Raw genomic sequence first — 72089 nt, forward strand, 5'->3', positions numbered from 1 at the left:
CAGAAGATGTCCTACCATCCTGTCCCTTCTCTTTGCCAGTATCAATGTCAGTCTTCCTTTCCTCTCCGATTCTCTGGAGAATCTCCTCACTCCTTACCTTATCGTTCCACCTAATTTTCAATCCTCTTCTGTATCACCGTACCTAAAACGCTTCGATTCTATTCTCTCTCGTTTTTCCCACAGTCCATGTTTCATACCATTCAGTGTTGTGATCCAAACGTACAGTCACAGTCTTCCTCAAATTAAGGCCTTTGTTTGACGAAGTAGACATCTCTTGATCAGGAAAGCTTTTTCTGATAGTACTAGTCTCCGTTTTATGTCCTCATTGCTCCATCTGTCATGGGTTATTTTGCAGCCTAGATAGCAGAATTATCTAACTTCCTGTACTGAGAGGAAAATAGCTAAAATTTTAACGAATCGCCAAAAATTAAAAATATCTTGATATGACGATAGTTATTAATCATTTAAAGCCACGTATTTTACGTCTGCTTCCCCAAAAATCGATAAAACAGCAGCGAAATCCATATTTATGTGCGTCGCCTTAAAAAAAATAGTCACGAACCACGAACCCAGTATTTACGTTTACCTTCATAAAAAGTGGAGGAAAAAAGCAAAGAAGGGTGGGGGAAATAAGTAAAATAGTAATGAAATGTATGTCTTCTTAAAAAAATCAGTAGAAATAAATCACGAAATCATAAATAGTGTCATATTTGCAGAAAAATTGTGATTGCGAAACATTTGCGAAAACTGCGCCAAAACTGCCGGGTGCTATGTTATGTTGGAAATTTGCAATATCACCTGAATTTACTGCTGCTGCTGTTGCTCCAGTGAAGTCCAGATTAAATATTACAATCTCGGAATGCTGGGAGAATACTAAATAGGTGTGGGAGCGGTGACGGGGTGCAGCCAATAGCAATACATTGTTTGTGGTGAGGGTCCCCTATTTTCGGTAATCTAAATGAAATGGAAATGAGCGAATGGCATCGTTGGCCGGGAGGTCTCTATTCGGGGAAGTTTGGCCGCCAAGTTCAAGTCTTATTTCATTCAATGCCATATTGGGCGACTTGCGCGCCGTTGATGAGGATCAAATGATGACGAGGACAAGATAAAACCCAGTCCCCGAGAGGAGAAAATCTCCAACCCAGCCAGGAATCGAAACCAGGATCGCTTGCGAGGGAGGCGAGCTCGTTACCACCGAACTAAGCAGGCGGACTCCTTTTTTGGTCATAAACTAGGTAAAAATTATGCTAAAAGCATTGAACCCCTGATCAATATGCCACAACCTTGCCCATGAACTATATTAATTGTGATGACAGTTGTTAACCATAATTGTCATTAGCATGACAGTTATTGTCCATTGATTACATCCTGAATAAACAAACCATGCGCCCAAGTGAACAATTTTGTTTACACAAGGCTATTAAATTAGACCAGCGAAAGCTGCTGGTTTGTTTACTTAAGAGAACAATGCCTCCCTTTGGACCAAAAGATACATACCCCGACTTCTACTTGTTCGTTGCAAAATGCTTCAATCTGAGTTCGAATATAATAAATTTCCTTGATAGTTAGAAACTCTTGTCCATAAATCAGCACGGTTTTAGAAAGCATCGTTCGTTCAAATGCCAGCTTGACCTTTTCTCACATGATATACAGCAAACTACGGATGAAGGGCAATAGGCAGATTTCATATTTCTAAATTTTAGAAAATCGTTTAATACGGCGCCCCACTGCAACTGTTAACGAAGGTATGAGCGTGTGGGTTTCCAAATATGTGAGTGGCTCGAATATTTTTTAAGTAACAAAACCCAATATGTTGTCCTCCATGGCGAGTTCATCAGAGACAAGAGTATCATCAGAAGTGCCCCTGGAAGGACCGTTATTATTTTCTATGTACGAGGGTTGCCCAGAAAGTAACACACCGCATTTTTTTTTTTCTCAGACGAAAACAATGCTACGAATGCGAAACGTTAGGTGTGCATTATTTTAAGTCTCCTGAGTGAGTATCCGTCACTTCCGACTGACAGCGTAGCTGCAGGGCAGTTTCATAATGGCGTCTCTAGGTGTTGTATGTTACAAGCAACGTGCCGTCATTGACAGAAATTCTGGGGAATATTCACAAACACTTGATTAAGTCTATGGAGCATCTGCTGTCGACAGAACAGTTTGTTGCTGGGCACGGAGGGAGAGGTGATCAGAATGCTGTTCGGCGGAGCTCCACGTTTTGCAGCAGTCGGGGAGACCATCCACGGCTGTCACACCTGACAGCTCTGACCTAGCCCCCTAAGACTTCCACTTGTTTGGGCCATTAAAAGATGCCATTTGTCGAAGACATTTTGAGGACGATGAGGAGGTGATTCACACAGTGAAGCACTGGCTCCATCACCAGGACAAGGATTGGTGCTGATAGGGCATGCACGCCCTTGTTTCACGATGCAGGAAGGCCATAGAACTGGATGGAGATAACGTGGAAAAATAGGGTGTGCAGATAAAAGACCATTCTTTCGTGTGTGTCATTCTCATTATATTCAGTAAAGAACTGTTGAAGAAAAAAAGCGGTGCATTACTTCCTGGGCAACCCTCGTACATAAATGATTAGGCGGACAGGGCTATTAGCAATCTGCAATTGAAAACTTCCTGGCAGATTAAAACTGTGTGCCCGACCGAGACTCGAACTCGGGACCTTTGCCTTTCGCGGGCAAGTGCTCTACCATCTGAGCTACCGAAGCACGACTCACGCCCGGAACTCACAGCTTTACTTCTGCCAGTACCTCGTCTCCTACGTTCCAAACTTTACAGAAGCTCTCCTGCGAACCTTGCAAAACTAGCACTCCTGAAAGAAAGGATATTGCGGAGACATGGCTTAGCCACAGCCTGGGGGATGTTTCCAGAATGAGATTTTCACTCTGCAGCGGAGTGTGCGCTGATATGAAACTTCCTGGCAGATTGAAACTGTGTGCCCGACCGAGACTCGAACTCGGGACCTTTGCCTTTGGCGGGCAAGTGCTCTACCATCTCAGCAACCGAAGCACGACTCACATCCTTTCTTTCAGGAGTGCTAGTTCTGCAAGGTCGCAGGAGAGCTTTCTGTAAAGTTTGGAAGGTAGGAGACGAGGTACTGGCAGAAGTAAAGCTGTGAGTACCGGGCGTGAGTCGTGCTTCGGTAGCTCAGATGGTAGAGCACTTGCCCGCGAAAGGCAAAGGTCCCGAGTTTGAGTCTCGGTCGGGCACACAGTTTCAATCTGCCAGGAAGTTTCATATCAGCGCACACTCCGCTGCAGAGTGAAAATCTCATTCTGGAAACATTCCCCAGGCTGTGACTAAGCCATGTCTCCGCTATATCCTTTCTTTCAGGAATGCTAGTTGTGCAAGGTTGGCAGGAGAGCTTCTGTAAAGTTTGGAAGGTAGGAGATAAGGTACTGGCAGAAGTAAAGCTGTGAGTACCCGGGCGTGAGTCGTGCTTCGGTAGCTCAGATGGTAGAGCACTTGCCCGCGAAAGGCAAAGGTCCCGAGTTCGAGTCTTGGTCGGGCACACAGTTTTAATCTGCCAGGAAGTTTCATATCAGCGCACACTCCGCTGCAGAGTGAAAATCTCATTCTGGAATCTGCAGTTGTTTGCTGATGATGCTGTGGCGCATTGGAAGGTGTCGTCGTTAAATGACTGTAGCAGAATACAAGCTGATTTGAACAAAATTTCTAGTTGGTGTGATGACTCGCAGCTAGCTCCAAATGTAGAAAAATGTAAGTTAATGTGGATGAGTAGAAAAAACAAACACGTAATATTCTGATACAGCATAAGTAGTGGCCTGTTTGAAACAGACACGTCGCTTAAATATCTGGGTGTAGCATATGAAATGGAACGAGCATGTCGGGATAGTAGTAGGGATGTTTTAGGGAGAATTTTAGAAAAGTGTGGTTCATCTGTGAACGACGCTAGAGCAACCTGTTCTTCAGTATTGCTTGGGATCCGCACTAGGTCGGATTAAGGGAAGACATTGAAGCAGTTCAGGGGCAAGCTGCTAGAATTATTACCATTAATTTCAAACAACACGCAGGTATTATGGAGATGCTTCCGGAACTCAAATGGAAATCCCTGGAGGGAAGGCGACGTTCTTTTCGAGGAGCACTATCGAGAAAATTTAGAGACGCAGCATTTGAAGCTGACTGCCGAACGATTCTATTGCCACAAACATACATTTCGCGTAAGGACCACAATGATAAGCTTAGAGAAATTACGGCTCATACGGAAGAATTTTCCGTCGCTTTGTTTACAAGTGGAACAGGGTACCCCTCCGCCACCCACTGTGCGATGGCTTGCTCAGTAACCACCCACAAATCACATGATACTGAAAAGTAATAAGCGTTAACTCACTCTTTGTAGCAATCTAATGACATCGGAAGTTCACTGAGGCTTTTCGCAGATGATGCTGTGGTGTATCGAGAGGTTGTAACAATGGAAAATTGTACTGAAATGCAAGAGGATCTGCAGCGAATTGACGCATGGTGCAGGGAATGGCAATTGAATCTCAATGTAGACAAGTGTAATGTGCTGAGAATACACAGAAAGATAGATCCTTTATCATTTAGCTACAAAATAGCAGGTCAGCAACTGGAAGCAGTTAATACCATAAATTATCTGGGAGTACGCATTAGGAGTGATTTAAAATGGAATGATCATATAATGTTGATCGTCGGTAAAGCAGATGCCAGACTGAGATTCATTGGAAGAATCCTAAGGAAATGCAATCCGAAAACAAAGAAAGTAGGTTACAGTACGCTTGTTCGCCCACTGCTTGAATACTGCTCAGCAGTGTGGGATCCGTACCAGATAGGGTTGATAGAAGATATAGAGAAGATCCAACGGAGAGCAGCGCGCTTCGTTACAGGATCATTTAGTAATCGCGAAAGCGTTACGGAGATGATAGATAAACTCCAGTGGAAGACTCTGCAGGAGAGACGCTCAGTAGCTCGGTACGGGCTTTTGTCAAAGTTTCGAGAATATATCTTCACCGAAGAGCCAAGCAGTATATTGCTCCCTCCTACGTATATCTCGCGAAGAGACCATGAGGATAAAATCAGAGAGATTAGAGCCCACACAGAGGCATACCGACAATCCTTCTTTCCACGAACAATACGGACTGGAATAGAAGGGAGAACCGATAGAGGTACTCAAGGTACCCTCCGCCACACACCGTCAGGTGGCTTGCGGAGTATGGATGTAGATGTAGATGTAGATGTAGATGTAGACCACGTGTATCTGCCTTCCCATACAGCTTGCAACAATATACTGACTGATCGCTTAAGTTGCACACAAAGTGTGTGTAGAGAGATTCCTGAGAAACATTTCATGCATGATAATGGTTTATGAGCTCTGTGGGTGGGAATTAAATGACATGATGAGATTCACCAATGAGTCACTTTTTCATTTTACTTTATTTATGCGAAGAGGCAATCAGGTTTTCATCCACCTTCTGTCGGCTTAACATAGTGACATATTTATCATCACTGTGACTGTTCAGCGCCCCGTCCAGGAAATGTTTTCTGTCATTGATAACTCCCTGGCTTGAAATAATCTTCGGGAGTGTTCACCACATCAGAACACAGTGAGTCTCTTGAGTAAGGATGACAGAACAAATATACAAATAGCAGGTGCACATCTAGCAGTTGCTTACACAGTGTTCTACATTTTCCAAAAAATTTCAAGAAAACGAATACCGAGCACCAACTTTACTAATCGCTTATAACACTCCTCCGTAATGCCGGTATTATTATATGAATGTGAAGCTTTAACTTTTAAGGAAGATAATACGAAGAAATATTATCACCATTCGAAAAGAAAATATTAATAAATGGTTTTTATCTGCAATCGATGAAAATGCCTTAGATTGGACAATTGGTAAAAATGAAGATGTGAGGTCACTGTACGAACAACGTAAACGTTGTCACAACCTTGAGGTGGGCTGCTAATATAGTAAGTATCAAATATTAAATACATAGTATACTATTTTCTATCAAAACGAACGCGAGGAAAAGGAAGACGCAGAAGCAGATGGCGAAACAACTTATAGGACGGCGTAGCTGGGATGACTGTCAACATCGAACAATATACACATTAGTCAGAATGAAATGGATGGAGCTTGTGGAATAGGCGTATCGTCGAGGAAGCCCTTCCCTTACAAAAGAAAGAATAGTTTAACGTATTTTCAATACTACAGATGTCCTACTTCACTCCTATTCGAATATTAACATCTAATTTATAATTACGAACACTTACTTTCATCTTGCACCCAATAACTCCTTGTTCAGTTATTGTACACATTTTTCACACTTTCATACACGATCGTACATAACTTCAGCGTAAGTTATATCGGATTCCAAGCCGCTACACTTGCACGCTTTGGTTACAGCAATAATACACTGATTCTGTGAGTGGTTGTATGTTGCCACGCATTAACCTGTGACATGAAGGTCATTTCCGTTAAATGAACTATTCCTGATAGTACATTTTCCGAAATTTATTACTATTTTACCTAAATATTTTCTCCGGCATTTAAAACTGGACACATCAACAACTTTCTGGCCTATGTTTAAGCCATGGCTTTTTAGTCTGTATGTTTCTCGAGACAGATGAAGCGTATAAGACTCCATGTTAGCTTTGCAACAATTTTGGTGAGACACAACTACATCACAATGCAGCTACGGTACTGACGATAGTCGCAATATAAGTTATTTAAGCTTTAAGAAATTATTCCTCTTTCAACCTTCTGAAAGTATGAAACTATAAAAGTATATAGCATGGACGTTCATGATTCCGTTACTGAAGGAAACTGTAACGCATAGTGTATTTTAGCTTGCTAAAAATATTTTAGTGGGTTGATATACACTCAGGCTTGTATTCATTTGTATCTTTAACTTCTTCGTATTTCTGCAGTATTTTACTAAATCTGTACCTTCAAGTAGTTCTTAAATAGAATCTTCTGGAAAGCAGCTATTCTTGACCAGTTATGTCAGCTTTGCACTTGCCTCTTATCAAAACGACATTGCGACGTAAATTCGTTCCAAGTGTTACGTCCTTGACCTTGGACTGTGCTATGGCAGAGTTCCGCTCGGCGTCTCTTCATCTCTGTGGCTTAAGAAGGCTAACGCACCAGTGCTCAAAAACAGGCGTTTCCGTATATGACAACAAAGGCGGCGCATGTTCGCTGCCAAGTAGTCCAAAGGATATGACAGGCCCTTTACTGTGCGCGATGCAGTTCAGTTCTTAGATTACAGTCAATTCGAATACTTTTATTTTTATTTTTTACAGTTCTAATCATCCTGCTACCTTCGACCTATTCTTTTATCATCAAACTCATGGCAAACATGTAACTCTAAACACTTACACACCATTGTTCGGTAAAAACGCAGTACCATTAAATCAACATGGAACACGCATCAAACCATCAAATAATGTAGACTGAGGTGACAAAAGTCATGGGATACCTCCTAATCTCGCGTTGGACTTCCTTTTTCCCGCGGTGGTGCAGCAATTCGGCGTGGCACGCACTCAACAAGTCGTTGAAAGCCCCCTGCAGAAATATTGAGCCACGCTACCTTAATAGCCGTACGTAATTGAGAAAGAGTTGCCACTGCAGGATTTTGTGCACGAACTCATCTTTCGACCATGTTCCATAAATGTTCGATGGGATTTATGTCGGCCATCTGGGTGACCAAACGATTCGTTCGGGTTGTTCAGAGTGTTCTCCAAACCATTCGCGATCAATTGTGGCCCAGTGACATGGAGCGTTGTCATCCATAAAAATTCAATAGTTGTTTGGGAACATGAAGTCCATGAACAGCTAAAAGCGGTCTCAAAAAAAAAAAAAAAAAAAAAAAATTGACAACTTGGGTCCGTGGTTTCGTGGGGTCTGCGCCACACTCGAACCCATCAGTTCTTACCAACTCAAATCGGGACTGTTTTCCAGTCGTCTAGGGTCCAACCGATATGGTCACGATCCCAGGATAGGCGCTGCAGGCGATGCCATGCTGTTACCAAAGGCATTTGCGTCGGTCGTATGCTGCCATAGCCCATTAAGGCCAAATTCACTGCAGTATCCTAACGGATACCTTCGTCGTACGTTTAACATTGATTTCTACGGTGATATCATGCGGTGATGTTAGTCTGTTAGCTCTGACAGATCTATGCAAAAGCCGCTTCACTCTGTTGGTAAGTGAAGGCCGTCGGCCACTTCGTTGTCCCTGGTGAGAAGTAATACCTGCAGCCTGATATTTTCGACACATTCTTGACACTATAGATCTCGGAATATTGAATTCCCTAATGATTTCCGAACTGGAATGTCCCATGCTTCTAGCTCCAACTACCACTCCATCTCCAAAGTCTGTTAATTCCCGTCATGTAGCTATAGCCTCGTCGGAAACCTTTCCACATGAATCACCTGAGTACAAATGACAGCTCCGCCAATGCACGTTCTTTTATACCTCGTGTATGCGATACTACTGTCATTTATATAAGGAGTACAACTTTGCTTCCTCCGTTTTTTCCCCAAAATTTGAGGCTTTAATGAAATAAATTGGTTTCACATGTTTCATTCAAAGTATTTTCCATCGCTGGCCACTACTTTCTACCATCTTTCGGGCAGTGTACGAATCCCGCGTCGAAAAAAATGTTGATCTTTTGAAGCGATCCACAAATCGATCCAATTTGTGACTTCTTCATGAGATCGGAAGTGTTGGTCAGTCAGGCCATGCGCCATTGATCTAAACTGGTGATAGTCAGAGGAAGCAATGTCTAGAGAATACGGTGGGTGGGGTAGGACTTCCCATGTTAACGTTTCCAAATGCGTTTTGACCTCTATTGCAACGTGGGGTCGAGCGTTGTCGTGCTGCAAAATCACTTTATCGTGCCTCTCGCTGTATTGCGGCCGTTTGTCTTTTAATACTCTGCTCAAACGTATTAATTGCGCTCGATAACGAGCACCTGTGGTTGTTTCACTTGGTTTTAACACCTCATAGTACACGATGCCGAGCTGATCTCACCAAATGCAGAGCATGATCTTAGAGCCGTGAATATTCGATTTGGCCGTCGACGTGGAAGCATGGCCGGGATATCCCCATGATTTTCTGCTCTTAGGGTTATCGTAATGAACCCATTTTTCGTCCCCGGTCACAATGCGATGCAGAAATCCCTTCCGTTTCTGCCTCTGAAGCAACTGTTCACAAACACAAAAAAGGTTCAAACGGCTTTGAGCACCATGGGACTTAACATCGGAGATCATCAGTCCCCTAGAACTTAGAATTACTTAAACCTAACTAACCTAAGTACACTACACACATCCATGCCCGAGGCAGGATTCGAACCTGTGAGCGTAGCGGTCGCACGGTTCCCGACTGAAGCGCCTAGAACCTCTCGGCCACACTGGCCGGCTCACAAACACACAAACGCCATTCAACGTCTCTTGGTTTCAACTCATACGGGACCCAAGTTCCTTCTTTCTTAATCATGCCCATAGCCTTGAGCCGTTGATATGGCTTGCTGTGTCACTCCCACTAATCGTGTCAATTCTTCTTGAGTTTGACTACAGTCTCCACTCAGAAATGTCTCCAGATCTGCATCTTCTAAAACATTCTCTCTTCCACCGCTATGCCAGTCTACGACGTTAAAATCACCGTTCTTGAAGCTTTGAACCCACTCGCGACACGTTCTTTCACTAACAGCGTCCTTACCATACGTACTTGAAAGCATTCGGTGAGACTCAGCCGCTGATTTCTTCATATTGAAACAAAACAGTAACACCTCCCGCAAATGATGAGAATTAGGCTCGTGAACTGACATTTTCCATCAAGAACAACTTTATGATGCAGACACAAATCGCCTAATGTTTGAATGAGGTTATGCTCACCGAGGTCCAAGCTAACTGCCTGACGTCTGCGATCTGTTTCTTTCGACCGCTACTTACGGTTGTCGCCACCAATCGGCAAACAGCGGAAGCAAAGTTGTACACATTGTATATGTACATATAGCTATCCCATGACTTTTGTCTCCTGAGCGTATTACTTGTTCGGCTACGCAAATTACTAGCAAACTACAAGCACCCTATACAATTAACGATGTCTACATTATGTATATAACGAAAGAATACACAGCGGGTTTCTCATTGATAAATCGCTTTCGAATGTTAGTTTGCTCCCAAAGGCTGCAAATTACTGTGCAAAATATTAAATTGATTTTCGAGGAAGAACTGATATCAGAGGTTATCAGAATACAGAAGTCATGAAAACCTTTCCAAGACATACGATCATACAGATTGTGACGTCGGTGCCAATTGTTACGTTACATACAAAAAAATTACATATATATTTTATATATTTTAATTTTTAATTTATCAGCATGAATTTTTCTTTTGTTAGTGCATGACTCTTTCTCTCAGGGATATTGTCTTTTCTTATCACTTTTATTTACGTGCATAAGTAAATAAGAAACGGGTTCTTGAAGGGTCGCTGTTACTCATGTACCAACTTTAGATTTTGAATGTGATGACTAAAATATAGTTGCCGTTAATTGAATTGAATGTAATTTTGTTAATTTCTATTTATTGAGCAAGGCTCGAGAGAATTTCGATTGTTGCCTTGGAGCGGCCAAGATAAAACTTACTGAACTCATGGAAACTGTATAGTTTAAAAAATGAACTTTACGTAAATTAATTATCTGTTGCAATTTAAAAAGGTTCTTACAACGAAATCTCTCGCATTTACCGTTACTGTTAACACTGAAAAATAAATTAATACTTCGGCGCGTAATGGCCGACCAGAGGCTGCATCGGAAGATGAGCTTCTCGCAGCGCAAATTACTGAAAAAATGCTTATTAAAAATAATTAGCCACTGTGAGCGTTTGAGGTGACAACTATTACAAGGAAATTCATTTTTGATAACAATAATAAGTTTATTGTTGAATAATACAGAATAACTTACATAAAGTATGTGTAGCCGCTCAAAGGCTGCCTTCCGTATAGCGAAACAAAACAGTGTGTGTACCATAAAATACGTCCTTCTTCCTCGGCCGTACAATCGCGTCTCTTTCTATCCTTTTTATTTTCATAGACATTAAATTATCGCTGCATATCAGTTGTTTAAAGAACATTAACTATATCTTTTACACTAATTATATTCATAAAATACTTTAACTGGAAAATATTAAATTGACGCTACGGTCGCAGGTTCGAATCCTGCCTCGGGCATGGATGTGTGTGATGTCCTTAGGTTAGTTAGGTTTAAGTAGTTCTACGTTCTAGGGGACTGATGACCTTAGAAGTTAAGTCCCATAGTGCTCAGAGCCGTTTGAACCGTTTTTTTTTTTTTATTAAATTGATTTTCGCGGAAGAACTGACATCAGGGGTTATCAGAATACCGAAATCATGAAAACCTTTCCAAGACATACGATCATACAGATCTAAAACCTTTTTATGACGTATCATTAAAACACTTGATAGGGTGGTAAGAGAGAAACTGGGATGGTGGTGTCAATGTGGAAAGATATAGCCAAGTTCGTAAATGGTACTCAGGAAATGGTGCGGTGCTGTTGAAACAAATAAATATCTAATAGCTTCATATACAGAGTAGTTAAACAAATTTCAGTTGCTTATTAAAATTTATGAAAGATAGGAATACACTGCGCATGTCAGTAGATAGGCGATGGTTTAAAAGTTTTAAGTTCACACAGGCACTATGACATACACTCAACATGAGCGCCAAGCTTTAATATATTTTGTGTGGGATATAAAATTTAAAAACCTCTCTCACACCGGCCTGATTTAGCTTCATTGATCAGGATAGTAAAAACATGCGTATATTAAGAGAATTTTCATTGACAAAGCAGTCTTATTACATTCGCACAGTTCAATACTGTTCTATCCTGATTAAATTGAGCTTAACTTAAATTCCATAAGGCAGTGAAGCCATTTCGAAGTCTCGGTGCGACGAAAATTGTCAGTCGATCTCCTGAAAACATTTGTAATAATTATTAACTTTCGGTGATCACATGGGGAAGACCGGAGATCTGCTGGTAAGACCGTGTTAGCCTATTTATTTGAAGTAACTGGATATCTTGAGCATACAAAACGTCAGGTTCGTCCAGTGTAAATCAGACGTTCCCCACTGATCCCGTGCAACACAGCGTAGTAAGCAGACACTGTCAATAATAATCAGTTAAATAATACGCGAACACACTTACTTTAGTTTAGTTCATGTATTAAATTCCTTCTCATACAGAATCTCATCAAGATGGCGACTAGCTCAACAATACTTACATATACATCCACCTTCTTTCACGACTAATCGGCAAGAATTCCTTCCTTCTTTTCATAAGAGAAAACATAGATAGCAGAGCAGTTATTCCATGGAGTAAATGAACGCTCCAAGGAATAATTGGGCTTGAAACTACTTTGCATTGATAATCGGTAAGATAAGAAGAGATATTTCGAGATATGTACTAAGTTAAATAATTTATAAAATTTCTGAAAATATCGTGGAGAGACCGCTGTAAGAGACATTACAAAGTGTTCCTCGAGAAATATCGAAACGGTAGTCCATTTCATTCCACACACGAAAGAACAGATCCCTGTTTCTTTAATCAACAGTTTCAACAATTCAGTCTCTCAGCTCTTGAAAAGTAGCAGCCACAGATGGGACAAAGCCTCTGTCTTTTCTATACCGCCACAGAAAAATATCGCAAAGTGCGAGGTCTTGTGACCTGGCTGAGGCCAAAAGCAATTAACAAGTTCTTGTTGTTCACCTCTTCCACTCCAGTATTGTGGGATAATGTTGTTAAGATAACACCGCACCTCAAGGTAAAATGTAAGGCGGGGCGGGGTCGTGCATAAAAATGAAACGATTGGAATCTTCGTGAATATGAGGAAACAGCCAGTTTTGCAGTATGTCCAGGTATGGTATTCCCGTCACAGTTTCCTCTGCAAAAAAGGAAAGTCCACAAACGGTTTGAACAGAAACGACACAAAACACGTTCAGTTTCGGTGAGTCTCTTTCATGTTCGACGACGACGCCAGGATTAGTCACCCCCAAATTCTTACATTAAGTCGGTTTAATTTACCCGATAGATGAAACGTCGATTTGTCCGAAAATATGAGTGTTCGGAAAAAGTGTCCTCTGCCATATCCTGAAGAACTGAAATGCAAAGTTCGTACCTTCTGCTGTGGTGGCCGAGATGCAACTGGTGCAGTAATTGTAACGTGTAACACTACATGTGGATGAGTCGTTTCAGAGCACGCCACACTATTATTTGAGCAAGTTGAAGTTCCTTGTCTATCCGTCTTCCGAGGGCTCAGTGTCAACGCATCTCTGATAAGCTTGACAGTTTCATCAGACATGCGTAGCCGACCACTGCTCTTCACTTTGCATATGCAACCAGCTCCCAAGAATTTTTTTATGCCAGACGTACCTCTGCTTCTGCGGAGGCAGCTTCTTGCTGAATCGACGGAGTACTGCCCAGAGCAGTTGAACAATGGATTGACTTCGTTCAAATTCCAACACACAAAAATGATTTCTCTTCTGGTGTAGTCGCCATGTCGCTACGAACAGCGCAGCTGTGTCAAGACTTTGAACTGTTCTCCACCAAGTGACGTCCTCAATGTGATTCTATCTTTTATAGTTTGTCTGTAATAAGCAATTGAAGTCTGTTCTTTCTGTCTGAATCCCCTGTACAAAGATCATGCATTCTTTAATGTTGGTCTACCCCTACTGGCGGAGAACACGAGAAAAATTGATGTGCCTGCTTCGTTTATAGTAAACCTTCATGTTTATATGCGAATGGATTGCTGTTTCTGAAAACTAAAAGCAACTTCATAGGCTCAAGAAGAACAACTAAGTAGCAACTGGCTAACAATAAACGGTTTGGACAAAACACTGAGCAAATCGTCCGTCTGTATTTACAAAAGACACAGGGACGCAACAAACAAAACTCGATCCTAATTAGTTCCCTACGACAAAGGTGACAAGAAGAAGGGTCTCTATCCTGACATAAGACTAAGTTGGGCTCCACCTGTAAGAAACGTGGGAAGTAGATGTGATGAAATGATGAGTGCAATACACATGACAATTGGCTTTAAATGGGAAGCAGATCGAAATATATGTTTGACCATATATCGAGCATTAGTACCGACAGTTAGGTCACGCATGTCTCAGTTTTGGGTGCAAGGTAGATAGTCTATTAGAAAAACTAATTAAGTGTCATTATGAAGCGATTAGAATTTGAATTGGAGCCACGGCATCTACATCCACTTACGCACTTATCGATGAAGCGAACAAACCTCCAACATACTTGAGAATGAAATATTTTAGCCATAAATTTATTACGAAATGTGCGCAATTTTCTCAGGTCAAGCTGAGGCAAAACTTTTAGTACCTACTTCACACTTCGGGGACTGATGACCTCAGATGTTAAGTCCCATAGTGCTTAGATTCATTTGAACCATTTGAAACTGGATAAGGGTGCTAAAGCTTAAGGATTCAGTTTAAGAACAATTTATTTTCCGAACAATTCAACTTTTTTCGGAGAGATGACTTACAATGGCCGTATATACACTACTGGTCATTAAAATTGCTACACCACGAAGATGACGTGCTACAGACGCGAAATTTAACCGACAGGAAGAAGATGCTGTGATATGCAAATGATTAGCTTTTCAGAGCATTCACACAAGGTTGGCGCCGGTGGCGACACCTACAACGTGCTGACTTAAGTTTCCAACCGATTTCTCATACACAAACAGCAGTTGACCGGCGTAGCCTGGTGAAACGTTATTGTGACGCCTCGTGTAAGGAGGAGAAATGCGTACCATCACGTTTCCGACTTTGATAAAGGTCGGATTGTAGCCTATCGCGATTGCCGTTTATCATATCGCGACATTGCTGCTCGCGTTGGTAGAGATCCAATGACTGGTGGCAGAATATAGAATCCGTGGGTTCAGGAGGGTAATACGGAACGCCGTGCTGGATCCCAACGGCCTCGTATCACTAGCAGTCGAAATGACAGGCATCTCATCCGCATGGCTGCAACGGATCGTGCAGCCACGTCTCGATCCCTGAGTCAGCAAATGGGGACGTTTGCAAGACAACAACCATCTGCACGAACAGTTCGACGACGTTTGCAGAAGCATGAACTATCAGCTCGGTGACCATGCCTGCGGTTACCCTTGACGCTGCATCACAGACAGGAGCGCCTGTGATGGTGTACTCAACAACGAACCTGGCTGCACGAATGGCAAAACGTCATTTCTACGGATGAATCCAGGTTCTGTTTACAGCATCATGATGGTCTCATCCGTGTTTGGCGACATCGCAGTGAACGCACATTGGAAGTGTGTATTCGTCATCACCATACTGGCGTATCACCCGGCGTGATGGTTACACGTCTCTGTCGCCTCTTGTTCGCATTGACGGCACTTTGAACACTGGACGTCCCACAACAAATTCTGCATTCTTTCTCAGCCGAAATTAGCCGACAAAAAATGTGTTGCATCGCTTACTGAATGCCCTTCGAATATTGGCGGTCTCACCTGTCGTGACATCTAGTGGTCAATTCCAAGTTACAAATATGTGTCCTGATATTTTTGATCAGAATATATAAAAAAAAATGGCTCTGAGCACTATGGGACTCAACATCTTAGGTCATAAGTCCCCTAGAACTTAGAACTACTTAAACATAACTAACCTAAGGACATCACACACACCCATGCCCGAGGCAGGATTCGAACCTGCGACCGTAGCAGTCCCGCGGTTCCGGACTGCAGCGCCAGAACCGCTAGACCACCGCGGCCGGCCTCAGAATATATATAAATCGTCTGGACTATTAGATGCAGAATAACAATACAAACTGTAATAAACAGACCAAGATGACGAGGTAGCACCGTTGGTTCTAGTGGACGTCCATTGGAGTAGTGTCGCAGATAGTAACGCAATAGTAATTGTAATCAGTTGTTATAATACTACACTTGCAGTTATACGATCACTGTGAAAGTAAATGTGATAATGCACATGAACAAATCAATTAAGAAATTGTAAATTATATTCAAAGACAAATAAGTTTATTACCTTTTATATTTCCTAAAATGTGGGGTAGTGAGACAGGCGTTTACTGATATGTGTGTTACTGATATTATTATCGATTATTATTGTTAGCAGCAGTAGAGGTGGTAGTGTTATTCGTGGAAGTATTTGTTGTTCTGTGAACGTTGGATTGTAATTGTGGTTGTTGTGGTTCAAAAAATGGTTCAAATGGCTCTGAGCACTATGGGACTTAACATCTATGGTCATCAGTATCCCAGAACTTAGAACAACTTAAACCTAACTAACCTAAGGACATCACACAACACCCAGTCATCACGAGGTAGGGAAAATCCCTGACCCCGCCGGGAATCGAACCCGGGAACGCGGGCGTGGGAAGCGAGAACGCTACCGCACGACCACGACCACTGTTGTTGTGGTCTTCAGTTCTGAGACTGGTTTGATGCAGCTCTCCATGCTACTCTATCCTGTGCAAGCTTCATCATCTCCCAGTACCTACTGCAACCTACATCCTTCTGAATCTGCTTAGTGTATTCATCTCTTGGTCTCCCTCTACGATTTTTACCCTCCACGCTGCCCTCCAATACTAAATTGGTGATCGCTTGATGCCTCAACACATGTCCTACCAACCGATCCCTTCTTCTAGTCAAGTTGTGCCACAAACTTCTCTTCTCCCCAATCCTGTTCAATACTTCCTCATCAGTTATGTGATCTACCCATCTAATCTTCAGCATTCTTCTGTAGCACCACATTTCAAAAGCTTCTATTCTATTCTTGTCCAAACTATTTATCGTCTATGTTTCACTTCCATACATGGATACACTCCATACAAATACTTTCAGAAATGACTTCCTGACACTTAAATCTATACTCGATGTTAACAAATTTCTCTTCTTCAGAAACGCTTTCCTTGCCATTGCCAGTCTACATTTTATATCCTCTCTACTTCGACCATCATCAGTTATTTTGCTTCCCAAACAGCTAAACTCCTTTACTACTTTAAGTGCCTCATTTCCTAATCTAATTCCCTCAGCATCACCCGACTTAATTCGACTACATTCCATTATACTCGTTTTGCTTTTGTTGGTGTTCATCTTATACCCTCCTTTCAAGACACTATCCATTCCATTCATCTGCTCTTCCAAGTCCTTTGCTCTCTCTGACAGAATTACAATGTCATCGACGAACCTCAAAGTTTTTATTTCTTCTCCGTGGATTTTAATACCTATTCCGAATTTTTCTTTTGTTTCCTTCATTGCTTGCTTAAGATACAGATTGAATAACATCGGGGAGAGACTACAACCCTGTCTCACTCCCTTCCCAACCACTGCTTCCCTTTCATGTCCCTGCCATCTGTTTTCTGAACAAATTGTAAATAGCCTTTCGCTCCCTGTATTTTACCCCTGCCACCTTTAGAATTTGAAAGAGCGTACTCCAGTCAACATTGTCAAAAGCTTTCTCTAAGTCTACAAATGCTAGAAACGTAGGTTTGCCTTTCCTTAATCTAGCTTCTAAGATAACTCGTAGGGTCAGTATTGCCTCACGTGTCCCAACATTTCTACGGAATGCAAACTGATCTTCCCCGAGGTCGGCTTCTACTAGTTTTTCCATTCGCCTGTAAAGAATCCGCGTTAGTATTTTGCAGCCGTGACTTATTAAACTGATAGTTCGGTAATTTTCAAATTTGCCAACACCTGGTTTCTTTGGGATTGGAATTATAATATTCTTCTTGAAGTCTGAGGGTACTTCGCCTGTCTCATACATCTTGCTCACCAGATGGTAGAGTTTCGTCAGGACTGGCTCTCCTAAGGCCGTCAGTAGTTCTAATGGAATGTTGTCTACTCCTGGGGCCTTGTTTCGACTCAGGTCTTTCACTGCTCTGTCAAACTCTTCACGCAGTATTATATCTTCCATTTCATCTTCATCTACATCCTCTTCCATTTCCATAATATTGTCCTCAAGTACATCGCCCATGTATAGACCCTCTATATACTCCTTCCACCTTTCTGCTTTCCCTTCTTTTCTTAGAACTGGGTTTCCACCTGAGCTTTTGATATTCATACATTCTCTGAAGGTCTCTTTAATTTTCCTGTAGGCTGTATCTATCTTACCCCTAGTGAGATAAGCCTCTACATCCTTACATTTGTCCTCTAGCCATCCCTGCTTAGTCATTTTGCACTTCTGTCGATCTCATTTTTGAGACGTTTGTATTCCTTTTTGCCTGCTACATTTACTGCATTTTTATATTTTCTCCTTTCATCAATTAAATTCAGTATTTCTTCTGTCACCCAAGGATTTCTACTAGCCCTCGTCTTTTTACCTACTTGATCCTCTGTTGCCTTCACTGCTTCACCCCTTAAAGCTACCCATTCTTCTTCTACTGTATTTCTTTCCCCCATTCCTGTCAATTGTTCCCTTATGTTCTCCCTGAAACTCTGTACAACCTCTGGCTTAGTCAGTTTATCCAGGTCCCATCTCCTAAAATTCCCACCTTTTTGAAGTTTCTTCAGTTTTAATCTACTGGTCATAATCAATAGATTGTGGTCAGAATCCACATCTGCCCCTGGAAATGTCTTACAATTTAAAACCGGGTTCCTAAATCTCTGTCTTACCACTATATAATCTATCTGAAACCTGTCAGTATCTCCAGGCTTCTTCCACGTATACAACCTTCTTTCATGATTCTTGAACCAAGTGTTATCTATGATTAAGTTGTGCTCTGTGCAAAATTCTACCAGGCGGCTTCCTCTTTCATTTCTTACCCCCAATCCATATTCACCTACTACGTTTCCTTCTCTCCCTTTTCCTACTGTCGAATTCCAGTCACCCATGACTATTAAATTTTCGTCTCCCTTCACAATCTGAATAATTTCTTTTATTTCATCATACATTTCTTCAATTTCTTCGTCATCTGCAGAGCTAGTTGGCATATAAACTTGTACTACTGTAGTAGGCGTGGGCTTCGTATCTATCTAGGTCACAATAATGCGTTCACTATGCTGTTTGTAGTAGCTTACCCCCTATTTTCCTATTCATTATTAAACCTGCTCCTGCATTACCCCTATTTGATTTTGTGTTTATAACCCTGTAGTCACCTGACCAGAAGTCTTGTTTCTCCTTCCACCGAACTTCACTAATTCCGACTATATCTAACTTTAACCTATCCATTTCCCTTTTTAAATTTTCTAACCTACCTGCCCGATTAAGGGATCTGACATTCCACGCTCCGATCCGTAGAACGCCAGTTTTCTTTCTCCTGATAACCATGTCCTCTTGAGTAGTCCCCGCCCGGAGATCAGAAGGGGGGACCATTTTACTGGAATATTGTACCCAAGAGGGCGCCATCATCATTTAACCATACAGTAAAGCTGCATGCCCTCGGGAAAAACTACGACCGTAGTTTCCCCTTGCTTCCAGCCGTTCGCTGTACCAGCACAGCAAGGCCGTTTTGTTTAGTGTTACAAGGCCAGATCAGTCAATCATCCAGACTGTTGCCCTTGCAACTACTGAAAAGGCTGCTGCCCCTCTTCAGGAACCACACGTTTGTCTGGCCTCTCAACAGATACCCCTCCGTTGCAGTTGCACCTACGGTACGGCTATCTGTATCGCTGAGGCACGCAAGCCTCCCCACCAACGGCAAGGTCCATGGTTCAATGGGAGGCGGAGGCGGTGGATTGTAATAAAGGACCCAAAACCGGTACTTTTCACTTGGGGCTCCCTGAGACACAAACAGCGAGCCTATTTTTAGCATTTTACTGGATTTTTCCAAGGAAAAATAAATTGTAAACGAATTGCCAATAACATAGTTTTGAGTTGTCGATCACTTTTTTTGTTAGAGAACATTTCGGAAAATTCTGGTCTTTCGCGATGAGCGCTTGAAGGAAACTATCGAAAACCTCCATCTAGAGGGTTGCATGGGATTTGAACCCTGCCCCTCCAGGATGCAAACCCTTAAACACTGCCCCATCTTATTCGGTGGCTAAAATCAGAAACGACGCATTTCATTAAAACCGCACATTCGCTAATTGTAGCATCCCCTGTCGGACCCCTGACATCCACACAACAAAACGCAGCACTGGCACTGCGTGTAAACAAGCCACTCTGCAGGAAGACCATGAGCGATACGCGGCCGGCCGAGGGAAATTTCCTCTCCGTCTTAATCATCGGTTGACCTCTTCAGCCGTCGCCGCCGTATAAGCCTGGCGGCGTTCCGTTGCCCTGACTCTGACGTAATAACTGGGGTCAGTCGGTTTGCGGTTCTGAAGGCCTCACAAGTTTCCCTCACGTGCGACCTTTGAACACTGCGGCTCCAGATAAATCTCAGAGCACGCCTCCAGCCATATTTAGGTACAGGCCTTATCTCTGGCACGTTCTGAAAGAGCGTAATTATACTTTGCAAAAGCTGAAGTTATTTTCATTACAGGCCAAAGGCGTCACACTAACATTTAGTTTGGCTGTCGCTTACGACAGCAGCTCTTGCAATAAGTGGGCTTCTATTTTATTTACTTATTATTTTTATGTAATATCCAAATTTAATTTGAAAGTTACAGTGCCATCCTTGTCCATGTTCTTTCTGATAAATGAGTAACGGTGATAAATGATAACTAACTGACAACCTCAGCTGCCGACAGGTGTTGTTGATATACCTCTATGTGGACAGCTGAAAATGTGTGCCCCGATAGGGACTCGAACCCGGGATCTCCTGCTTACATGGCAGACGCTCTATCCATCTTTTTTTTTTTTTAATCTCATTTTGTTCGTTTCAATTGTTCGTGGCGGACGTCACCTGACGCTCATTGAAGTTCGTTATTGATCCATTCACTCAGTTTTTTTTTTTTTTTTTATTACAGAGGGCAGCTAACTCTCTGACCGATCACGCTAAGCTACCGTGCCGGCATCTGAGCCACCGAGGACACAGATGAATAGCGCGATTGCAGGGACTTACCCCATACACTCTTCCCGTGAGACTCACATTCCCAACTGTCCACAATTCTACATATGTATTGTACCTTATAGACAAAGCTGCACGGTCATCAACAGTAACTGTTCTTTCGAGAACAAGTTGCTGTCTTCGTATATATAGTTAAAGGCTACCCAGCCATTGACCTTCGACTGTGCGAATGCGCACAGGTTGCCCAAACTCTTACGGGAATCGCCAAAGCGTGCGCGAGTAATGAGTGGGTGGGCAAATGTCTATAAGGTACAATACATATTTAGAATTGTGGACAGTTGGGAATGTGAGTCTCATTGGAAGCGTGCAAGGGGTAAGTCCCTGCAGTCGCGCTATTCATCTGTGTCCTCGGTGGCTCAGATGGATAGAGCGTCTGCCATGTGAGCAGGAGATCCCGGATTCGAGTCCCGGTCGGGGCACACATTTTCAGCTGTCCACATCGAGGTATATCAACACCACCTGTTGGCAGCTGAGGTTGTCTGTTAGTCATCATTTATTCCAGATAAAAGCTGCACGGTCATCAACAGTAACTGTTCTTTCGAGAACAAGTTACTGTCTTCGTATATAACGGGGATAAGTTAGAACCACTGACACACCCGGAAGATTGATGCGTCCCACAAGTACGATAATTTTACGTGATTCATTTGGTATATTCCAAAGCATCAATCTGTTATATCAGAGCACGACCTACACGCAGCATATCATAGTGATAATTGAACTTGCGTTGTGCCTTTTACTTTTAAGGTTCAGTACCACAGTCGGTAAAAATGATAGGAGCACTTTGTTACCCGTACGTTTGTCTGTCTGTCCGATTGTTAAGTTGAAATATATGGCTCATACTAAGGTCTACGATCACTTGGCGGTGTAAAACATTTAAATTTCTAAATGAATATAGTCAAAAGACACGGCCTTATTTGACACTCGCAAATTCACTCATTAAAGTCTATAGGTTACCTTCCGCTGACCTAGAATTATGAAATTTGACAAGAAGCAAGGTTTCACCGTAGAAGTAAAGGAAAAAATCCGAAAATTGTTGATTTGTAGTTATAGCATATAAAAAATATGTTTTTGCCGTTACACTGCATTCACAGTCTGTCAAAATTCTTAGGAACTGCTGTAGGGATTTTATTCCTGTTTTGCCGGCCGGTGTGGCCGTGCGGGTCTAGGCGCTTCAGTCTGAAACCGCGTGACCGCTACGGTCGCAGGTTCGAATCCTGCCTCGGGCATGAATGTGTGTGATGTTCTTAGGTTAGTTAGGTTTAAGTAGTTCTAAGTTCTAGGGTACTGATGACCACAGATGTTAAGTCCCATAGTGCTCAGAGCCATTTGAACCATTTTTATTCCTGTTTTCGGTAAGAGGTAGAGTGATTTAGAGGAAGGTTCAAATGGCTCTGAGCACTATGGGACTTAACATCTATGGTCATCAGTCCCCTAGAACTTAGAACTACTTAAACCTAACTAACCTAAGGACATCACACAACACCCAGCCATCACGAGGCAGAGAAAATCCCTGACCCCGCCGGGAATCGCACCCGGGAACCCGGGCGTGGGAAGCGAGAACGCTACCGCACGACCACGAGATGCGGGCCAGAGGAAGGTTCGTGTACATAATTTACAAATATTTCGTGCCAGTTGGCAGAGCTACGATGAAGTTAAGTCCTCTGCCGCTGTGGAAAGGATGCCCTTACCATTTAGTGGTTTAAAAACATTCCCTTCGAAACGTACAGCATCTGTAATGTTGCAGAGCAAAGTAATACATGTAATTGATGCAGGATTGCACTTCCATTTTTTCGGATGAAGTTCAATTAACCCAAAAAATATCTGTCGAAACATTCCACAGAATAAGATATTTGCGTAGGTACTGTAGCACTATGGCCGGCTGTACCGTTTTCTGTTCTGGAAGTTCCGTCAAATCTTAACAGACCAGACCAGACGAAGTCAACGCATCTGCAGTTAACAATTAGCATAGCTTGTTAACATAACTCCATAATTAAGAAAATAAATGAAAAATTGCAATAGCGAAAGCGAAATTACACAAAATATTGAAACTTAAAACCTGATATTAAAAGTGTTTGTATGCCTATCCTTCTGATCGGAGGTCTGGGGGACCGTTCACTTTTGTGGGAAAATGAAACACCTACAGGCGTCGTTATGACGTCATTTATTGTAGGCTACCAGTTTCGGTGTTTTAGTGCACCATGTTCAGGCCTTAGTGATGGTAAATGGATTATCATCATCCATATACATGATGCATCAGTGGCCAACGTAACTGTTTTACGCTGACTACAGTGATGTTGTTCCTCCAACAACCAACTTAGTTGATAGTTGATGAGACAACATCACAGTTACGGGGAGTCTGCTAAACCAGTTGTGTTGGCCACAGACGCATCGTGTATACGGATGGTGTTATCCCCGTTAGCACCAGCAAAGGCGTGAAACTGGTAGCCATACAATAAATGACTCAGCACGGCTGTAGGTGTTTTCTTGCATTAATATTAAAACATTCTCTAAAGTTCTGGAATTCCCGGAAGATAGCTTGCCAGTGTCGTTATCAATAAGAGGCAAAAATCATTGGTTTTCAAAAATGGTTCAAATGGCTCCGAGCACTATGGGACTTAACTTCTAAGGTCATCAGTCCCCTAGAACTCAGAACTACTTAAACCTAACTAACCTAAGGACATCACACACATCCATGCCCAAGGCAGGATTCGAACTTGCGACCGTAGCGGCCGCGCGTTTACAGACTGTAGCGCCTTTAACCGCTTGGCCACCACGGCCAGCAGCCATTGGTTTTCGATTCTCAGGATAATGAATTATCTATACACATAATTACGTTTGTACGGAACTCTCTGAGAGCTAGTTCTACTCGTGCTTCTCCGGTTTTTCACTTCAGTCAAAGTTATTGATGACATGACTTTAGTTCTACTACTAATGGAATTAAAAGCTTTTACAGGACTCTAAAGCAAGTACGATCAACAGTACGCACGGCCTAAAATTTGCAGTTTTTTTTTTTTTTTTTTTTTTTTTTTTTTTTTTTTTTTTTTTTTTTGCTGAACTTCGCGTGGAAATGGCGTACTTGAGCTACAGTTGACGTGTTTAATGGTATAAAGACCAGACTTTTGCCGTTGTTCCTGCATTCTTACTGTGTCTGTAGGTAAGGAAAGGTTTCTGCTGGGAATAAAATAACATTTGCACACGCTGTAAATGGTCGAGCTTTCCTTCGACTTTTCTAGTACAAAACCTGAATATATTTTATTTTGTTTGTCAAAATGAACACTGCGAGTACGCTTCAGCTTCCGATTTAGAAAATGTCATTGGACCTATGGGGTTTAAATTATTGTTGCTGGGCTAAAGGGAAATAGGAGAACTGAGCTAACTGCATAAAATATATTTTACTATACTTGACAATACAACAGATTTATTAAACATTAATTCTATGAAGATAATCAAAATATTTATATTGAATGGCCTTATTTTCTCTAAATTGGGAGTTCAACATGTAAATGTCAAAATATGTAGCTCTAAGAAATCAAAATTTATTTAACAGTAATGATCTCCGTGACAATAAAATCATTTTGGAAATCAAAATTAACTTTGCAAGATCTAATATACTGAATAAGGAATTAGCTCATTACCTTAAAGATAAGGAATCACCTCTCGTGGTAACAAAGTAACTTTGTGCACAGCAATATCAGTAACGACATGAACAGGATTAAACCATTAGGATAGTGAGGTAAGGGACAGTTACTTAAGGCTACCTTTTACAGGTGACTATAGAGTCATAATGGGATTCACTTAATCAGATTATTCTGTCTCATCAAAAGCACCTAAAACCCGTATGTAATTGGCAACTGACCTTCTGTGGCCTACGCTTTGTTTTATTGTCAGTAAACTCTCATTTTTATGTTGTTATGGTAAGATGTAAATTTCTTTACTCGAAGGAAAACCAAAAAAATATTTTTTGGGCCTTTATTTCATTTTTATCAAAAAGGGACGTTATATTCCCGACAGAACATAATAGTATAGTCATCGCAAACCACTTGAACAGAATTGGTAGTGATAAAACAATTTTTCCTCCCATTGACAAAAAAACATCTTGGCCTTTGAAAGAAGATTTGACTCTATGTTGTAAACAGCACGGTTTTCACATCTCCCTCGGTTATAGCCGGACTCATGGACGATGGTGGTTTAGGCTCGTTCTGTGCACCTGACGTCATGCATCCTCCAACAGCCAATGAGCGTTCAGATAGTTTTCTGGGCGCCCAACTCTCAACTCTGTAGCCAGTGTGTGAGTTAAACATGGTATTAGTGAGTTATTTAGTGTACTTTTATTCCATTTGTTGCGAGTTGTCACGGCTGATGGTTGTGGTATGTGATAAATGCTCCGGAACCAAGCGAGAAACATGACTTACAGGATACGCTCTTTCTTCACGCGCGAAGAAGATAAACGGCAGATCTTTCACAGACGCACTGTGGAAGCGTCTAGCGCCAGTCTGCGAATCTTTCAACGGATTGCCTGTGAAGGTAATTTACCTGTACCACCGGTAGAATTTCAGTTTTCAGATCGCCAGGGAAGCAGCCCATTCGTGATAAGCCTATCACGAATTTCGTCGATTTCGAAAAATAAAAAATGGTTCAAATGGTTCTGAGTACTATGGGACTTAACATGTGAGGTCATCACTCCCCTAGAATTTAGAACCGCTTACACCTAACTAACCTAAGGACATCACAGACATCCATGCCCGAGGCAGGATCGAACCTGCGACCGTAGCGGTCGCGCGGTTCCAGACTGATCGATTTCGACTAAGATGTTCTCAGACGAGTTGTGCTGAATATGTATAAGACATGCGACTATTAAAAAAATTGTGTTGAAAATTCATGAAAATCTACTTTTTAAAGACGGCATTAGCTCTATACAAAGTGACACCGTTGCATGGATACTCGCGCCCAGAGGGTCTCTTCATTCAGCGCTGAGTTCCGGCTCCGGTATTGAGAGACCGCCTTGCGAATGAATGAGGAAATTAAAAGATCCAGCGCATGGGCTGAATGCTGCTACGGACCATGACGCCGGTGGAAGAAGGCCACGTGTAGCCAGTGGGTAGGACAGAGGCAAATCGGCTCGCTGTCTGATGCACGGGGAAGGCGTCCTAGAGAAATACGTGTGGATTGTCGCATACGTTGACGTGTCCGGGCACGATCAAGCAAGTGCACGCGCTCCCGTCTATTTCCAGTTGCTCACCAAGGGCTGCGCCAGCACATATGGACTTCAGTTTTGGAAACGGTGAACATTCTCGTTAAATTGCGGTCCGAATTTCTTGGCAGAGTGGTAAATTGTCATCAATGACGTGTGGCTGTGAGCCGTTATGATAAATTAAGCTGCTGTCAGTCCACTCTTGTCGGCAGTTAAAGTGTGCTACGCCGGGATTACACTACTGGCCATTAAAACTGCTACACCACGAAGATGACGTGCTACAGACGCGAAATTTAACCGACAGGAAGAAGATGCTGTGATATGCAAATGATTAGCTTTTCAGAGCATTCACACAAGGTTGGCGCCGGTGGCGACACCTACAACGTGCTGACATGAGGAAAGTTTCCAACCGATTTCTCATACACAAACAGCAGTTGACCGGCGTTGCCTGGTGAAAGGTTATTGTGATGCCTCGTGTAAGGAGGAGAAATGCGTACCATCACATTCGCGACTTTGATAAAGGTCGGATTGTAGCCTATCGTGATTGCGGTTTATTGTATCGCGATATTGCTGCTCGCTGTAATGACACATTCCGACGCAGAGACATACAATACCTTAAAGGCTGCGCCAAAGATTAAATTGAGAGGAATGTAGGTTATAATCTTTGTAATGTTCACATTGGATTCTCTTTTGTTTCATACTCCAAGAAGGAGCTAAGGGACACTTTTGATTGTTGCCTCATGGAAGATGGACGTAATTTTTGGTGTCTGCGGAAAGGCAGCCATATTGTTAGTAATTATGGTTTGTGCGACGAGCAGAGCAAGTCTTATTGTCTTGTGAATAAAAAATAGTGAGAAGTATCGAAGTGTTACGAAAATTATTTAAAGCAACGTAGCATTGTATTCCTTGGTTTCCACCGTCTTCGTGAAGTGAACCGATGCCGACTTAGGAAGATACACACGGTCAACAAAGAGAAGAACTTCGATGGCGACTGATAAATTAATATTGTGGCAGAAGGACTAATTCTACGTCTAAGGTGAGAACTCTGATTAAATCAACAATGATGTAGAATTCAAAATGTAATTAATCGGAATGGTAAATTATATTACAGGCATATTTCACGCAGCACTGTATTTGTCCGCATTCAAGCCGGTCAATACAATCCGTAAAAAAGCCTTTCAAAAATTCTAAAGTTAAAAAACACAATAATTTGACAAAATGTTTTTTTATTTATTTCGCCACATCGCGTTGGTCGAGATCCAAAAACAGTTGGCAGAAAATGGAATTGTTGGGGTCAGGACGGTAATACGGAACACCGTGCTGGATCCCAACGGTCTCGTATCACTAGCAGTTGAGACGACAGGCATCTTATCCGCATGGCTGTAACGGATCGTGCAGCCACGTCTCGATCCCTGAGTCAACAGATGGGGACGTTTTCAAGACAACAACCATCTGCACGAACAGTTCGACGACGTTTGCAGCAGCATGGACTATCAGCTCGGAGACATTGGCTGCGGTTACCCTTGACGCTGCATCACAGACAGGAGCGCCTGCGATGGTGTACTCAACGACGAACCTGGGTGCACGAATGGCAAAACGTCATTTTTTAGGACGAATCCAGGTTCTGTTCATAGCATCATGATGGTCGCATCCGTATTTGGTGACATCGCGGTGAACGCACATTGGAAGCGTGTATCCGTCATCGCCATACTGGCGTATCACCCGGCGTAATGGTATGGGGTGCCATTGGTTACACATCTCGGTCACCTCTTGTTCGCATTGACGGCACTTTGACAGTGGACGTTACATTTCAGATGTGTTACGACCCGTGGTTCTACCCTTCATTCGATCCGTGCGAAACCCTACATTTCAGCAGGATAATGCACGACCGCATGTTGCAGGTCCTCTACGGGCCTTTCTGGATACAGAAAATGTTGGACTGTTGCCCTGGCCAGCACATTCTCCAGATCTCTCACCAATTGAAAACGTCTGGTTCAATGGTAGCCGAGCAACTGGCTCGTCACAATACGCCAGTCACTCCTCTTGATGAACTGCGGTATCGTGTTGATGCTGCATGGGCAGCTGTACTTGTACACGCCATCCAAGCTCTGTTTGACTCAATGCCCAGGCGTATCAAGACCGGTATACGGCCAGAGATGGTTGTTCTGGGTACTGATTTCTCAGGATCTATGCACCCAAATTGCGTGAAAATGTAATCACATGTCAGTTCTAGTATAATATATTTGTCCAATGAATACACGTTTATAATCTGCATTACTTCTTGGTGTAGCAATTTTAATGTTCAGTAGTGTATGAACTATCGTGGCTTATTAAGGCGTTTCGTTCACGACATCCATTCACTGACGTTGTTCCTTAAGTTTTTAATTACTCACCGTTTCTCACTGGACCCAGTGAATAATGAGTCGGTTGTTCTCAAAGGAGGTTAGTGGCAATTGTAAGGCAAGCTGTTTGCCGGTAATCAGTTTAATTACGCGGTACCTTTTGTGTCGTGAATGGTTGTGTTTTTTGAGGTAATCAATGCTCATGTTTTCTAAAGGAAAGAGACTCGCCTCTAGCAAAATTAACTGTGCAGCATTTCTTTTAGTGCAATCAATAGTTGTACTCTTGTAATTAATGTTCTCCTTCAAGACAAATACAAAGCGCCGGCCATTAGTAAATGTAACTGTGCAATAATCTTCATCATTCACTAAAGGACTATGTTAACTATGGCGTTGGTTAAAAGGTCGTGGGCACAATGCGTATGTGTTTTTGCGTCGTACCTTTTAAGAATGTTACAAATCTTGAAACTGATTGGCGTTCCTCTGTGTTAGAAAGCGCATTTTTTTCTTGTTAGGCGCCCGTTCTTTGGTGTCGAGGGTCTGTTTGTACAGTGGAACCTAGTGGAGGCGTTCCTGTGCCACCTGAGTCTCAGCAGTGTTACTTTGTTTTTTATATGGATTAATGGATCCACCTTCAATGTTTATGAGATATTAATAGATTTGCCTACGGTGCACTTTGTGAGGATAATTTTTTAATAATGCATGCAGTTGTTTGAATTTTAAACGTGAAGATTGCTTTGAATGCTGAACTTCCTGCAGTAGTGTAAATATTCAATTAAACGATTTTAGTATTCGCCCCATTAAGTAACTGATGATTACAGTGTTCGTTAATCAGAAAGAACTAATTAATTAATATACTTGTTTATGCCAGGATGTAAAGTTTTAGAGCTGATTATGTTTTCTCTGAAGTGTGTGCCATTTCAACTTTATATTCTCAAGAGTACTTATTCATAGTATGTATGCAAAGCTGTTGTGAGAAATAAAATTTCCTGTGTATTTGCTCCTGTGGGCTCAGTGGTTTCCACTCCCGATTCCCCATGTCATGTTATCACATTTCACAAAGAATCCTGAAAAACATTGGATTCAAACATGTACATACTACTGTCTAAACAAAATTTTTAATGGAACATTGTGATATCACTGCTTCAAGGGCACACTTTTAAGAAGTATTCTTCAAATAAGAAACCCGGCAGTGACAACGCTTCTTACTTAGACGACTCAGGGGTAGATCAGAATCGTAAGAGGAAAGTTTGTGGCCTTAAAATACCAGTTGGAAAAGGTGGACGAATAATTGTGCTTCACGTTGGTTCTTCTTCCGGGTCGTTGGGAAGGAACATTAAAGTTCCGGGCAAAGAAAAGCAGTTCAAGGGATATCAATCAGAAATGAACTCAGAAACGAATTACGGTTTACGAAATAGTTTCCCCTTACTTGCCTGCGAACTCAGTCATAGTTATGGGCAATGCAAGTTGTCAATGAGTTGCTGTTGACAAGATACAACAAGTAAAAATTAAATAAATGAATAAATAGATAGCCGCGAGGGATTAGCCGAGCGGTCTCAGGCGCTGCAGTCGTGGACTGTACGGCTGGTCCCGGCGGAGGTTCGAGTCCTCCCTTGGGCATGGGTGTTTGTGTTTGTCCTTAGGATAATTTAGGTTAAGCAGTGTGTAAGCTTAGGGACTGATGACCTTAGCAGTTAAGTCCCATAAGACTTTCACACACATTTCTTTTTAACAATAAATAGATATGAAGGGCTTATTTCAATAGAGGTACAAGTCCATTTTTGTTCATTTTGTGATACAGTCCTAAAGTTAAATGAGCGCTGAAAAATCTGCAGTTAAGATACCAGAAATATTCAAGCATATGGCTTCTCGCTAGAGATGAACCTTTCTTTCTGTTTGTTTGGATCATTAATTTCAGAAACATTATAGGCAGCCGGCCGGGGTGGCCGAGTGGTTCTAGGCGCTACAGTCTGGAACTGCGCGACCGCTACGGTCGCAGGTTCGACTCCTGCCTCGGGCATGGATGTGTATGATGTCCTTAGGTTAGTTAGGTTTAAGTAGTTCTAAGTTCTAGGGAACTGATGACCTCAGATGTTAAGTCCCATAGTGCTCAGAGCCATTTGAACCAGCCGTTATAGGCAGAAAAGTGGAGGTAATGGACTTGTACTATTGAAATAAGCTCTTCATATCATGCTGTGGTAAGTAAAAAGATACCACGTACTGCCAAACAAGCTCATACTGAACTGTTGAATTTGTAGCGTTTAATATTTTTTTAACTAAATTGGAATCAGTTGGATACCGGTGATGCACAGCGACCTTGAATGTTCAAATGTATCGAAGGACAGGAGTCAGTTGCCGAATCCGTAATTTAGTGACTATAACTTTAGTCATTACCCGTGCTTTACCAGAAGAAGCATGCAGGCACAACCATGTTAGAGTATAAACTTGCGACAATTCACGCTAGCATTTACATGTTCTGCCATTGTCAAATGTTTATGCAAGGAAAGGAACCTACTTGCAACGTCGGATATCCCACACCATGCACATGCGAAAAAGTTTACTTTTGGGTTGACTGGACGATCAATCAACACCACGATCATAGAAGATAAGCAGAATTGCACGTTGGTGCCGGTGGAGATAACGGCCGTCTGAGAGTAGGCGCTGTGTGAGGCCGACTATAAAGTCAAATCCGCCGACACGGAAGTTGTGGCTGTAGAGAAGAGCTATCACACCTGCTTGCGCTGAGAGGCTAATGAAATACACAGACATGAGAATAACGTCAACAAGAAAGAAGAAAGCCTCGGGGTGAATGGCTCCTGGATTTCCGTGCTGCAGCGAACGACCGTTGCAGGCAGCAAGAGCAGAAAAGCACCGGGAACGACAACGGAAAGGCCCTTGGAAGTTGGATAGCCATAATCTATGGTCCAGTCCACCACCAGCAATGGAGGGTCAAGTCTTGACAATGGCAGCCACTCGTGCTGGCGAAACGTCAGACAAATCATCAGACAAACGTCGGCCGAACTACCTGAGAAAGAAACCAACAGGTAGTTGTCGTTGTCTTCAGTCCAGAGACTGGTTTGACGCAGCTCTCCGTGCTACTCTATCCTGTGCAAGCTCTTCATCTCCCAGTACCTACTGCAGCTAGCCAGGGTGGCCGAGCGGTTCTAGGCGCTGCAGTCTGCAACCGCGTGACCGCTAGTTAGGTTTAAGTAGTTCTAAGTTCTAGGGGACTGATGACCTCAGAAGTTAAGTCCCATAGTGCTCAGAGCCATTCGAGCCAATTGAACCTACTGCAACCTACATCCTTCTGAATGTTCTTAGCGTATTCATCTCTTGGTCTCCCTCTACGTTTTTTACCCTCCACGCTGCCCTTCAATACTAAATTTGTGATCCCTTGATGCCTCAGAACATGTCCTACCAACCGATCCCTTCTTCTAGTCAAGTTGTGCCACAAATTTCTCTTCTCCCCAATTCTGTTCAGTACCTCCTGATTAGTTACATGATCTACCCATCTAATCTTCAGCATTCTTCTGTAGCACCACATTTCGAAAGCTTCTATTCTTGTCTAAACTATTTATCGTCCATGTTTCGCTTCCATACACGGCTACACGCCATACAAATACTTTCAGAAAAGACTTCCTGACAGTTAAATCTATACTCGATGTTAACAAATTTCTCTTCTTTACAAACACTTTCCTTGCCATTGCCCGTCTACATTTTACATCCTCTCTACTTCGACCATCATCAGTTATTTTGCTCCTAAAATAGCAAAACGCTTCTACTACCTTAAGTGTCTTATTTTCTAATCTAATTCCATCAGCATCACATGATTTTATTCAACTACATTCCATTATCTTCGTTTTGCTTTTGTTGATGTTCATCTTATATCCTCCTTTCAAGACACTGTCCATTCCGTTCAACTGCTCTTTCAGGTCCTTTACTGTCTCTGACAGAATTACTATATCATCACCAAACCTCAAAGTTTTTATTTCTTCTCCGTGGATTTTAATTCATACTCCCAATTTTTCTTTTGTTTCCTTTACTGCATGCACAATATACAGATTGAATAACATCGTAGATAGGCTACAACCGTGTCTCACTCCCTTGCTTACCACTGCTTCCCTTTCGTTCCCCTTCGACTCTTACAACTGCCTTCAGGTTTCAGCACAAATTGTAAATAGCATGTCGCTCGCTGTATTTTACCCCTGCCACCTTCAGAATTTCAAAGAGAGTATTCCAGTCAACATTTTCGAAAGCTTTCTCTAAGTTTAGAAATGCTAGAACATAGGTCTGCTTTTCCTTAACCTATCTTCTAAGATAAGTCGTAGGGTCAGTATTGTTCCAATATTTCTACGGAATCCAAACTGATCTTCCCCGTGGTTGGCTTCTACCAGTTTAGTATGGTTAAAATTCTTTTGACTTGTTTGATGCGGTTCGCTATTAATTCCTCTGAGATTACAGAGTAGCAACAATCTCTGTCTTCGACTGCAGTTTTTACCCTCCACATGGCTGGTTCTAGGAGAAGGGGAGGGGGGAGGTCCCGAACCGAGCCACCACCCAGTGCGGTGGGTTTTGCGGGTTGAAAAATCTTAAATTTTGCTATGGCTCTAGAAGTATGAATTAAAAACGATAATGACAGTTTTCCGTAAATGAAGAAGTGTTAGAATAATTTAGAAATACAAATCATAAATAAATTCTAGCGTGTTACTAGAAATTTTCTACGGTATTGTGAAACAGATGAGAAACGAAGCGCTGGAGTTACGTGTGTGTCTTTCAAATAGCAATGATAGTTAGTGGCAATGTCGCTAGCTCATTTTCGACCGTGCGCTTACGAAAAACAGCACAATGTCAGCTTGAAAGCCCTCACGGAAGTGAAAAGCTTTGTAAAGAAATAAAAATTAACGTCAGCATATTATGGCCTAACAGTTCCAATACAGTAACCTTAAACACCTATATCACTTTTGTTGGAAAAAATACTTTGTAATTACCCATCATATGTCTTAGCTTTGCAATCGAGACATTGCAATTAATCGGCGTTTACATGTGAAAAGTAGCGAGGCATACGCTCCGCACTCCCTCTACTTTGGATCCGCCGTTAATGTGCAGTTCTTCCTGTTACGCTCCTCCAAATTAGATTTTCTGCCTTTTCTCAGTATTGTAGCCATAGTCAGCAGATATTAACATTAACATCAGTGAAACGTATTCTCACATACCTGAGATCTCACCAGCAATGCGTCACGTCCGGCACCATAAAGTAAAAACGGAGGTAGGCAGTGTCAGGCGCCCCCCAAGGATCGCTATTAGGTCCTACACTCTTTTCATTTTACTTACAGGATGTGTCATCATTCCTGTCCTATTGCAAATACCCGATGCACGCTGATGACTTCCAGTTGTATCTAGTGCAAAACCTATAAACCCTGGTTTCATGTTAAAAAATTACCATCATTCATTATTTAAAGAAATACACTCTGACCAAGTACCAAGTCTATTTATGTAGGAACTTTTCACTATAGGCAGTTGACTTGGCGCTTTTAGTGGGCTAATTCAGCAACCGAAACAGTGTGATGTCAGTATCAGGCTGCTTAAGATGAGTCTGTCACCATGGCACAACAATGAACTTGTAAAAAGAATAATTCACTTACTCCACGTTTAAAAACTGTTTAACTAACTGGTGGTCAGTCACTCGTCACTGCCATCTGAAGTAGTAGGACTGGAATAGGAGTGGTATACACTTTATTATAAACAAACAAAACTGGAAAGGGACTCTCCCACAGGCCACAATCACCCAAGCCGCAAGGGACCGGGTTCACATTGTCAGAGACACTGCCGCATGGTAAGCTCCACTGTGTTGAGATCATGATGTCAGTTGCCTCGCACCTAAGGAGAAGACGTCGCCTCAACTTGTGGTTGCCACTAGCGGGCATGCCTAAAATAACAACATTAACAATTCCTTCCACACACGGTAGCAGCGAGCCTCAGAAGACGTATGGACACTTGATCCATCTGTATGATCAGTCGATACTTGTCTACGTGGAAAGCACTCTCCACATATGAAAGAGTGGAGCATCTCTCATAGATAGCGAACGTAGGCAGTGTTAAACACACTCAAAGAATTTTATAACTACAACATTTCCAAATGAGCCGTTATCAATGTTCCACCAGAATGACGTATTTTTCTATAGCAAGTCCTGTATAACAACTATTTTTATATTGGCTGAACTGTACACAAAAAGTCTTCATTCTCTGACGATAGACAAACTGGTGGCAGTCGTACCCAAAGCCTGTACGCCGTCGCTTTCTCTTGTGTACATAAAGAGAATGTCTACATCTACTGCTACATGACCACTCTGCAGTTAACACCTCATCTACGTCTACATCTGCATACACACTCCGCAGACCACCGTATGGTGCGTCGCGGACGGTACCATAATCCACTACTAGTATTTCCCTTCCTGCTCCACTTGCAGGCAGACTGAGAAAAAACCACTGCCTATAAGCCTCCATATGAGCCCTAATCGCTTGTATCTTATCTTCATGGTCTGCTGGTAGCAGTACAGTCATTCTGCAGTCAGCTTCAAATGCCAGTTCTCTAAATTTTCTCAGTAGTGTTCCTCGAAAAGACTGTCGCCTCTCCTCCTGGGATTCTCATCTGAGTCACCGATGCATCTCCGTAATACTTGCGTGTCGTTCGAACCTATCGGTAACAGGCCCAGCACCCCACCTCTGAATATCTTCTAGATTAGATTAGATTAATTATTCATTCCACAGACCCACAAAAGAGGGGATCCTCCTGGGTGTGGAACATGTTAGATAAACACATTACAAAAATGTAATTAGAAAAACTTGAGATTCATTATTTTTAATGATCCGCAGTCAATAAACAGTAAAATTATGTACAGAAATTAAAATTAAACTTCTAATAATTACTGGTTTAATACTTACATCTGCTTTCATTAAATCCATCATTCACACAGTAGCTAGTTACTTGGATATTACAACCAAGTATTGTCAAAAATCAAAGTAAATTATTCATTTCAATGATCCTCAGTTAAGAACAGCCAAATTATGTAAAAGATTTAAAATTAAACTTCCACTATTTACAGACCTAAGACTTACATCTGCTTTCCATACATCCATCATTCACACCGTAGGTAGTTACAACCAATTATTGTCAAAAATTAAAGTATAATAAATTTTCCTTAAAATGGTCTACTGAACTTGTTGAGAAATTCACGGATGGAATAGAAGGAGTTGCCCATCAAAAATTCTTTTAAACTATGTTTAAATTGTGACTTGTGTGAAACTAAACTGTTAATGGTTGCTGGTAACTTATTGAAAATATGCTTTGCTGAATATTAGGCTCCTTTCTGGGCAAGAATAAGTGATTTTAAATCTTTATGTATATTGTTCTTCTTCCTAGGATTGATACTGCGTACTAAGCAGTTAGTTGGAAAAACAGATGTATTATTTAATTTCATTAAGGTTCAAATGGTTCAAATGGCTCTGAGCACTATGGGACTCAACTGCTGTGGTCATAAGTCCCCTAGAACTTAGAACTACTTAAACCTAACTAACCTAAGGACATCACACACATCCATGCCCGAGGCAGGATTCGAACCTGCGACCGGAGCGGTCGTGCGGTTCCAGACTGTAGCGCCTTTAACCGCTCGGCCACTCCGGCCGGCTAAATTTCATTAAGGAATAAATATACTGAGTAGCTGTGGTTAGCATGCCCAATTCTTTCAATAGGTTGCGACATGATGTCTGTTTTTTAATCCAGCGTGGTGTTGATCCCAAACCCTGAGCAGTACTCAAGAATATGTTGCACTAGCGTGCAATATGCCTTCTCCTTTACATATGAACCACACTTCCCTAAAATTCCCCCAATAAACTGAGGTCTTCCATTCCCCTCCCTATCACAATCCTCGCATGCTCGTTCCATTTCTTCATTCGCTAGATAATGCTGCGCCCATATACGAGGTTCACTCCAAAAGAAAGGCACACTATTTTTTTTAAAAGCCATCTTTTATTCTACATGTTTGAAAGTTTTACAGTGTGTAGATACATCCTTTAGGAACAATATTTTCATTTCTCCACATAATTTCCATCCCTCTCAACTGCGTTACGCTATCTTGGAACCAGTGCCTGTATAGCCGCACGGTAAAATTCTGGACCAACCTCTTGGAGCCACTGTTTGGCAGCATGCACAAGGGAGTCATCATCTACAAACCTTGTTCCACGAAGAGAGTCTTTCAGTTTCCCAAAGACATGATAGTCACATGGATCCAGGTCAGGACTGTAAGGCGGGTGTTACAGTGTTGTCCATCCGAGTTTTGTGATTGCTCCCATGGTTTTTTGATTGACATGTGGCCGTGCATTTTCGTGCAACAGCAAAACATCCTGCTTTTGCCGATGTGGTCGAACACGACTCAGTCGAGCTCGAAGTTTCTTCAGTGTCGTCACATATGCATCAGAATTTATGGTGGTTCCACTTAGCATGATGTCCACAAGTAAGAGTCCTTCGGAATCGGAAAACACAGTAGGCATAACTTTTCCATCCGAAGGCGTGGTTTTGAATTTTTTTTCTTGGGTGAATTTGCATGATGCCACTCCATTGATTGCCTCTTCGTCTCTGGTGAAAAATGATGGATCCATGTTTCATCACCTGTCACAATTCTTCCAAGAAATTCATCTCCACCATTCCCGTACTGTTCCAAAAGTTCGCTGCCAACTGTTTTTCTTATTTCTTTGTGAGCCACTGTCAACATCCTGGGAACCCACCTGTCACGAACCTTCTTTAACGCCAACACTTTCAGTATTTCGCAAACACTTCCTTCCCCTATCCCAACGTAGCGTGACAATTCGTTAACTGTGATGCGTCTGTCAGCAGTCACCAATTCGTTTACTCTCTGCACATTGTCTGGAGCATGTGCAGTACGAGGCCTGCCGCTGCGAGGACAATCCTCAATATTGCCGTGCCCGCTTTCATCACGCAACCTGCTTGCCCACCAGCTAACTGTACTGCGATCGACAGCAGCATCTCCATACACCTTTTTCAACCTCTTGTGGATGTTTCCCACTGTTTTCACCGCACAGGAATTCTATGACAGCACGTTGCTTCTGACGAACGTCAAGTGTTGAAGACATGCTGTGATGGCGCCACTCACGGGAACAGGTTGAACTAAGTTTGAAAACAAGCGGGAAGGATGTATCTACACACTGTAAAACCTCCACACATGCAGAATGAAAACTGTATTTTAACAAAAATAGTGTGGATTTCTTTTGGAGTGACCCTCGTGTTTAAATAACGTGACTGTGTCAAGCAGGACTCTACAAATGCTGTATCCGAATATTACGGATTTGTTTTTCCTACAGCCACATTAACTCACATTTTTCTACATTTAGATGTAGCTGCCATTCATCACAGCTAGAAATTTTGTGTAAGTCGTCTTGTACTCTCGTACAGTCACTCAACTTTGACTCCTTCCCGTACACCACAGTACCATCAGCAAACAACCGCAGACTGCTGCCCACCCTGTCCTTCAGATCATCTATGTATATAGAAATTAATGGCTGTCCTAACATACTTCCATAGGACACTCCTGACGATGCCCCTGTCTCTGATGAACACTCGCCATCGAGGTCAACTACTGAGTTCTATTACTAAAAGGACTTCAAGCTAGTCATATCTCTAGTAACCTATACCATATTTTTATACCTTCATTGTTAACTTCAGTGCCTGGCATAAGGGTCATTCAACCACTTTAACACTATTTTTGTACCGTACCACTCTCTAACAGCGCGCGGGAAAAACGAACCCCTAAATCTTTCTGTGAGAGCCCTGATACCTCTTATTTTATTACAATGATCATTCACCCCTACGTCACTTGGCGACAGTAAAACGTATTTGCTTTCAGAGGAGACAATTGGTGATTGAAATTGCATGGAAAGACCTCGCCGCAATGAAAAGCGACTTTGTTTTAATGACTGCTACCCCAAATCGCGTATCATATCCATGGCACCCTCTCCCTTATTTCGCGGTAATACAAAACGAGCTGTCCTTCTTTGAACTTTCTCGATGTCCTGCATAAATCCTGTCTGATAGAGATTCCATACTGCTCAGCAACACTCTAGCAGAGAACGGACAAGCATAGTATATGCAGTCTCTTTAGCATACCTATTGTATCTTCTAAGTGTTCTGATAATAAAACGCATTCTTTGGCTTGCTTTCCTCACAACATTATCTATGTGATCGTTCCAATTTAAGTTATTCGTAATTGTAACCCATAGTATTTAGATGAATTGACAGCCGTTATATCTGTGTTACGCATCGTGTAAGCTTAGTTTAACACCTCAAAATTTTCATTATTTAGCATCAATCGCCAGTTTTTGCACCATACAAATATTTTATCGAAATTATATTGCAGTTGGTTTTGATCTGATGACTTTACTAGATGGTAAATGACAGCATAATCTGCGAATCATTCTAAGGGGGTTGCTCAGATTCTCTCCAAAATTGTTTATACAGATTAGGAAAAGCCTACACATTGTCTAAACGCAGTATGGTCTATAGCACAAACATCACACGCAGTCCGGTTTTCTGGTTAGTGATAAGACAAGGAAATTGAATGATGGGCGGTTTAGACGAAATTTTCAGGAATTTGTGTCTTAAAAGATAGTGCGCCAGTACGGAACTGTGTCAGTTTATCGTTAGTGACCATGGATAAAGGTTGCCCCTCCTAAGAGTAGTCAGATGTATTTTCTCAGGTGTTTCCTTGTACATTTTCAATTTCGATTTTGCAAATTATAACTGAAATCGATCCAAAAAGTACTGCTCAACACATCTTCCATGCATCACTCAGGTTCGATAGAAAGCGTCCCATTTGCTAGAGAAGTCACAAATTAGTCTTCTGTGATTCATTTCACTGAACGTTTCACGGGAGATAAGAAATGAGTTAATGATTCACTTTATCTCTATACCTAATTTTCAGCGTGCACTGATTTTAGTGAATGAAGAATACGAGCTCAGGAACTGCATATCTATGAGATAATTACTGGTTTTTCACCTCTGCAGCAAGAAATGGCAGAAAAACCGTTAAATTCTGTACGAAGTAACCTCTGCGATATACGAGATGGGTACACTGTTAGACGATTGCCAAGTTGTGATTCAATAATTATAGAAAGAGAAACCTTGAAAACAATAAGAAAATTATATATAAAAAAGAGGTAGACCAAATATGTTGTAAATCTCGAAGACAATAGTTTCAACGACGAGAATGTAGTGGAAGGCAGACTCATACTCCTCCAAATGATCATATAAGTCTTGCTGCTGCATCTTCAACTAGACAAATCTTTGCGCGAGGTGGTAAGAATGAGGGTTTCTGTAAGAGTACAAAAAGATTTAATGATGTAATACGCACATTTTTAATTTTTCTCGTGTACTATTCAAGAGTGGAATGACTTTGATATCGCATTTAGACTAGGGTATAGTATATCTCACTCCCACATGGACACTGCACATGCACGAACTTGTTATATTATTAACAACACAGCTGACGTCATACAACACATTAAAGATATCCACATACCACCAGATATTGTTAACCTTTATATTAACCTCCCAGTAGAAAAAACGATTAACACAATAAAAAATAACCTCCTAAAACACACAAGGCTCAGATTATCTGAAATATATGAGTTAACAGAGATTCTCCTACTTGTACTGTCCCATGATTATTTCACTTGGAATAATGAAGTCTACAAACAAAACAACAGATTTGCAGTGCGGAGCAGTCTTGCTAGATTCTTAATTGATTTACATTAACAATCGGAAGCAAAAGTTCTTCTCATTCAGTAATCAAAATAAACAGTAAAATCGGTACACATGCGACAGCTTGCTCTACCTGATATGTTCCAAAACGCCGCGCATAAAAACGGGATTTTTCCTGCTCTCACACCTCAGGTTCTATTGGTGACAGAAAGGTAGGGTCTAGTATTCTTCGTAGCCTTTGGTCTAGGGATCATTTGTATACCCAACTGAAGAGTCGTCTTACTGTAAATACCCTACAGTACAGAGCCGTTTGAATATCACAAAACTCAGCTCTGCATTCCAAGACGGCTATGCACAGCAAGTCGATGTAACTTTCGCGATGTATTCCCAAGAGCCCGATCTCGAACAACATTGAAAACTTTCTTGACATGTATATCCATTTTCGAGATACAGAGATTCGATGGTGTCCTTACTTACACACGTAATAACTGTTGTTAGGCGAAAACGTAGTTTATAGAGTAACGTAGCACGAAGAAATATGCCATAAACTGTGTACGTTATCATCAGAAGGGTTCCGGTCACCCAAAGTTATTGTAGGCTGCTGTACATGCAAAATTTTTGTGTACATAAAATCCCGTCTGATGTGTAATATTATACAGTTTTGCATTAATTCAATTACAGATAAGTAAACTACCACAATTGTTTGCATATGAATGACGTGCCATGGTGTAGGAGGGTAAAGAAGGGAACCAGCAAAAAAATTCTCCTATAAGAGCACAAAAGAGCGAATATGCTCCCGTTTACTAAACGTCTCTGGTTGAAAAGTGGGGTGCCAGCTGCCTCATTCTACCTTCCTCTGCACTTTTAAAAATTTTCCCAAAAATTTTGGCGTGGTAATATCTTAGCGCTTTTTAGCTGAGAGATAAGAAGACAGTGGTAGAGGGAAAGAGACAGGGAATTGATAAATACTGGAAGCTAGTAGACAGTGGTTTTGGTATAGAAAGAGCGAAGGAGACAATGTTTCTCTTTAACACGCAACTCATCTCTAACTCCCACAAGCTCCCGTCTGTAACTCGCTTGCCCATTCTCATCCACTGGTTCAACCTAACTCATTGTCATTATTTCTCTGCGTCACTGTCACTGTCTCTTGTCTCACAGTCACAGTTTCCTTCGTTCTGTCCTACTACCAATTACTCCTCTGTCTCCCTCTGGCTCTCTCTTACTGTTACTATCTCATTCCTTCTTCCCACTGCTGCTGTTTCTTCTCACTGTCACTACCTTTCTCTTACTCGTTGTCATTGCCATAGACTCTGTTTCTCACTACCACTGGCTCTCACCTATTTGCATTTTCTCCTTCTCTTCATTCCTCTCCAACTGGCACTGTCCCCTTCACTCTTTTTCTAACACTGCTTTATCACTGTCTAGTATGTTCCATTACCCCTGTGTCCAGATGCAAAATATTTTGGGAAATTTTTTAAAGGTGCAGAGAAAAGTAAAATGAGGCAGATGGTACTACACTTTTCAGTCAGAGTCGTTTGATAAACAGGAGCATATTAGCCTCTTTTGCACTCGGATAAGAGCATTTTTCCGCTGATAATTTACTACAGAACGTATGCAGATGAGACGCTCACACTGTTTGATGGTAACAGCAGTGAAATTGATATCTTAGCAGAAGATCTGAGAAAATTAGAAAACAATATCAAATTTACAGTCAGTGAAGAAATAAACTATATTATTAACTTCCTAGACCTTAAAAATTCCAACATAAGTAACAAACATCACTTTGTCGAAGTCTGAAAGCCAATAAACACATATTTCCATCAGGTACACATCTTGTCATCCAAATCATCATTATATGGCTAACTTCTGTTCATGTTTCAAATGCATAAAACCTCCCTCAGCTCAACCGAACAGAAATAAGAAATCACCATAACTAAATCAGTTGCTCACATTAATGGATATGATTCTTCAACAATAGATACACTTTCTCTGAAAATAAAAGAAAAAATTGCTAAAAATAAGCCTCTGCAACAAACAACATCTACAGCCACTGTGAAGAACACAAAACAGATAAAGTATGCAGTCGTACTAATAAAGGCCTTCTTTCGCAAAAAAAAATCCAATCTATTCGTAAATAAGAACGTCAACATCAGCTTTTAGATCAATACTTAACCTCAACATGGAGTTGCACACACACATTAAATACCTCCCAAAAAAAGACCAAGAATTTATAAATTTAGCTGTAGTAACTGTCCCAAATTCTAGACTGGCCAAACAGATAGAACGTTTGAAACGACGTCAAGAAATGCACTGATGCCTTATGACTGAATAACTTAAGCAAATCAGCCTTTGCATCCAGCTTGCAAAAAATGCGTGTGAATCCTAAGGGACCAAACTGCTGAGGTCATCGGTCCCTTGACTTACATGCTAAGAACAAAACACACACCCATGTCCGAGGGAGGACTCGAACCTCCGGTGGGAGGGGGCGCGCGATTCGTGACATGGGGGTTCTAACCGCGCGGCCACTCCGCGCGGAACTAGCTTGTAAACATTAATCATACAGCAGTTGATATAGAAAAGAAACTGCAAATAAAGATAATCCTGTAAAGGAAATTGAGATCCATACGCATAAGAACATCGTCCCAGAACTAATTCTGAGTGAGCAGTCATCCTACACTATAGACAGGTTCCAAGAGGTCTTCTCATCTTTTAAGCGAACTTTATATTATTGTTTCGGAGAGTGGTTGAGATTCAATAATTCACGACAACAGTTCCCGTCGTGTTTGAAACCGAGGAATTTTGACAATAAGTGACAGAGCTCTACGATCCCGGTCGGTTAGTATCTTTTTACAAAAAATGGTTCAAATGGCTCTGAGCACTGTGTGACTTAACAACTGAGGTCATCAGTCCCCTAGAACTTAGAACTACTTAAACCTAACTAAGGACATCACATATATCCATGCCCGAGGCAGGATTCGAACCTGAGACCGTAGCAGTCGCGCGGTTCTAGACTGAAGCACCTAGAACCGCTCGGCCACAACGGCCGGCTCTTTTCACAACCACTGTTCTTACGCCACATTGCATAGCGATGGTGCACCATCCCGTGCTAACATTTAGGTCAGTTCGCGTTGATGTACCATCAAATTGAGCAACTTCGTTCAGTCACGGCACGGTCATAGACACGTGCAAACTCAATAGATGCTTTACTGCTCTGGTGTTTGGGATACGTACCAGTTCGGATTGAAGGAAGACATCGAAGCAATTCAGAGACGGGCTGCTAGACTTGTTATCGATACATTCGAACAACACGTAAGTGTTACGGAGATGCTTCAGGATCTCAAATGGGAATCCCTGGAGAGAAGGTGATTTTCTTTGGGAGAAACGCTATTGAGAAAGTTAAGAGAACAGGCATTTGAAGCTGACTGCCGATCGATTCTACTTACGCTAACGTACATTGCGCGTAAGGACCACAAAGATAAGATTCAACAAATTAGAGCTCATACGGACAAACACTGAGGTGACAAACGTCTTGGGGTAGCGATATGCACATATACAGATGGCGGTAGTACCGCATTCACATGATATAGTCCGCAGCTCGTGGTCGTGCGGTAGCGTTCTCGCTTCCCGCGCCCGGGTTCCCGGGTTCGATTCCCGACGGGGTCAGGGATTTTCTCTGCCTCGTGATGACTGGGTGTTGTGTGCTGTCCTTGGGTTAGTTAAGTTTAAGTAGTTCCAAGTTCTAGGGGACTGATGACCATAGATGTTTAGTCCCATAGTGCTCAGAGCCATTTGAATCATTTTTTGAACATGGTATAGAAGGTCAGTGCATTGGCGGAGCTGTTATTTGTAATCACGTGATTCATGTGAAAATGTTTACGATGTGATTATGGCTACACGACGGGAATTAATAGACCTTGAACACGGAATTGTTGAGGGAGGTAGACGCATGGGACATTCTATTTCGGATATCGTTGGGGAATTCAGTATTCCGATATCGACAGTGTGAAGAGTGTGCTGAGAGGAAGTTGTCAGTGCTAACAGACAGGTAACACTGCACGAAATAACCGTAGAAATCAAACTGGGACGTACGACGAACGTACTCTTCATGAGTGTGCGGCGAAATTTGGCCATGATGGGCTATGGCAGTAGACGACCGATACGAGTGCCTTTGCCAACAGCACGACATCGCCTGCAGCGCCTGGATAAGTCTCGATTTAAGCTGGTAAGATCTGATGGTAGGGTTCGAGTGCGGCACAGACCCCACGAAGCCACAGACCCAAGTAGTCAACAAAGCACCGCGCAAGTTGGTGGTGGCTCCATAATGGTTTGGGCCGTGTTTACGTGGAATGGACTGGGTTCTCTGGTCCAGCTGAACCGATCATTGACTGGAAATGGTTATGATCTGCTATTTGGAGACCATTTGCAGCCATTCATCGACACCACGTTCCCAAGCGACGATTAAATTTTTATGGATGATAATGCGCCATGTCACTAGCCATAATTGTTCGTGATTCATCTGAGGAACATTCTGAACAGTTCGAGCGAATGATTTGGCCACCCAGATCGCCGGACATGAATCCCGTCTACCATTTACGGAACATAATCGAGAGATCAGTCCATGCACAAAATCCTGCACCGGCAACATTTTCGCAATTATTGACAGCTATAGAGGTAGCACAACTCAATATTTCTGCAAGCGGCTTGCAACGACTTGAGTCCGTGCCACGTCAAGATGCTGCACTACAGCGGGAAAAAGGAGGTCCGACACGATTTTAGGAGGTATCGCGTGACTTTCGTCGCCTCAATATAGACACCATTTCACTCCTGTAACACGTCAACAGTGGAGGGTCATGTGACCCGCTAGCAATGGACCTACATCACCTGTAGCCCTGCAAAGCGACCAGTATGCTCTTTCTAGAGGGTCACTAATATATTGTACTGTGGGCTTCTGTCTGACAATCCTTCATTTCTTAGCTAATGTAAAACAAAGTTTGACAGGTCGAAAACTCGAAGAAACTATGCAAAAGGTTCTGCATTTACGTCTACAAACGCATGAATTTGTTGCAGTATCAACTATCGCCCCTGCAACTACTGAAAAGGCTGCTGCCCCTCTTCAGGAACCACGCGTTTGTCTGGCCTCCCAACAGATACCCCTCCGTTGTGGTTGCACCTACGGCACGGCCATCTGTATCGCTGAGGCACGCAAGCCTCCACACCAACGGCAAGGTCCATGGTTCATTGATGGAAGTTGCAGGGGCAACAGTCTGGATGATTGACTGATCTGGCCTTGTAACCCTAACCAAAACGGCCTTGCTGTGCTGGTACTGCGAACGGCTGAAAGCAAGGGGAAATTACAGCCGTAATTTTTCCCGAGGGCATGAAGCTTTACTGTATGGTTAAATGACGATGGCGTCCTCTTGGGTAAAATATTCCGGAGGTAAAATAGTCCCCCATTCGGATCTCCGAGCGGGGACTACTCAAGAGGATGTTGTTATCAGGAGAAAGAAAACTGGCGTTCTGCGGATCGGAGCGTGGAATGTCAGATCCCTTAATCGGGCAGGTAGGTTAGAAAATTTAAAAAGGGAAATGGATATGTTAAAGTTAGATATAGTGGGAATTAGTGAAGTTCGGTGGCAGGAGGAGCAAGACTTTTGGTCAGGTGAATACAGGGTTATAAATAAAATCAAATAGAGGTAATGCAGGAATAGGTTTAATAATGAATAAAAAAATAGGAGTGCGGGTAAGCTACTACAAACAGCATAGTGAACGCATTATTGTGGCCAAGATAGGCACGAAGCCCACACCTACTACAATAGTACAAGTTTATATGCCAACTAGCTCTGCAGATGATGAAGAAATTGATGAAATGTATGATGAGATAAAAGAAATTATTCAGGTAGTGAAGGGAGACGAAAATTTAAGTCATGGGTCACTGAAATTCGACAGTAGGAAAAGGGAGAGAAGGAAACATAGCAGGTGAATACGGACTGGGGGAAAGAAATGAAAGAGGAAGCCCTCTGGTAGAATTTTGCACAGAGCATAACTTAATCATAGCTAACACTTGGTTCAAGAATCATAAAAGAAGGTTGTACACATGGAAGAATCCTGGAAATACTACAAGGTATCAGATAGATTATATAATGGTACGACAGAGATTTAGGAACCAGGTATTCAATTGTAAGACATTTCCAGGGGCAGATATGGACTCTGACCACAATCTATTGGTTATGAGCTGTAGATTAAAAGTGAAGAAACTGCAAGAAGGTGGGAATTTAAGGAGATGGGATCTGGACAAACTGATTAAACCAGAGGTTGTACAGAGTTTCAGGGAGAGCATAAGGGATCAATTGTCACAAATGGGGGAAAGAAATACAGTAGAAGAAGAATGGGTAGCTCTGAGGGATGAAGTAGTGAAGGCAGCAGAGGATCAAGTAGGTAAAAAGACGACGGCTAGTAGAAATCCTTGGGTAACAGAAGAAATATTGAATTTAATCGATGAAAGGAGAAAATATACAAATGCAGTGAATGAAGCAGGCAAAAAGGAATACAAACGTCTCAAAAATGAGATCGACAGGAAGTGCAAAATGGCTAAGCAGGTATGGCTAGAGGACAAATGTAAGGATGTAGAGGCTTGTCTCACTAGGGGTAAGATAGATACTGCCTACAGGAAAATTAAAGAAACCTTTGGAGAAAAGAGAACCACTTGTATGAATATCAAGTGCTCAGATGGAAACCAAGTTCTAAGCAAAGAAGGGAAAGCAGAAAGGTGGAAGGAGTATATAGAGGGTCTATACAAGGGCGACGTACTTGAGGACAATATTCTGGAAATGGGCAAGATGTATGAGACAGGCGAAATACCCTCAGACTTCAAGAAGAATATAATAATTCCAATCCCAAAGAAAGCAGGTGTTGACAGATGTGAAAATTACCGAACAATCAGGTTAATAAGCCACAGCTGCAAAATACTAACGCGAATTCTTTACAGACGGTTGGAAAAACTAGTAGCAGTCAACCTTGGGGAAGATCAGTTTGGATTCCGTAGAAATATTGGAACACGTGAGGCAATACTGACCCTACGACTTATCTTAGAAGAAATATTAAGGAAAGGCAAACCTACGTTTCTAGCATTTGTAGACATAGAGAAAGCTTTTGACAAAATGTTGACTGTAATACTCTCTTTCAAATTCTAAAGGTGGCAGGGGTAAAATACAGGGAGCGAAAGGCTATTTACAATTTGTACAGAAACCAGATGGCAGTTACAAGAGTCGAGGAACATGAGAGGGAAGCAGCGGTTGGGAAGGGAGTGAGACAGGGTTGTAGCCTCTCCCCGATGTTATTCAATCTGTATATTGAGCAAGCAGTAAAGGAAACAAAAGAAAAATTCGGAGTAGTTATTAAAGTCCATGGAGGAGAAATAAAAACTTTGAGGTTCGCCGATGACATTGTAATTCTGTCAGAGACAGCAAAGGACTTGGAAGAGCAGTTGAATGGAATGGACAGTGTCTTGAAAGGAGGATATAAGATGAACACCAACAAAAGCAAAACGAGGATAATGGAATGTAGTCGAATTAAGTCGGGTGATGCTGAGGGAATTAGATTAGGAAATGAGACACTTAAAGTAGTAAAGGAGTTTTGCTATTTGGGGAGCAAAATAACTGATGATGGTCGAAGTAGAGAGGATATAAAATGTAGACTGGCAATGGCAAGGAAAGCGTTTCTGAAGAAGAGAAATTTGTTAACATCGAGTATAGATTTAAGTGTCAGGAAGTCGTTTCTGAAGGTATTTGTATGTAGTGTAGCCATGTATGGAAGTGAAACATGGACCATAAATAGTTTGGACAAGAAGAGAATAGAAGCTTTCGAAATGTGGTGCTACAGAAGAGTTTGTGGCACAACTTGACAAGAAGAAGGGACCGGTTGGTAGGACATGTTCTGAGGCAACAAGGGATCACAAATTTAGCATTGGAGGGCAGTGTGGTGGGTAAAAATCATAGAGGGAGACCAAGAGATGAATACACTAAGCAGATTCAGAAGGACGTAGGTTGCAGTAAGTGCTGGGAGATGAAGAAGCTTGCACAGGATAGAGTAGCATGGAGAGCTGCATCAAACTAGTCTCAGGACTGAAGACCACAACAACAACATCAACTATCGGGCCTTCTCACACAGCAACAGTGTCGAAATGTTTCGAAAGCTTCCATGACACATTGAGGAAGCATCTGTGTCTCAGGTACAATTCCTTCACAAACCATTTGTTTGCTGTGGTTCCAGAGATAAAAACCATTGGTTTATGGACCTATATTTATTACTGTTATTTGCTTGTTTCAGTGTCCACTACTCGCCCATTTCATTTGTGCTTTTAGTAGTCAAACAGCCTGTATATTCGTTCCACCTTTTTGCATACCCCTCTATGCTTAGTGCGAGTTTTCTTTCTGCATTCTTGATACACATGCACTGTTATTTATTTCTCCAAAGGTGTGTAATCGTCCTATACATGGTTGCTATCTTCCACATAATCATATTTATGCAATTCTACAGCTTTTCCTGTCGCCTAGCCACATCTGCTTCACCATTTTGCACATTCTGTCAATCTCTGTGTAAAGATGTCTGTATTCCCTTTTCTCTGCTTCATCTGTTGCTCTTCTACGTTTTACCGTTTCGTCAGTTAAAGTCAATACTTCGTGTGTTTTGTATCTTGTCGTTTTACCTAGTACTTCTCTTTATTAAAGGGGCTCATCCGATAGCCTCTAGAAGAGTTTTTTTTCTATGCAGTTCTTCCATGGAACATCTGTAAGGCGTGCTACGAGAATATACGTGCCTACGACAGAGTCACTTACTATTCCAGCACACAACTTAATTTTGTACTGTTCATTTGTTCTATGAAGGTAACAGAATCCCACAAATTTTGTGGAAGCGCATATGCGCTCAGAAGCATATGGCTGATAAGTTGAAACTTTGTGATGAACTTCTCACATGATAGATTAGAGGAGAATTCTTTCATTGACACGTAAGAAACGAAGTATTTTCGGACATTTTTAAGTGGAAAGTTTCTCTTGTTTTGGTGTGAAGACAGTGTCCTTAAAATCTGTGTAAATATTTAGAATAGTCCCAGTATATTGGTAAAGTAGGAGAGAAAATAAGAAAAACCGCTTATTTGACGACGTGACTTCAGCAATGATAGAAACTGCTGTTTACTCAGGGGTAACATTATTATTAGAGACCTTTGACCTCGGGTGAATGAAATGAAACCTACGAAAGCCAGAGTATACCTTCTTTCATTTTAATAATAAACTAATCAACCAACAATTGAAGAGATGCTTCAGCATAACCCTATCGCAAAGCATGAGTTTGAGAGCTATTCTGGATAGGATTATATCAAACAACATTTTGTTAGAACCTCTGATCAGATACGAACACCGCAGCAGCTTATGCATCACATTTTGGACAGACAGCTGGTGTTTGCGACGATTTGACACCCAACTGAATTCTACAATGCGAATTATCATTTGCTTCATAGAGTTAACTCCTATATTTACGCTGCCGTCAGCCATATCGCGCGGGAAGAATCTTCGACTTGTCACATTTATACAATAACATGAGATATAGGTGCCGCTACTATTCACATCTCTTAGTCATGAAAACTAACAGTCGGTACATTTCAACAGCAGAAAATGTACAAACAGGCTCATCAATACAGATGGCGCAGAAGTCAAAGACAGGACGACATAGTTAGCTCTAGTAGCTCCAGTACTGACGATGAAACGAGAGACGCTGATGACACTGACATAAAAAAGATACATAGCATAAAACGCATAAAACATACGCAACGAGTAACATGAATGTCAGTCAAAGATCGAAATTTATCTCTCATTATGCATGAAAGTAATGAAAAGTACAAGCAATTAGTCCATTGTAGATTCCACACTATACCTGTACACTTCATTGTTGTAATATGAATGAACACATCTTTGTAAACGTAATAATATGAGTGTGATATATATGTAGCATAAAGTAGGTAACCTGTAATTCAAACAGTGTTAGTATAACACAGTAACAGATCATGCAGATTACGCAACATATACAAAAGTAACAAGTATACTACTCAAAGAAAATAGTTTTATTACACAAATATATGTCTGCCCCCGGTAGCTGAGTGGCTTCGGTCAGAGGGTTAACTGCCCTCTGTAACAAAAAAACTGAGTTAATGGATCAACGACGAAGTGAAACGGATGTCTTGCGACGTCCGCCCCGAGAATATGCAACGAACAAAATGAGATTACAAACAAAAAAAGTGGTCAGCGCGACAGAATGTAAGTTCCAAGGGCCCGGGTTCGATTCCCGGCTGGGTCGGAGATTTTCTCCGCTCAGGGACTGGGTGTTGTGTTGTCCTAATCATCATCATTTCATCCCCATAGATGCAAGTCGCCAAAGTGGAGTCAAATCGAAAGACTTGCACCCGGCGAACGGTCTACCCGATGGGAGGCCCTAGTCACACGATATTTACATTTTAATTTACACGATATATGTTTTACATTATTAATAATTACAGTAGTTGTGACTTGTTATTTCTTTCTACATCCACGTAAAATCTGTATATAATTTAATTAGATTACGTCAGTACAGGATATTGTTTTAAACCCGAGCAAAGTTTGTTTCCTAACTTGACTGGTACTAGTTGTTATGTAACCTAACAAACATTAACTCACACAGCATGCTAACAAAAAACACCAACATATATTAGATTATATCCGCATGGGCTGAACAAATCGAGTTTTCCAAGGAGTGAAGTTCATGCGGAAATACTAACATAGTTTGCGCCACAAAAGTCCCCTTCTCCAGGTGGTACTGGTGAAGGGGCTTCTACGTCTACTCTATCCTGTCTTCTTTTTATTCTCTTCTTAAAATATACCATAAATCTATAATTTCTTGCCTCCAACCCGATGTATTTTTCTTAAAAAATGAAGGTAATTGCTGTTGGTAAATAAAAGATAATACGAGAGTGCAGACAAAAGAATGATACCCCCATCTCGACGTGGTGCTGCATGAGCGACAGTGTCCATAGCTTCAAATACGTAGCATAACGTTGCTGTGCGGTGGTGGGCATAAGTGATGGCTAACAGGTCTTTTCGCAGCACTACGGCCTGCATAAAGTGATAAGATGGCAGGCCCTAGTACTCATAAAACAGGGTGGAAAAAAATGCAGTCGATACTGCAGAGAAAACTTCCGATGTGTGATGTGGAAGCAGACGTTCCACTGGAGATGTCTTGCATGTTAGCAACGAAGATTGTGCCTAATGGATTCGATCCACCGTGAAAATATGACAACTAAAAGATCCCACACCGTCGCGAAACACATGCAGATACACTACAGAATGTGGCAAATTACCTTCAGCCAAGTGTGAATGTGGATATGTTAACCGCAATTAAGCCGCATTGTACGAAATTCCAAAATTAGACGATAGCCAAAAAAACTGATTTTTTACACTACCCCAGCCGACGGAGTTATTGGTTGTAGAGTTATTTCTTGCAAAGAAAAAACCTCATGCTATCTGTCACATAAAAGTGAATGATAGCATAAATTAATTCGTTTGTGAGAAATAACGTTAAATTGAAACACTCATACGCTGTCTCCACAATCAAAGTATAAAGTGTAAAGTAATGTTGAGGTATTCTACTACCATGACCAGTAAGACCTTCAGATCTACTCCAGATAAAACTTGTGTGGTGTCATCTCGGACGCTATCAGAGATCTCGAGGACCAGTTACAACAAATGCGGGCCAATTTGCCTCATGAGAGGATACAACGACTTAATGAATCCCTTCTCACCCGTTCATAAAGCCAGGCCAGAAGGGATGCTACGTCATGTTGTAAATTCGCTCATACTGCCAACTTCTTTGCAAATTTCATTCGATTATACAATCTCTGAAATAACAACAACTGTGTAGTTTCATTTCGTTTACTTCCCCTCTTCTGGGTGCTTTCCTTATTTTTTGTCGGCATTGTTAAGAGTAATCTGTATTTGCGATTCTTTCAAAGTCGATTTTTTTTGTGTCGATATTCTCTAGGGTACGAATAATACACTACCGGCCATTAAAATTGCTACACCAAGAAGAAATGCAAATGATAAGCGGGTATTCAATGGACAAATATATTATACTAGAACTGACATGTGATTACATTTTCACGCATTGTGGGTGCATAGATCCTGAGAAATCAGTACCCAGAACAACCAACTCTGTCCGTAATAACGGCCTTTATAAGCCTGGGCATTGAGTCAAACAGAGCTTGGATGGCGTGTACAGACAGGTACAGCTGCCCATGCAGCTTCAACACGATACCAAAGTTCATCAAGAGTAGTGACTGGCGTATTGTGACGAGCCGGTTGCTCGGCCACCATTGACCAGACGTTTTCAATTGGTGAGAGATCTGGAGAATGTGCTGGCCAGGGCAGCAGTCGAACATTTTCTGTATCCAGAAAGGCCCGTACAGGACCTGCAACATGCGGTCGTGCATTATCCTGCTGAAATGTACGGTTTCGCAGGGATCGAATGAAGGGTAGAGCCACGGGTCGTAACACGTCTGAAAAGTAACGTCCACTGTTCAAAATGCCGTCAATGCGAACAAGAGGTGACCGAGACGTATAACCAATGGCATCCCATACCATCTCGCCAGGTGATACGCCAGTATGGCGATGACGAATACACTCTTCCAATGTGCATTTACCGCGATGTCGCCATACACGGATCCGACCATCATGATGCTGCAAACAGAACCTCGATTCATCCGAATAAATGTCGTTTTGCCATTCGTGCACCCAGGTTTGTCTCTGAGTACACCATCTCAGGCGCTCCTGTCTGTGATGCAGCGTCAAGGGTAACCGCAGCCATGGTCTCCGAGCTGATAGTCCATGCTGCTGCAAACGTTGTCGAACGGTTCGTGCAGATGGCTGTTGTCTTGCAAATGTCCCCATCTGTGGACTCAGGGATCGAGACGTGGCTGCACGATCCGTTACAGCCATGCGTATAAGATGCCTGTCCTCTCGACTGCTAGTGACACGAGGCCACTGGGATCCAGCATGGCGTTCCGTATTACCCTCCTGAACCTACCGATTCCATATTCTGCTAACAGTCATTGGATCTCGAGCAACGCGAGCAGCAACATCGCGATACGATAAACCGCAATCGCGATAGGCTACAATACGACCTTTATCGAAGTCGGAAACGTGATGGTACGCATTTCTCCTCCTTACATGAGGCATCACAACACCGTTTCACCAGGCAACGCCGGTGAATTGGTGTTTGTGTATGAGAAAGCGGTTGGAAACGTTCCTCATGTCAGCACGTTGTAGGTGTCGCCATCGGCGCCAACCTTGTGTGAATGCTCTGAAAAGCTAATCATTTGCATATCACAGCATCTTCTTCCTGTCGGTTAAATTTCGCGTCTGTAGCAATTCATCTTCATGGTGTAGCAATTTTAATGGCCAGTAGTGTATTAGCAACTGGTATCAAGACGAAAGTGTAATATCTAATCTTGTATTGGAACATCTGTAGTTCCAGTGGTAACTATACAAAGTCATTAATATAAAAACATGACTCCAAAAATAAAGAAATCGCATCTGGAGAGATCGGGACTGTGTGGAGAATGTGTAAGGGCTTCACAGAAATATCTGTAGCGAACTCGAAAAAATCTTGACAACATCTGGGCGGGCCCACACCCCCCCACACAATCTCGAGCCCTCCCTATGCGATTTCCATATTGGGACCTTGAAGAAAGACACTCGTGGTCATCGATTTGCTTCGGACAAAGAGGAGCACGCCTGGTACAATCTTGGTTCCGTAAGCAACCGCAAATTTTTTTCCATGTGTTGTGGCGTAGCAAGAGCCACGCCACTCGGAGGTAGCCGAAAGGCACGCGATGTAATGCAGACGGGCGTAAATTCTGGAACAGGATAACTATTGAATGGTAGCAAGAAAAGTACGTAGCTTATAATATACTTAACTTTTATTCTCTGATGAATACAGCGTTCTTCTTGAGACATTTATACTATAACTCTCAAAGTAGGTAAGGCTAATGGCGCCTTGCTAGGTCGTAGTCATGTGCTTAGCTGAAGGCTATTCTAACTGTCTCTCGGCAAATGAGAGGAAGGCTTCGTACGTCTAGTCGCTAGCAATGTCGTCCGTACAACTGGGGCGAGTGCTAGTCCGTCTTTCTAGACCTGCCATGTGGTGGCGCTAGGTCTGCAAGTACTGATGGCGGCGACACGCGGGTCCGACATGTACTAATGGACCGCGGCCGATTTAAGCTACCACCTAGCAAGTGTGGTGTCTGGCGGTGACACCACACCATGTATGCTCTTACCTCCCGTTATTGTGATTATTTTCGAAATAATGAACAGTTTACTTGCTTTTTTCCATGCGTCTGGTTTGCATTTGCGTGCCCCTCATAGTATCCATACAGACAGTAGTTTCGATACTGAGTCCTAAGCCCATAACTGCAAAGAATATTCATGTAGAAAGCCTTACAGTAAGTAAATTACAACCAGATCAAATTATACCAACCAAAGTCTACCTGTGTCAAAAGATAGAGTAAAAAAGTAATTGACTATGGGTACCAATTTGTTTGCTACCAACAGACATAGGAGGGTGAGTCAAATGAAAACCTTAAATTTGTAATGACGAATCGAAATTTCTCGCCGTTATCCTGTAAGTTGGTAAGCATGCTACAGACAGCGTGCAGAATGTCCTGTAGGTGGCAGCATCGTGCAGATGCACACATACCGTAGCAGTATCAGTATAAAGATGGAAGCCCCACTTGCGACTTGCACCAAGGAAGAACAGCGTTCTGTTATTCGGTTTTTACATAGTGAAGGTGTGAAACCTATTGAAATTCATCGACGAATGAAGGTTCAGTGCGGTGATGCATGTTTGTCCCAGCAGCAAATCTACGAATGGAGCAGGAAGTTCGCAAATGGTGTGACTTCAGTGGAAGATGCTCCGCGTCCATGTCAGGCACAACGAGTTGTGACTTCACAGAACATTGTAGCAGTTGAAGCCATAGTGGAGGAAAACCGCCGCGTGACACTGAACGACATTGCAGCTTGTTTACAGATTAGTCATGGGTCAGCACACCACATTGTGCATGATGTGCTCCAGTTTCACAAAGTGTCTGCAAAATGTGTGCCACGGCAGGTAATTCCTGAAATGAGAGAACGTGTTGATGCTTGTGAAGGACTTCTTCGTCGCTTTGAACGAGAAGGTGATGGCTTCCTTTCAAGAATCGTTACTGGCGACGAAACCTGGGTTCACTTCAACCAAACGGAAACGAAGAGAGCGAGTAAGGAATGGCGCCATTCCTCGTCACCAAAATCAGAGAAGTTTCGAACAGACCCATCAGCAGGCAAGGTTATGCTGACTCTCTTTTGAGACGAAAAAGGCGTCATTTTGGAGCATTACATGCCTAGAGGGACCACTGTCAGCAGTTCTTCATACACAGATCTCCTAAAAAAATCATCTGCGGCCTGCAATCAAATCAAAGTGACGTAGATTGCTGTCAGCAGGTGTCCTTTTTTGCAACGTGACAATGCAAGGCCCCACACTGCCCGTACAACAGTTGCAACAGTCACAGACCTGCATTTTGAGTGTCTTCCTCATCCACCATACTCACCAGACCTTTCCCCAAGTGATTTCCATATGTTTGGACCACTCAAAGACGCAATAGGAGGAAAGAAGTTCTGTTCTGATGAAGAGGTACGCCACGGGGTGAATGAGTGGTTGCGCGGACTACCAAAAGGATTTTTTTTTTCTAAAGGAATTTATGCACTTTGTAAGCGCTGGAGGACTTGCATTCAGCGTGGGGGAGATTATGTTGAAAATTGATACAGCTTTGTACCACTTCTGCACAATAAATAATATTTTAAAAAAAAATTTAAGGTTTTCATTTGACTCACCCTCGTGCACTAAAAGACTCACTGAGTCAAAAAAGAAATCTCACTTCCTACATTTGGACCTTTTATATTCTAAAATTCATATATCAGCTGCAAAAATTGTAGAATCGTGTAGATGCCTTGATAGCCCCAACGATACGGAAACGGTACGGCGACTGAACAGAAGGTAAATTACTTTGTCTTGCCCCTAATCGCTCTGGCAGCAAGCACCTGGACCGTTACAAGAGTGACACTAAAGCCATTACGCGGCCAGCTGTGACGACTAACAGAGGCGAGGGGAAATGTCACCTCGTTATTGGGGGGATAATAGCCGACAGGCGCCGAAACGAGCGCCTCCGGTGCTTTCCATCTGTGGCAGCTTAACGGTTTGTCGCGGCCGTTGATGACTGTGCCACGTCAAAGAACTCTCGCCTAAACTGCGGTTATACTGAAACTGGTACATCGGTGCGTCTGTATACGTAAGTATGTATACCATGCTCCTTGGATCTGTTATGAAAGAGGGTCTTTATTGACATGTAAGTGCATAATTACTTTTACATAGATTGATTGGTTGGTTGATTTTGGGGGAGGGGACCAAACAGCAAGTCATCGGTCCCACCGGATTAGGGAAGGATGCGGAAGGAATTCGGCAGTGAACCTTCAAAGGAACCATCCCGGCATTTGCCTGAAGCGATTATTTAGGGAAATCACGAAGAACCTAAATCAGGATGGCCGGACTCGCGTTTGAACCGTCGTCGTCCCGAATGTGAGTCCAGTGTGGTAACCACTGCACCACTTCGCTCGGTACTTTTCAATAGTCTGTAGAAAAACAAATATAAACAGGAATTTGGTCTCAAGATATGCAAGTCAAACACAGACGACGATAGACCTAGGAAACAATGGTATTACAGCTGAAACTTGTCGTGGCTGTTCGGGAAAAACAAAAAAAGAAAAACAGAGATCCAAGCCCTCATGAAACCATTGAAGCAGAAATCGTTATAGGTACTGAAAGCGGGCTAAAGATGAGTTCAGCCGAAGTTTTTGCCAAGGACCTAACAATCTTCAGATACGATTTATTAAATTCAGCAGATAAAAATAAAATGTCGTGTGACTAGGGCCTCCCGTCAGGTAGACCGTTCTCCGGGTGCAAGTCTTTCGATTTGACGCCACTTCGGCAACTTGCGCGTCGATGGGGAATGATTATGACAACACAATACCCAGTCCCTGAGCGGAGAAAAACTCCGACCCAGCCGGGAATCGAACCCGGGTTCTTAGGATTGGCATTCTGCCGCGCTGAGCACTCAGCTACCGGGGGTGGACAGCAGATAATTTTAAAACAAGAACAACCACAGCTAAAATACTTATTTACACATAGTGTACAAAACTTTCAAGCAGTATAATACAAATGCTAAAATGGGTAAAAGTGATGAAACTAAAGCTGAGCGAAAGCTCGTTAATCCACTACAGTTGTATTTATTGAAGTCCTTATAGACTAGTGCTTTCGCAACTTTTTAGTAACAGCAATAGATGATGAAAACGTTGCGGAAGCGGTAATGCGAGTCTACGTCGACTTCAATAAATGCAGCTATAGTGGATTAACGTGATTACATTCAGCTTTATATTTAATCACTTTTATCCATAAAAGCATCTGGATTTTACTCCTTAAAAGTTCTGTGAACTATGTACGGATTAAATTCAGTTGGAGGTGGCGTGTTAATTTCCGTGTAGTCAAATTGAAGTAGATACTGACTGTTAGCTAATAAGGGTAGAGGTTATATTTGACAATCGGAATAAATTAATAATTGATTCCATTTGGCGATACCCGATTCGGATGATATAATTTCTGTATGGCTGAACGTAAATTTGAGCCTCATCTCAAAATCGGCACCCGACTCACACAGTTATAGGTTAGTTGGTTGTGACCTCTATCTAGCCTCGAGAAATTACATGTATAAAGTAGTAGTAGACATAAAACATTGTTCCAAATTATTTTAAATGATCTCCCCGAAAATTATTTTGAGTAACTGGTTCAGGAACCCACACGAAGTGTAAATTGTTGTGATAATATACTATACATTTTAGACACAAATAAATTAAATGTCATGCTGGATACAAGAATTGCGCCCAGTAGGTCATGGTAGTAAGACTGAATATCGTGATATCTAAATCCATTGAAAATATTCGCTTGACGCCTTTCTAATGGACAGTGTCATGTACCTGTCTCATTTCGAAGTGCAGTGCAGCACTCAATAAAAGCTGGTTGGCCTGCCATAAATTTCGAAACTTTCTCGTGTTCTATATACACTTAACAGCTAATCACCCTGCACCATATTTCGCACTTTCTTGTACTTCGTCTGTGTTTGCAGTTTTGGGATTTCATGACATGCGCCATCTCCAACAGAAGGACTGTGAACTACGACGTTCTAATTCAGCCGACAAATTTCTGCTCACCATGAAGGGGCACACTCCTAATAAGCCTCCACCATCTTTGACTTAATATGCTTTGCCGATAAGCTTCTCAGAACAAAGAATTTTATGAAGGAAAAGTGTTCTGAAAGGATATTATACCAAGCCCCTTTCATGTAATACTTGTTAGAATATTTAGTTTACGTAGAATTAATACGAGGTTACTCTGCTGCTGTTTGCTTTACATAAATAATAGCAGGGAGAAAGACTGCCTATTGTCTATTGATTTCATCAGCCGTCCGTTTATCGTTTCACCATACTTCCCTTCAGGAACAAGTCCTATGATATGTGGGTGACTGAGTAAGTGGTAACTAGAGGTAACTAGTGGTAACGAGAGAATTAGGGTAGCTAACCTTATTCCTTCTTTGTAGATGCTCAATAATTTTCAGTTGAACTTTTTCTTCACATGTAGCCCGTGGCCTGAGCTGGCTGTAGACAGCTAACATTGCGCTCCTTGTGAAAGTGTTCTCTGACTTTTCTGTTCGAATTTTGTTAGGTGAACTTCGGTGGAAACGGAAACATTTCTTCGTAGTTTTGTGTCTATAGCGAAAGGTGTTTTCTTAAAGTTTTTGAAGAAAATGCATAGAAAGTCGTAAATATATACTTAAGTATCCAAATGCTACTCGAGCGGTTTGCTGGCATCCATTGGTCTGGATGAGCGCCTGGTGCCTCCAGGGCGCTTTAGTGATTGGCCGACCAACGTCCCCACCCCATAAAGATGAATCAGTGAACCGGCGGCTAGTAAATTTCTAAAATTTTGAAGAGAACACTTACCACGAAATGAATAAGATGTATTCTCATGAGTGCTTCTAGCATAAACTCATGTTGGTTAGGATCGGTTCATTTATTTAGTAATTCGATGTAGGTGTTCGCTGAGTTACTTAAATTCAACCTCCCAGAATATTAAAAGTCTTTGAGAACGTGTGCAGAGAAAAACTTTTCTAAATCGGTTGCTTTTCTGTTTGCTAGGTATGAGTGCAATTTTATGGATCAAATTATTACTCTGACTAATAATCAGAGCATTCGAAGCAGGTAGAATAAACGCCAAAATAGATATCTAAATTTGCGAGTGAGGATTTTAACGAATTTTCTCCATTTTTCGCGGACTGATTTTTAAGTATCGGTTCGCTCATAATACCGCCATACCGTACTTTTTTTAACTTAGTTCTTGAACATTATGGATGCAGACAAGCCAGGGAACACATAAGTAGTTTGGAAATCCGCCGGGAACATTGGAATCTTATACGGTGAACTTAGTTTTTGGCCTTTTTCATACATCGGAGTAGACCTTACCTATTAGCTGTCTACTTTCCTCTTGTACCCATTAAAGAACCACAGCGATACGTTTGTTCTACACTGACGGAAAAAATCGCAATACTAAGAAGGAGTTGTGCGGCATAAACAAAAGTTAATAGGCTTGTTTCTACATTTGGAAATTATGTCTATTCAAATTTAGCTCCACTCACGTAAGAGTGACACTAGTAGCGTCACTATGAGGATGCAAATCAGGTTTGCTTTAAATACACGCTGCAGCGGTCGTGAGCGTTAGTTGCCTTTGAGATTGGACGTGGTGAGTTCATTTTGGTCCAGAACAAAGAAGCAATTATCAACACCTCACTGAGTTTGAACGAGGACGTGTAATAGGGCTACGACAAGCTGGATGTTCCTTCTTCGATACTGCAGAAAGACTTGGCAGGAATGCAGCCACTGTATACGATTGCTGGTAGCGGTGGTCACTAGAATATACGGGCGCAAGAAGTGCTCACTACGGACGGCCATGTGGCACTACCGAGAGGTAAGGCCACCGTGTTCAGCGTATGGCTCTGGTGCACCGTACTGCATCTGCAGCAGCAATTTGAACAGCAGTTGGCACCACAGTGACACAATGAAATTTTACAAATCATTTACAGGGTTTATCAGAAAAAATCAAACGATTTTTAAAAAATCATAACTACACTCCTGGAAATTGAAATAAGAACACCGTGAATTCATTGTCCCAGGAAGGGGAAACTTTATTGACACATTCCTGGGGTCATGTCTCCATTCGTCCCTCCATTCACGCCTGTCGCGACACCACTGGAGGCGGGCTGCACGATGTTGGGGCGTGAGCGGAAGACGGCCTAACGGTGTGCGGGACCGTAGCCCAGCTTCATGGAGACGGTTGCGAATGGTCCTCGCCGATACCCCAGGAGCAACAGTGTCCCTAATTTGCTGGGAAGTGGCGGTGCGGTCCCCTACGGCACTGCGTAGGATCCTACGGTCTTGGCGTGCATCCGTGCGTCGCTGCGGTCCGGTCCCAGGTCGACGGGCACGTGCACCTTCCGCCGACCACTGGCGACAACATCGATGTACTGTGGAGACCTCACGCCCCACGTGTTTAGCAATTCGGCGGTACGTCCACCCGGCCTCCCGCATGCCCACTATACGCCCTCGCTCAAAGTCCGTCAACTGCACATACGGTTCACGTCCACGCTGTCGCGGCATGCTACCAGTGTTAAAGACTGCGATGGAGCTCCGTATGCCACGGCAAACTGGCTGACACTGACGGCGGCGGTGCACAAATGCTGCGCAGCTAGCGCCATTCGACGGCCAACACCGCGGTTCCTGGTGTGTACGCTGTGCCGTGCGTGTGATCATTGCTTGTACAGCCCTCTCGCAGTGTCCGGAGCAAGTATGGTGGATCTGACACACCGGTGTCAATGTGTTCTTTTTTCCATTTCCAGGAGTGTATTATGTTATTTGAGACATGTGCGTGAACAACGTACTGTTGGAATGAGTAAACTCTCGAGTTTTGCATGGTTCCGTCTAGGTAGCAGCAGTAAGCGCCCACTTCAGTTGTAGTAAAAATGACGTCGGGACAACGAAACCGTTTTTTTTTCCTACGTTTTGCGCAGTGCGGATCAGTAATAACTGTTCAGCGTGACTTTCGTACTATGTACAGTTTGGATCCTCCAACAGCACAGAGCATTAGACGGTGTAATGAACAATTCCGAAAAACAGGTTGTTTGTGTAAAGGCAAATCGCTGGGCCGTCCCCGTCCCCAACAAGAAGTCCGCAGAAATCTGTTCGCCAAGCAGATCGACAGCTCAACGTGCCCTCGGTGTCCGTCTTGCGTGTGTTGCGTCAACGTTTACACATGAAACCACACAAAATTCAGCTACTGCAAGCTCTTCGTAAAGATGACGAACAACAATGTGTTGAGTTCTGGAATTTCGTTCTTGGCAAGATGGAGGATGACAGTTTTCTTCCACGTTAAGTATTTAGTGACGATACAACACTCCATTTAAATGAAAAGGAGAACCGCCGTGATGTGAGAATAAGGGGTACGTAACAACCACATGAAGTTGTACAACATGAGAGGGACTCTCCAAAATTTAATGTGTTTTGTGCAGTTTCATGGGAAAAGGTGTGTGGTCCTTTTATTTTTGCCGAGAACAGTTAGGAAGCACATGTCTCGATATGCTTCAGATTTTTCTTTTTCAACAGCTGGAGACTGATTCGAACCACTTCATTAATCAACAGGATGGGGCACCACCATTCGGGCATCTGGAAGTGCGCGAATTTTTAAATCAAAGGATTACTGAGCGAAGGACCGGTCGCACTGGACCAAATGATTCAGCCTTACATTACTGGCCCTCAAGGTCACCGGACCTGTCTGTATGTGATTATTTCTTGTGGGAGGGGGAGGCGGGGTTCATAAAAGACTCTGTTCATGTGCCTCTGTTACCAACAACAATAAAGAATTGACTCAGACATCGCATAACAGCAGCTGTGGAAGCTGTAACTCAAGACATGCTCGCTGCAGTGTGGAAATAATTTGAATACCGCATTGACTTATACCGCGCATCTCAAACTTTTTGAATTTCCCGTTCATCAAAAACTAAAAATCATTGTATATGTTTATTAGTTTCGGAAATATAGACGTGCCAAATCTGATGATTCTTTTTGATACACGCTGTACTTCAGGGATAGCTTCAAACCAGATGGCCTTAGCGTGCATTCCACAGACCCCAAACCAACGCCATTTGCGACTTCAGTGACATGAAGCGAGAGTTCATTGGAGGGCAAGGTGGAGGTCTGTTGTATTTTCTGATAAACGTGATTCTGCCTTGGAGCCAGTGATAAGTTTAGAGGACTGATGACCTCAGATGTTAAGCCCCATAGTGCTTAGAGACATTTGAACCATTTGAGCCAGCGATAGTCGTGTATTAGTTAAAAAAAGGCTAGTTGAGACCCAGCAACCAACCTCCAGGCGTTTCGGTCTCGGGCGCGATTTCGCATGACAGGAGGAGCACTCTCGTAATTATCCCACGCACCCTGGCTGAAAATTTGTACGTCAATGTGGCGATTCGACCTGCTGTGCTGACATTCACGAACAGCATTACAGGGCGTGTTTTCCAACTTCACAACGGTCGCCCACATGCCGCTGTTATTATCCAATATACATAGTGTCGACATGTTGCCTTGGGCTACTCGATCACCAGATCCGTCTCCAGTCGAGCAAATATGGGACATCATCGAACAGCAACTCCAACGTCATCAACAAACGGTATTAACCGTCCCTGTATTGACCGACCAAGTGCAACAGGCACGGAATTACATCCCACAAACTGCCATCCGTCACCTGTACAACATAGTGCACTCACGTTTGCATGCTCGCATTCAACATTCTGGCGGCTGCACCTGTTGTTAACATACCAGTACATCACATCTGCAATGACTTATCTCTCACTTACATTAACCTGTGTCCTTGCAATGTTAAAGACTTGAATATGTTATCTAGATAAATGTATTCCCGAGATTTCATTACTTTATAGTAATTATTTTTTGATGTTGCGATTTTTCCGTTAGTGTATTTCTGATACATGAGTGAGTTGCAAAATCGGAAGCTTAACAGGCAATAAATATTAAATTTGAAGGAAAGTAACTGGTTTCGCATTCTTACCCCACATGTATTCTGCCAGCTTCCAACAACCTCTGTAAATCACTGGTAATGACAATGTCTGCCTGGTAGATGACTGGAGAAGTTTGATAAATTCATTCCCTGGTCCGTTGTGTGAAATCGTAATGCAGATTCCACCGCGTTCTTGATACAAGTTAGTGAGTCATGTTCTTTTAATGATTTCACGCGGCCGGCCGGAGTGACCGAGCGGTTCTAGGCGCTTCAGTCTAGAACCGCACGACCGCTACGGTCACAGGTTCGAATTCTGCCTCGGGCATGGATGTGTGTGATGTCCTTAGGTTAGTTAGGTTTAAGTAGTCCTAGTTCTAGGGGACTGATGACCTCAGCAGTTAAGTCCCATAGTGCTCAGAGCCATTTGATTTCACGCGACACTGCTTTTCTCAAAAAGAAATATCGTAGCTGCAACAAGTCTACGAGATATGGCAATAAGGTAAGTCCGATAAACACGAAGAAATTAAATTATAAATAGAAGTACAGAGGCACCTTTTAATTCTTATGTTCCCATTCGAACGAAATACACATAACAATACTGCTTTAAAATCCATAAAGGAAAATTATTCAACACCTACATGTTTATCCCGCAAACAACAGTACAGTGGGTGGAGGTAAGTACTTAATTAGACAAAAAACAACGCACCACGAACAATTTTTTCTAGTCTAGTTATCGGGGCTCACTTCGAAGCGAGATTCGTCACTGAAGACAATTCTACTCCAGTCAACGAGTTTCTAGGCTGAAGCGGTTTGCAGACGTACCAGACGGCGGTGGGACATCAACGCGACTGTCCCCCGCTGTAAGTCCCGACAACCAGCAGTGAAGATCTGGAGTGCCATTCCTTTCCATAGCAGTACCCCTTTGATTGTCATGCACGGCACCCTTACAGCGCAACGGTACGTCGACGATATTCTACGTCCTGTTTTGTTGCTCTTCACGGCAAGCCATTCTGAACTTATTTTTCAGCAAGATAACGCCCCCCCCCCCCACACACACACACACATACATGGCGATAGTTTCTACTGGTTGTCTTCGTGCTTTCCAAACACTAACTTGGCCAGAAAGGTTGACAGCATTGAGAAAGTTCGGAGCATTATGGGCAGGACCAACCACTTCGGGATTTTGACGATCTAACGTCCCAGCTGGACAGATTTTAGCACGAATCCTTCATGAGGATATTCAACAATTCTATCAATCACTGCCAAGCCGAATAACTGCTTGCATAATGGGCTGAGGTGGACCAACGTGTTATTGACTTGTTCATCTCGCACAGTTCTTTCTCGTACATATAATCCAGTTTTTCCGAACATGTATATCACATCTACCGATTTCCCGTTCACTAAAATAATTCCGTCTAGGAGGTTTCTTTTTTTTTTTAGGCTTTGGTTCGTTGGTTCGTAGCAATGATAACGAGATCAAGTTGATGCTAGATAAACGTTATTCTGACAGTTGTACCAAGGCAATAACAACAAAATTTCTTTGATATCAGTGACACCTTTATGTAAACTAAGACATTTCTTTTCTTATTTTCCTAAATTAAGTGTTAGTAGCGTTAAATTCCCTTTAGTGGCCTTGGTGGTCTAATGGCCAGTGCGCACGACTCAGTCCCTGGATGACCCGGATCCATTCCGGATAGGCGCGGGAAATTTTTGCTCTTTCTAGTCCCTCCAGCATGATCCCATGTCTACTCGGCTCGCTACCCTCCCCCTTCTAGTGCCGCGACAGATGGAAAGCTGCAGTCAGGCCACAAGCCCGTTCATGGTTTGAACGCCACATGCTTTATCTTTTTTAAAGTTTCATCTATGTTTTTGTAATTTATGCATAATGTTTCTGAATTCATTTTACATACTTTATGTGATGTAAACAGTGTTGGATAACATGATTCGAACAAGAGCGCGTGTCTGGAGTCAAGTGTTTACATGTTACAAGAACAAATAAGTAAAACACTTTATCTTCCTACCCACCTACTAAATGAACCAGTGATACTGTTACCACGTTTGTAGCAATGTAGGTAATGTGGTAAGTATATTTCTGTACTAAGATGCAGGCCGACAAAAATAAAATTTCCAGAAGGAAAAATGTTTTAGATATTTCATAACAAATTGGTCTGAACAACATAGAGATAGTTAGAAAACTAATCGAGACTAGTCCAAACATGCCGAATAGCTGTTTGAGTGGGAAGTAAAAGACCGTCGAGCCAAAACAGTATTAAAAAGGAACTGCATCTTTATCCTTAAATATGTTCTGCTGTGCTTCAGTTAAGGCTTCCAGATCAATATGTGATGTTCAGATCAGTCAATGGTCTCTGAATGAAGTGGTATCGAAATATACGAATTCTCACTTTTTCATTTCTTGACTTGACTTCTGGGTCGTCCTGTCCAGATACGTGAACAATGAAACGTCTCCTTTGGAAAATTTAAAAATGACAGTGCTGGAAAACCCCTTGCGTTATTTGATTTTCAAACAGCTGAGCAAAACTCAAAGTACTCAAACAGTTTTCTCTTTACTGATTCAAAATATTTTTAGCGCAACGCACTCTGATTTTCAACAATCCCTACAAAAGAATGGCCGTGACTAACAATTACCTATACCTTTCATAAATCACTTAGCTCACAAAAATCTTCGTTAGTCAAACTACTGCAACGCAGCGAGCCCCAATACTGCCAGCTAAATAAAAGATTCTAACTACTGAAGGCACTAACTACTGATAGGCATAGTTAGCAAATGAAAGATTTTGATAGAAAACAAACAATGTATTTACCTTAATAATGTTCAAGAGTCATAACACACACACACACACACACACACAAACACACACACACACACATATATATATATATATATATATATATATATATATATATATATATATAGCAGTTCATGACATCCAGTCTTACAAATTTCCTTTTTCTGACAGAGTCCAGTCCAGATCGTACGCTCTCAAAACTGTGGCATCTCTCTCCCCACGTCCACCACTGCTGACGGCTCACCTCCAACTGCGCAACGCTACGCGCTGTTCACATCCAGCTGCCCAACACTACAATTGCGAATATTTCAACAATGCCAACCAGCCACAGACTGCACACAGCATAGTCAGTGATTTTCATACAGAGCGCTACGTGGCGTTACCAACATAAAAACCGAAACAGCCTACTTACAACACAAAGAACCAGCGCAATTATGGAGCATAAAATCTTCATCCATACACTGAACAACCATTAAATGGTGTTAAGACTGGTATTTAGTGCACAGTTGCCCGACCACTTCTGTGTTTGCCTCTGCCGAAACGATGACAGTTGCCGTGTGTACACCACCTATGTCGTACACAGCATGGTGAGCTGAATTTCATCGTTTTAGCTGTAGATGGGCTTTTAGAGATTAGGTATTTTCTTTCTATTTTCTAATCAAACAGAAATACTGCTCATGATTTAAACGAAGAGGTGAAACTCGTTTACACCCACATCCGAAGAAAATAATGGCAAATGGCAAAAGATAACTAGTCTTGAACTGCTCCTTGCTCCCATGTCACATGAAATGAAGTGTGCATCGCTTTGTATAACATGTGACTACATCAAGCTACTGATTATCGTTTTTGTGGACTATCTGTGCATAGTTAAGAGATTTTTGAAAATTAGCAAAAGAATCCTGAAGTGTTCTGTTATAATCAGAACGAATATTTTCTTTCAGAAGACAGTTTTATAAATATGAGTCGAGTTTTAGCGCCAGTAGACGATGCAGGCCCCTATGTTCACCTAGATAATTTGGACTGCTGCATGCATAAACGATCTAGTGTATTAATGCGTAGAGAAAGAGAATGAAGAAGTCATATAGGAACCCGTTATGACACACACTGAACCACTGAAATTTACAAATTTGCTATTAAAGCGCTATTAAAGAATTCAAGGCAAAATTCGTTTGAGTATACCGACCCCCTAACTTCCCGGGAAAAAAGAACCGTCGTTTGAGAAAGAAATAAAAAGAACAGAGAAACAGTAAATATTAGACTATTAATTGTTGAAAGTGAACTAAAAACAAGTGATACGAAATACAGAGCTTTCAAGTGAAATTTTGTAAATAAAGTGTCAAGTTTCGACGAGTAAAGGGTATTTAAGGCAGTCAGCTTTCTACTGTGACAGGCAGCATGTTTTATAAATACAGTAAATAGCAGTTTCCAATAAACAGAGTATATTTTGAATTATCCGCGCTTTTCGGTTATTTGTGTAGTCTTTCGGGCCCGCATTAACCAGGATAATCGGGAGTTTATCGTGTTGTGCCGCTAGAGATGGTAAGTAATTGCAGACAAATGCGGAACATATTCGTGGTATGTATATATATATATATATATATATATATATATAAGTGTTGAATGGTAGCCTAAAATGAATAATGGATGGCGTTCGTAGTAGCCAGCGGTGGCTCATCTGTACGTAGGCGAGCAGCGATAATCGAACGCAGCGACTGACGTCACAAGTGTGACGTCATGCTGTGACGCAATAGCTCCGACGTCACTTCCCTCCATAAGCAAATATGCCAACAGTCGGCCGTTAAATACAGTACTGCAAGACGAGGATAATCACACGCACACAATGTATGTCGCTGCCCATACAATGAAATGCAACATGCTCTTGTCTAACAGACTTACCATATTAATGCGGCAGCAGATGCCCTACATGCTACATACATTAAGGAAACGAACTAATTTAATAACGTAACTCTTCCGGCATCTCACGTAACATTAGCCTGTACATTCTGAAGTAGACATATAGTAATCACTAACCTTGGAAAGGCGTAGCAGCACTAACGTCTTAGTAAACATCTCTTGTTTATTGGTACAAATGGCTCTGAGCACTATGGGAATTAACATCTGAGGTCATCTGTCCCCTAGAACTTAGAACTACTTAAACCTAACTAACCTAAGGACATCACACACATCCATGCCTGAGGCAGGATTCGAACCTGCGACCGTAGCGGTCGCGCGGTTCCAGACTGTAGCGCCTAGAACCGCTCGGTCACACCGGACGGCTCTTGTTTATTCAGTTGACTTATGTACGGGTTCTTCGTTTCTTGTTGTTACTTGATGAAACATTGTAATAATTGTACTGAAGCAGACTAGTCTACACCATGTGTTCCACAACTCTCAAATTTCCGTAACACCAATAATTCCGATTATTAGAGAAATAGGATAGTAATGTGCAACTTAGAATAGAAGCCCATAAACGATATTCGGAATGTATAATTTAAAAATAATGTGTCATTATATTTGTCACTCATTAAATGCATCTACCAGCTACTTACACTGAAGAGCCAAAGTAACCGTTACACCTGCCTAATGTCGTGTAGCGAGCACGCAGAAGTGAAGCAATACGACGTGACATGGACTCGACTAATGTCGGAAGTAGTGCTGGAGGGAACTGATACCATGAATCCTGCAGGGCCGTCCATAAATCCGTAAGAGTACGACGATGTGGAGATCTCTTTTGAACAGCACGTTGCGAGGCATCCCAGATATCCTCAGTAATGTTCATGTCTGGGGAGTTTGGTGGTCAGCGGAAGTGTTTAAACTCGGAAGAGTGTTCCTGGAGCCCCTATCTAGCAATTCTCGACTTGTTGGGTGTCGCATTGTCCTGGAATTGTCCAAGTCCGACGGAATGCACAATGGACATGAATGGATGCAGGCGATCAGACACGGTGCTTACGTACGTGTCACCTGTCAGAGTCGTATCTAGATGTATCAGGCGTCCCACGTCACTACAACTGCACACGCTCCACACCATTAAATAACGTAAAATGGTTCAAATGGCTCTAAGCACTATGGGACTTAACAGCTGAGGTCATCAGTCCACTAGACTTAGAACTAGAGCAGCATCGCGGTTCCGGAGTGAAGCGCCTGGAATCTCTCGGCCACAGCGGCCGGCGCCATTACATAGCCTCCACCAGCTTGAACACTCCCCTACTGACATGCAGGGTCCATGGATTCATGAGGTTATCTCCATAACGGTAGACGTCCATCCGCTCGATACAATTTGAAACGAGACCCGTCCGACTAGGGAACATGTTTCCAGTCATCAACAGTCCAATGTCGGTGTTGACGAGTCCAGGCGAAGCGTAAAGCTTTCTGTCGTGCAGTTATCAAGGATCCAGGAGTGGGCCTTTTTCGCCGAAAACCCATATCGATGATGTTCGCACGGTGACACTTTTTGATGGCCAAGCATTGAAATCTGCAGCAATTTGAGGAAGGGCTGCACTTCTGTCACGTTAACGATTCTCTTCAGTCGTCATTGGTCCTGTTCTCGCAGGATCTTTTTCCGGCCGCAGCGATGTTGGAGATTTCATGTTTTACCCGATTCGTGACATTCACGGTGGAGATGCTGTGTCCCATCGCTCGTGCGCCGACTATAGTACCACATTCAAACTTACTTAAATCTTGATGACCCGCCATTGTAGCCGTAGTAACCAATCCAACAACTGCGCCAAACACTTGTTTTCTTATATACGCGTAGCCGACCCCAGCGCCGTATTCTGCCTGTTTGCATATCTCTGTATAACGAAAAGCATATTGCATACGCAGCTGTGTTTTAGTTAATTGATGTACTGCGTCGTTCAATCTCGTTTATACTCTAACATTTCGCACTGACCGCCATATGTTCCCAAACATTTTGGTAGCCGTCTGATGTTATTTAAAGAAAAATTTGAGATGTCACTTATGGAATCATTTTATGTTACTTAAGACTCACGCCTGACAGGAGAGTGCAGTACACAACTTGCCTTCCTTGACTATGTAGACAGTTGTCGCTCCAGCAAGCAGATGTGATCTACACGGAAAACGAAACAGATAACTCAGACAAACTTTCAGGAAATAACAACATGCAACAACAAAAGAGTAATACAAGTGCGGCGAGGAAAAGAAGAAAACTAAGGCCAAACAGGATTATAATCAGAATATACACTGATGGTAAAAGTCGCGTCATCAAGAAGGACTGCCAGCCGGCGTGGCCGTGCGGTTCTAGGCGCTACAGTCTGGAACCGCAGGACCGCTACGGTCGCAGGTTCGAATCCTGCCTCGGGCATGGATGTGTGTGGTGTCCTTAGGTTAGTTAGGCTTAAGTAGTTCTAAGTTCTAGGGGACTGCTGACCTTAGAAGTTAAGTCCCATAGTGCTCAGAGCCATTTGAACCAAGAAGGATTTGTACTACATAAACGAAAATTGGTAGGTGTGTTTCTTCATTTGAAAGATGATGTCTATTCAGATTTAGCGCCACTCACTTAACAGTGGTGCTACTAGCGCCACTATGATGATGCAAATCAGGTTTACTTTAAATACGGCCCACAAATGTCGTGAGTCTTAGTTAGCTTTGAGATTGGACGTGGTGAGTTGATGCTAGTCAAGACCGACGACATTATCAACAGTTCACCGGGTTTAACTAGGTCGTGTAATGGGGCTACGAGAAGCTGGATGTTTCTTCTTCGATATTGCAGAACGGCTTAGCACGAATGGAGCCACCAATGTACATGACTGCTGGTAGCGGTGGTCACGAGAATGTAGGCCCTACGGTCGCAAAAAGACCTGGCTCAGGACGGTCACGTTGCACTACCGATAGGGAAGACCATCGTGTTCAGCGTATGGCTCTGGCGCATCGCACTGCATCTGCAGCAGCAATTTGAACAGCAGTTGGCACCACAGTGACACAACGAACTGTTACAAATTGGTTACTTCAAGGGCAGCTCCGAACCAGACGACCTGTAACGTGCATTCCACTGACCCCAAACTACCGCCATTAGCGACAGCGGTGGTGTCAAGCGAGAGCTCACTGGAGGGCAGGGATGAGGTCTGTTGTGTTTTCTGACGAAAGCTGGTTCTGCGTCGGTGCCAGTTTTGGCCATGTGCTGGCTAGAAGAAGGCCAGTTGAGGGCCTGCAACCAACCCGGTCTACATGAAACTTCCTGGCAGATTAAAACTGTGTGCCAGACCGAGACTCAAAATCGGGACCTTTGCCTTTCACGGGCAAGTGCTCAACCAACTGAGCTACCCAAGCACGACTCACGCCCCGTCCTCACAGCTTTACTTCTGCCAGTATCTCGTCTCCTACCTTCCAAACATTACAGAAGCTCTCCTGCGAACCTTGCAGAACTAGCACCCCTGAAAGAAAGGGACGAGGTACTGGCAGAAGTAAAGCTGTGAGGACGGGGCGTGAGTCGTGCTTGGGTAGCCCAGTTAGTAGAGCACTTGCCCGCGAAAGGCAAAGGTCCCGAGTTCGATTCTCGGTCCGGCACACAGTTTTAATCTGCCAGGAAGTTTCATATCAGCGCACACTCCGCTGCAGAGTGAATATCTCATTCTGGAAACATCCCCCAGGCTGTGGCTAAGCCATGTCTCCGCAATATCCTTTCTTTCAGGGGTGCTAGTTCTGCAAGGTTCGCAGGAGAGC

The sequence above is a fragment of the Schistocerca cancellata genome, chromosome 7 (assembly GCF_023864275.1).
Source record: "Schistocerca cancellata isolate TAMUIC-IGC-003103 chromosome 7, iqSchCanc2.1, whole genome shotgun sequence".
Taxonomy (NCBI): Eukaryota; Metazoa; Arthropoda; class Insecta; order Orthoptera; family Acrididae; genus Schistocerca; species Schistocerca cancellata.